A 72089-nucleotide genomic window follows, 5' to 3' on the forward strand; every position below is an offset into this window, starting at 1 on the left:
GCACTTGCGGAACCTGGGCTCGCACCTGCGGGTGCGCTTGTGCGGAAAACGTGCGCATCTGCGCAACTCACTTACCCCTCTGCCTTTGCACCTGCGACGAAAGGGCTGCACCTGCGCACTCGCGCCTGCGGACATCCCTTCCGCTTCTGTGCAACTCACGCATTTGCGAACAGCCCTGCGCATTTGCGGGCATCGCAGATGCGGAACTTCCTCGCACCTGCGATCCCAGGCCAACTCTCGACTTCTCGCATCTGTGCTTCCATCTTCGCATGTGCGGCTCGTGCATCTGTGGTCTATTTTCCGCAGGTGCAAAACACCGGAACCAGCAAAGGCACCAGATTTTCCTAAGTCCAAATTTCTTCCCGTTAAACATCCGAAACACACCTGAGGCCCCCGGGACCTCTACCAAACATACCAACCAATCCTAAAACACCATATGAACTTAATCGGGCTCTCAAATCCCATCAAACAATGCAAAAATCATGAATCACCCTCCAATTTAATTTTAAAGAACTTGAAACTTCAAAATTCTACAACCGATGTCGAAACCTATCAAATCACGTCCGATTGGCCTCCAATTTTGCGCACAAGTCATAATCAACATTACGGACCTACTCCAACTTCCGTAATGGGAAAACGAGCCCGATATCAAAAATTCTACTACCGGCCCAAAACTCTAAAAATTCGACTTGCGCCATTTCAAGCCTAAATGAGCTACGAACCTCCAAAACACAATCCGGACACGCTCCTAAACCCAAAATCACCTAACGGAGCTAATGGAACCGACGGAATTCTATTCTGGAGTCGTATTCACACAGTTCCGACTACGGTCCAAATCCTAAGGCTTAAGCTCTCATTTAGGAACTAAGTGTCCCAAAACACTCTGAAACTCAAAACCAATCATCCCAGCAAGTCACAATAGTAGAAAAAGATTTGGGGAAAGCAGTTAATAGGGGATCAGGGCTATTACTCTCAAAATGACCGGCCGGGTCGTTACATCCTCCTCCTCTTAAAACAATCGTTCATCCTCGAACGAGTATAAAGACATACCTGAAACAGTGAAAAGATGAGGGTACTGGCTGCGCATTTCCTGCTCGGTCTCCCAAGTTGCCTCCTCGACCGACTGACCCCTCCACTGGACCTTTACTGAAGCAATATTCTTTGACCTGAGCTTTCTGACCTGCCTGTCCAAAATGGCTACTGGCTCCTCAACATAAGATAGATCATTGTCCAACTGGACTGAGCTGAAATCCAATACATGAGTCGGATCACCGTGATACTTCCGGAGCATGGACACGTGGAATACCGGGTGAACTCCTGCTAGGCTGGGAGGCAAGGCAAGCTTATAAGCAACCTCCCCAACTCACCGCAATATCTCAAAAGGACCAATGAACCTCGGGCTCAGCTTGCCCTTCTTCCCGAACCTCATGACACCCTTCATAGGCGATACCCGAAGCAAGACCCGCTCACGAACCATAAATGCCAAAACACAAACCTTACGGTCAGCATAACTCTTCTGCCTAGACTGGGCTGTGCGAAGTCTCTCCTGAATCACCTTCACCTTATCCAGGGCATCCTGGACCAAATCTGTGCCCAACAATCAGGCCTCGCCCGGCTCAAACCATCCCACTGGAGACCGGCACCGCCTACCATACAAAGCCTCATACGGTGCCATCTGAATGCTGGACTGATAACTGTTGTTGTAAGCGAACTCTGCAAGTGGCAAGTATTGGTCCCATGACCCTCCAAACTCCATCACACAAGCACGGAGCATATCCTCAAGAATCTGAATCGTGCGCTCGGACTGCCCGTCCGTCTGAGGGTGAAAGGATGTGCTTAGCTCTACCCTAGTACCCCACTCATGTTGTACGGCTCTCCAAAACCGCAATGTGAACTGTGTACCTCTGTCTGAAATGATGGATACTGGAATACCATGAAGGCGGACAATCTCTCTGATATAAATCTCAGCCAACCTCTTGAAGAATAAGTGGTCAACACTGGAATAAAATGAGCTGACTAGGTCAGCCGATCCACGATCACCCAAATAGTATCGAACCTTCTCAAAGTCCATGGAAGTCCAACTACAAAGTCCATGGTGATCCGCTCCCACTTCTACTCTGGGATCTCTAACCTATGAAGTAATCCACCCGGCCTCTGGTGCTCATATTTAACCTGCTGACAGTTGAGACACTTGGCCACAAACCTAACTATATCTTTTTTCATTCTTCTCCACCAATAGTGCTGCCTCAAGTCCTAGTACATCTTCGCGGCACCGGGATGAATGGAGTACCGCGAGCTATGGGCCTCCTCAAGAATCAACTCCCGAAGCCCATCTACATTGGGCACACAGATCCGGCCCTGCATCCTCATCACACCGTCATCGCCAATAGTCACATCTCTGGCATCACCTCGCCGAACCCTGTCCTGAAGAACTAGAAGATGAGGATCATCTTACTGGCGCTCCCTGATACGGTCATAAAGAGAAGATCGAGCAACCATACAAGCTAATACCCGGCTACGCTCTGAAATATCCAATCTCACGAACTGGTTGGCTAAGGCCTGAACATCCAAGGCTAAGGGCCTCTCAGCTGTCAAAAGATATGCCAAGCTCCCCAAACTCTCTGCTCGGCGACTCAAGGCGTCGGCCACTACATTGGCCTTTCACGGGTGGTATAATATAGTGATATCATAGTCTTTAAGTAGCTCCAACCACCTCCGCTGACGCAAACTAAGGTCCTTCTGCCTAGACAAGTACTGCAAACTCCGGTGATCAATGTAAATCTCACAGGGAACACCGTACAAATAATGACAACAGCTGCTAACTCGAGATCATGAACTGGATAATTCTTCTCATGCACCTTCAACTGTCTAAACGCGTAGGCAATTACCCTACTGTCCTTCATCAATATCTCTCCAAGGCCAATCCTTGAGGCATCACAATAGACAGTGTAGGACCCTGAACTTGTAGGCAATACTAATACTGGGGCTGTAGTCAAAGTTGTCTTGAGCTTCTGAAAGCTCTGCTCACACTCCTTGGTCCACCTGAACGGAGCACCCTTCTGGGTCAGCCTGGTCATAGGTGCTGCAATGGATGAAAATCCCTCCACAAAGCGACGGTAATACCCTGCCAAACCAAGGAAATTGCGGATCTCCATAGCTGACGACGGTCTAGGCCAACTCTGCACTGCCTCCACCTTCTTCGGATCTACCTTGATCCCATCACAAGACACTATGTGGCCCAAGAATACCACTGAATCAAGCCAGAATTCACATTTAGAAAATTTTGCATACAACCTCTTCTCCCTCAAAGTCTGAAGCACGGTCCTCAAGTGCTGCTCATGATCTTCTAGAGACCGGGAATATACCAGGATGTCGTCAATAAACACAATGATAAAAGAATCAAGATAAGGCCGGAATACACTATGTATCAAATGCATAAAGGCTGTTGGGGTATTGGTCAAACCGAAAGACATGACAAGAAACTCATAGTGACCATATCTGGTCTTGAAAGCAGTCTTCGGGATGTCCGACTCCCGAATCTTCAACTGATGATAGCTAGAACGCAAGTCAATCTTGGAAAATACCCTGACACCCTGTAACTGGTCAAATAAGTCATCAATACGAGGCAATGGGTACCTGTTTTTCACTGTAACCTTGTTCAACTGTTGATAATCAATACACATACGCATAGAACCATCTTTCTTCTTTACAAATAAGATCGGAGCACCCCAAGGTGACACACTGGGCCGAATGAAGCCCTTATCAAGCAACTCCTGCAACTGCTCCTTCAACTCCTTTAATTCAGGAGGAGCCATACGATATGGAGGAATAGAGATGGGCTGAGTGCCCGGCAACAAATCAATGCCGAAATCGATATCTCTGTCAGGCGACATGCCCGGAAGATCAGCTGGAAACATATCTAGGAAGTCCCTCACTACTGGAATTAACTCCACTGTAGGGGTATCAATACTGACATCTCTCACATAGGCCAAATACGCATCACACCCCTTCTCAACCATTCGCTGAGCCTTAAGAAATGAAATGACCCTGCGGGGAGTATACTCTAAGGTACCTCTCCATTCTAATCTCAGCAAACCTGGCATAGCCAGCATCACGGTCTTAGCGTGACAATCAAGAATAGCATAATGGGGCGACAACCAGTCCATGCCCAAGATAACATCAAACTCTACCATACTGAGTAATAACAAATCGGCTCTGGTCTCAAAACCACTAAGAGCAATCAAACACGACCGATATACGCGGTCCACAACGAGAGAATCTCCCACAGGAGTAGATACATAAATAGGGGAACTCAAAGAATCCCGAGATATCCCCAAATGTGGAGCAAAATAAGAAGACACATATGAATACGTAGAGCCTTGGTCAAATAATACTGATGCATCCCTATGACAGACAGGGACGATACCTGCGATGACTGAATCTAAAGCAACAGCCTTTGAACGGGCTGGAAGGGCATAGTACCTGGCATGGCCTCCCCCTCTAGGGCGACCTCGACCTCCCCAACCTCCCCCTCGAGCTGGCTGAGGAGGTGGGGTGGCAGCTGGTGTTGGAAGAATGGTCGGAGGACCAGGTGGAGCACGTGGAGGCTGATAAGTCTGTGGAGGTGCACCCCTCATGGCTTTGGGGCAATCTCTAACCAGGTGACGAGTGTTACCACACTCAAAACAACCTCTCGGAGGACGCGATGGCTGAGACTGACTCAGACCTGGCCTGCTGGACTGGCCGGTAATAGCACCTCGAGTAGGAGGCATAATAGATACTGGCGGTGCATAATATGGCTCCTGAGGTCTAGGAGGAGTTGGGACACCGCTGGCTGCTGGAAGAGCTGAATGAACAGGGTGACTCACAAAACCCCTACCATAGCGTGCTACTGGTGCACAAGCTCCTGAATAATGACCAGTCTCTCGAGACCTCTTGGCCTCTCTCTCCTCTCGGTCACGGGCAAACATGCCCTCCACTCTCCTGGCAATGCACATTGCCTGCTGATAAGTGATGTCCATCTCCAACTCCCTGGCCATACTAGTCCGAATACTAGGGTGGAGTCTCTCAATGAAGCGAGGAACCCTCTCTCTGACTGTAGCAACCAGAGCTGGTGCATGGCGAGCTAACCCACTGAAATGGAATGCATACTCTGACACAGTCATAGAACCCTGACGCAACTGCTCGAACTCTGCACGCCAAGCATACCCGAGGCTCTGAGGAACATACTCACGCAAGAACATCTCTGAAAACTGAGTCCAAGTGAGTGAGGCTGCCTCGTCCGGACTACTCAGCTCATAGGCACGCCACCACTGATATGCTGATCCCCTCAGCTGGAAAGCGGTGAAAGAAACCCCAATCATCTTCACAATGCCCATAGTGCGGAGAATACGATGACACTCCTCAAGAAAACCCAGAGCATCATCTGAAGCTAGTCCGTTGAAAGTAAGTGGGTGGTACTTCTTGTACCTCTCAAGTCTGAGCTGCTCTGCCTCAGAAGCAGCTACCCTGATCTCATGCTGAACCGGAGCCACTGGGGACATAGGAATATACTCTGGGGCCTGATCAACCTGGACCCTCTGCTCAGGAGTGCGGGCTGCGGGAGTCTATGCCCCCCCTGGCCTGAGATGTAGCGGGAGATATCGGAAATAGTCCGGCCTGAGCCAGAGTGCTGAACATGCTCAAGAATTGAGCTAAAGTCTCTTGGAGGGCTGGAGTAGCAATAGGGATCTCAGGTGTTGGCCATCCAGCTGGAGCTGTTGGGGGCTCCTCTGACGCAGCTCTCGCAGGTGCTCGGGCTGCACCGCGTGGTCGTCTTCTACCTCGACCTCGGCCTCTGGTGGCTCTAGCAGGGGGCTCGAGGTGCCTGATCGTTGGTCCTCCCATTGCGGGTCCTCACCATCTGTGAGAAAGAATAGAATTGAATCTTAGATTATTTTTTTTTGGTGTCAATAACTCGCACGACAAGGAAAGCAAAGAAATGTGATTGTTCTTAACAGTTACATAGCCTCCCGAAGATAAGTACGGAAGTCTCCGCACCGATCCGTGGGACTATAATAAACCGGCTTGTGACTGGCGACTGCCTACGAACCTAGTGCTCTGATACCAACTTGTCACGACCCCAAATTATCCCTCCGTAAGGTGTCGTGGTGGCACCTAAACTTTACGACTAGGTAAGCCTAATATTGCAAAAAAATAAAGAAACCCAACATTTTAAAGATAAACAACATATTATAAATAGCCAAGAGTAGTACCACTCGGCATATACAAAATAATTTCCCAAGACCCGGAATATCACTAAGTCACAAGCTGCTATAATCTATGTAGCTCTATACAAAAGTCTGAGGATAATAAAGAAAGTATCTAGGCGAAGGAGTAGAAGGGGACTCCGAAGATCTGCTGACGCAAGCAGAAGTACCTTGAAGTCTCCTAGAATCAGCAGCACGCACTAACCCCAAGGCCGATAGATCGTACCTGGATCTGCACAAGAAAATATGTGCAGTGAAGGGCATGAGTATACCACAATGGTACCCAGTAAGTGCCAAGCCTAACCTCGGTCGAGTAGTGACGAGGTCAGGTCAAGTCCCTACCAGAATAAATATAATAAATTGAACAGTAAAAGATATAAGTAGAATTTACGATAACAGAGTTAAAGAAAATTTTTGAAAATTTAACAGTTAAGGGAGCCCTCGGCTCAAAACAAGGTAAACACAGTGGGAAATCTCTCGGGATACCGTCCCGTAGTTTCAAATGAATATGCAGTACATGGGGATCTCCCGGAATACGCCCATAGTCCCAAAGTAAATATGCAGTGCTGGGGGATCTCCCGGAATACGTCTGTAGTCCCAAAGTAAATATGCAGTACAGGGGGATCTCCCGAAATACGTCCGTAGTCCCAAAGTAAATATGCAGTGTTGGGGGATCTCCCGGAATACGTCCGTAGTCCCAAAGTAAATATGCAATACAAGGGGATCTCCCGGAATACGTCAGTATTCCCAAAGTAAATATGCAGTACAAGGGGATCTCCCAGAATACGTCTGTAGTCCCAAAGTAAATATGCAGTACAGGGGAATCTCACGGAATACGTCTGTAGTCCCAAAGTAAATATGCAACGCAAGATGAAATGACAGGTATGACATCGAGTTATACAGTTTATACTGGACACAGATAAGGCAAATAAGGACTTAACTGAACATGACGCACAGAAGATCAATTAGGCAGTTAAAACACGTAAGCATGCTTTTCTAGTCTAAACTACACAATTAAACATATTAGTACAATTAATAAGAGAAATAATTTATGATTTTAAAAAGGTTAAACAGGATTTTTGCAATAATAGCCCATGTACGTACACCTCACGTACACGGTGCCCACACACTAAATAATATCAAGATATCCTAAGGGGGAAGTCCCCCAACACAAGTTAGGCAAGCCACTTACCTCGAACAGCTCAAATCAACTCGATATCACATTCTTGCCACGAGTATCCGACTCCAAATGGCCCGAATCTATTCAAAACAGTACAATACCATCAATACACGCTAATGGAAAGAATCCCACAAGAAAAACTACAAAATTAGGCCAAAATGTGAAATTGGCTCAAACCCGGCCCCAAGTCTCGAAACCCGACAAAATTCACGAAACTAGAAACCTCATTCACTCACGAGTCTAACCATATCAAATTTACTAAAATCCGATACCAAATGGTCTTCCAATCCACAATTCAAACTTCCAAATCCCTAGCCTCTAACTTCTAATTTCCACCTTAAATACATATTAACTAGGTGGGAAAACACATGGCAAGGCAAGATTATTGACTAAAAATAAGCACAAGGAACTTACCTCAAGAAATGCTTCGAAAATGCTCTCAAAAATCGCCCTAACCCGAGTTTGCAAAGCCAAAAATGATAAAAATCGCGAAGCCCTTCGGTTTTAATCACTACCCAGGTATTTCCGCACCTGCGGGTGAGCTTGTGCGGAAAACGTGCGCATCTGCGCAACTCACTTACCCCCTCTGCCTTCGCACCTGCGACTAAAGGGCCGCACCTGCGCACTCGCACCTGCGGACATCCCTTCCGCTTCTGTGCAACTCGCGCATTTGCGAACAGCCTTGCGCATTTGCGGGCATCGCAGATGCGGAACTTCCTCGCACCTGCGACCCCAGGCCAACTCTCGACTTCTCGCATCTGTGCTTCTATCTTCGCATGTGCGGCTCGCGCATCTACGGTCTATTTTCCGCAGGTGCGAAACACCCGAACTAGAAAAGGCACCGGATTTTCCTAAGTTCAAATTTCTTCCCGTTAAGCATCCGAAACACACCCAAGGCCCCTAGGACCTCGACCAAACATACCAACCAATCCTAAAACACCATACGAACTTAGTCGAGCTCTCAAATCCCATCAAACAATGCAAAAATCACGAATCACCCTCCAATTCAATTTTAAAGAACTTGAAACTTCATAATTCTACAACCGATGTCGAAACCTATCAAATCACGTCCGATTGACCTACAATTTTGTGCACAAGTCATAATAAATATTACGGACCTACTCCAACTTCCGGAATCAGAAAACGGCCCCGATATCAAAAATTCCACTGCCGGCGTAAAACTCCAAAAATTCGACTTTCGCCATTTCAAGCCTAAATGAGCTACGAACCTCCAAAACACAATCCGGACACGCTCCTAAACCCAAAATCACCTAACGGAGCTAACAGAACCGACATAATTCCATTCCGGAGTCGTCTTCACATAGTTCTGACTACGGCTCAAATCCTTAGGCTTAAGCTCTCTTTTAGGGACTAAGTGTCCCAAAACACTCCGAAACTCAAAACCAATCATCCCAGCAAGTCACAATAGCAGAAAAAGATTTTGGGAAAGCAGTTAATAGGGGATCGAGGATATTACTCTCAAAATGACCAGCCGGGTCGTTACAGTTACAGCCATCCACATTAAATCATGCAAGTCCTTGTTCGGATGTGCCCTCTGGAATTTGGACTTCAAGTGTCTCACACAGTAACGGTGGTAGGCATACGGTTCCTGCCATACACGCAAATTCTATACAGAACTTAAAATACTGCCATGACAATCAGATATTAGACAAATACCTGAACGTTGTCTGACAATGTGCTCCTTCAAGTGGTTCAAAAATAATGTCCACGTCTCTTGACTTTTATTGGCACAAATAGAAAATGCTAGGGGAAATATACTTCCATTAGCATCTACTGCAACAACGATCAACAACTTAATATCATACTTTCCATAAACATGGGTGTTGTCTATGGATATTTGTCACGACCCAAACTCCCTCCGTATAACGTCGTAATGGCACCTAGTCTCTACGACTAGGTAAGCCTAATAAATTGCGGAAATAACAATATGAAAGTAAAACTTGGCAACTAACAGTAGTGGATAACTGAATAACTAGTAACAATGCCGCTCGGCTTGTACAATAACCAATACTTTATTAATATACAGTCTTCCCAAAACCCGAAACATCATAAGTCACAAGATACAGAAGAAAACTAGTATCTCTATACACCAGAGTCTAACAAAAGAAGTATGGGAGGTAAATGACATAGGAGAGAATAGAGGGGGACTCCGAGGTCTGCGGACGCGGCAGATGTACCTTGAAGTCTCCGTACAACAGAAAGCACTCTCAGCTAATAGCGAGGCTGATAAGAAGTACCTGGATCTGCACATAAAACATGTACAGAAGAGTAGCATGAGTACACCACAACAGTACCTAGTAAATGACAAGCCTAACCTCGGTAGAGTAGTGACGAGGTCAGGTCCGGGCCCTACTGGGATATAATAACAAGACAGAAGATATAATAAAATGAAGTAAAATAGAGAATTTAACAGAAGAAGTTGACAGAGGAATAACAACACACAAATAATGTGATACCATCTCGTAGTCCCAAAAGTAAATACTCAACAGGGAATCTCCCGAGATACCGTCTCGTAGTCCCAAAAGTAAATATGCGAGGAGATCTCCCGAGGTACCGCCTCGTAGTCTTAAAAGTAAATGTACAGGGAGAACTCCCGAGGAACTGCCTCGTAGTCTCAAAAGTAAATGTGCAGGGAGAACTCCCGAGGAACCGCCTCGTAGTCTCAAAAGTAAATATGTAGGGAGAACTCCCGAGGAACCACCTTGTAGTCTCAAAAGTAAATATGCAAGGAGAATTCCTGAGGAACCGCCTCGTAGTCTCAAAAGTAAACACACAGCTCAACCAATAAATACCATAGTTAATAGCAAGAATTCTATAGTTAAGACTGATAAAGAACAAGGGAAAAAAATAGGAAATCAACTAGGCATGCTTCACAGTTCAAATAAGTAGTTAAAGCACGTAGACATGCGATATTAGACTAAACAAGATAATTACGCATATTGGAATAGCTCAATAAAGAATGAAAACAGAATAATACTCATTTAAGCGGTATAACTCAAATTAAAGGAAAAATAGGTTGCTACTCAGTAAAATAAATCGGGTTTTTCAACAAATAGCCCATGTACGTACACCTCACCTCACGTACACGGCGCTCACATATCACAACAGTACCAAATCCTAAGGGGATTTCCCCCACACAAGGTTAGGCAAGCCACTTACCTCGAACCTAGCTCAATCAATCGGTAACAATGCCTTTTCCACGAATATCTGACTCCGAATAGCCCAAATCTAGCCAAAAATAATTACATATTATAAATACAACTATAATAGACTAATCTAATTAATGAAATCAAGACTTTAACAAAAATTCTGAAATCTATCCAAAAAAGTCGACCCGGGCCCACGTCTCGGAATCGGATAAAAGTCACAAAATATGAACACCCACTTGACCACGAGTTCACCCATACCAAAATTACCCAAATCTGACACCAAATTGCCACTCAATTCCTCAAATCAACTCACCAAATCCCTAACCTCCAACTCCCAATTTCCACCTTAAATACACCCTAACTAGGTGGGAAATTAAATGGGGAAGCAAGATTATTGATCAAAAATAAGCACAAGGGACTTACCTCAAGAAATCTCTCGAAAATGCTCTCAAAAACCTCCCTAAACCGAGTTTGCAAAGTCCAAAATGACAAAAATCACGAAGCCCTTCGATTTTAAACATTGCCCAGGCAATTTCGCACATGCGGAGTCTGAGCTCGCACCTGCGCGTGAGCTTGTGCGGAAAAATGAGCTCTTCTATGCAAACCACTTATTCCCCTCTGCCTCCGCACCTGCAATGAAGGGGCCGCACCTGAGCGCCTGCGGAATCCTGTCCCCTTCTGCGGTCTCACTACGCACCTGCGGTCAGCCTTGCACATCTGCGGGCATCGCAGATGCGGCCTTTTCCACGCACCTGCGACCCCTGACAAATCCACCCAACTCCGTTTCTTTGCCATATTGCTCGCACATGCGGGCAGCCTTGCGCAAGTGCGATCACCAGAACCAGCCCAGCACCAGAAAATCTTCCAAGTCCAAAAATGATCCGATAACCATCCGAAACTCACTAGAGGTCTCCTGGACCTCAACAAAACATACAAACAAGTCCTAAAGCACCATACGAACTTAGTTGAGACTTTAAATGACATCAAACAACGCTAAAAATACGAATTACACCTTGATTCAAGCCTAATGAACTTCAAAGTTCCGAACTACCACAACTGATGCCGAAACCTATCAAACCACGTCCGATTGACCTCAAATTTTGCACACAAGTCATATTCGACACTACAGACCTGCTCCAACTTCCGAAATCGGACTCCGACCCCGATATCAAAAAGTCCACTGCGGGTCAAACTTCCCAAAAATTCAACTTTACCATTTCAAGCATAATTTAGCTACAGACCTATAATTCACATTCCGGACATGCTCCTAAGTCCAAAATCACCTAACAGAGCTAACGGAACCGACGAAACTCCATTCCGGAGTCGTCTTCACACAGTTCCAACTACGGTCAAAATCCTAAGACTTAAGCTTCCGTTTTAGGGACTAAGTATCCCAATTCACTTTGAAACCACAACAACAACCTCCCGGCAAGTCACATAAGCAGAGAAAGGTACGGGGAAAGTAGTAAATAGAGGATCGGGGCTAATACACTCAAAATGACCGGCCGGGTCGTTATATCCTCCCCCTCTTAAAACAATCATTCGTCCTCGAACGAGCATAAAGACATACATGAAGTGGTGAAAAGATGAGGATAACGGCTGCGCATATCCCGCTCGGTCTCCCAAGTCGCCTCCTTGATCAGCTGACCCCTCCACTGAACCTTCACGGAATCAATGTTCTTTGACCTCAGCTTTCGAACTTGCTTGTCCAAAATAGCCACTGGCTCCTCAACATAAGATAGGTGTTTGTCCAACTGGACTGAGATGAAATCCAACACATGAGCTGGATCTCCGTGATACTTCCGGAGCATAGAAATATGGAATACTGGATGGACCCCTACAAGACTGGGAGGCAAGGCAAGCTCATAAGCAACCTCCCCAACACGTCGCAACACCTCAAATGGGCTGATAAACCTTGAGCTCATCTTGTCCTTCTTCCTGAACCTCATAACGCCTTACATAGGCGAAACTCAGAGCAAGACCCGCTCTCCAACCATGAATGCAACATCGCAAACCTTCCGGTTCGCATAACTCTTCTGTCTGGACTGGGCTGTGCGAAGTCGATCCTGAATCACCTTCACCTTATCCAGGGCATCCTGAACCAAGTCCGTACCCAATAATCTAGACTATCCCGACTCGAACCAACCCACTGGAGACCAACATCGCCTACCATACAGAGCTTCATACGGTGCCATCTGAATGCTCGACTTATAACTGTTGTTGTAGGCAAACTCTGCAAGTGGCAAGAACTGATCCCACGTACCCCTAAAATCTATCACACAAGCGCGGAGCATATCCTCCAGTATCTGAATAGTGCACTCGGACTGTCCGTATGTCTGAGAGTGAAATGTATGCTCAGCTCAACTCGAGTACCCAACTTCTGCTGTACAGCCGTCTAGAACCATGATGTAAACTGCGTACCTTGGTCAGAGATGATAGATACTGGTACACCATGAAGCCTAAAAATCTTGCGGATATAAATTCGAGCCAACTGCTCGAAAGAATAAGTAGTCATCACAGGAATTAAATGAGCTGACTTGGACAGCCTATCCACAATCACCCAAACTGTATCAAACTTCCGCTAAGTCTGTGGGAGTCCAACAACGAAATCCATAGTGATCCGCTCCCATTTCCACTCCAGAATATCTAACTGCTGAAGCAACCTACCTGGTCGTTGATGCTCGTACTTCACCTGTTGGCAATTTAGACAGCGAGCCACATACTCCACTATGTCTTTCTTCATCCTCCTCCACCAGTAATGTTGCATCAAGTCCTGATACATCTTCGCAGCACCCGGATGAATAGAGTACCGCGAACTCTGAGCCTTCTGAAGAATCAACTCTCGCAAATCATCTACATTGGGCACACATAACATGCCCTGCATCCTCAATGTACCATCATCCCCAATAGTGACCTCTTTAGCATCACCGTGTTGGACCGTGTCCTTAAGGACAAGCAGAAGGGGGTTATTATACTGACACTCCATGATACGATCATAAAGAGAAGATCGAGAGACTACACAAGCCAATACTCGACTCGGCTCAGAAATATCCAATCTAACAAACTGGCTGGCTAAGGCCTGAACATCCAACGCCAATGGCCTCTCTGCTGATGGTAGATATGCTAAGCTCCCCAAACTCTTCGCCCGACGACTCAAAGCATCGGCCTCTACATTGGCCTTCCCGGGATGGTACAAAATGGTGATATCATAATCCTTAAGCAGCTCCAACCACCTCAGCTGACACAAGTTAAGATCCTTCATTTTAAACAGATGATGCAAACTCCGGTGATCGGTGTAGATCTCACAAGGGACACCGTAAAAATAGTGTCGCCAAATCTTCAAGGAATGAACAATAGCTGCTAACCCAAGGTCGTGGACATGATAGTTCTTTTCATGCACCTTCAGCTGTCTGGATGCATAGGCAATCACCCTACAATCCTGCATCAACACCGCGCCGAGACCAATCTGTGACGTATCATAATGTATAGTATAAGACCTTGAACCTGTAGGCAATACCAATACTGGGTTGTAGTCAAAGTTGTCTTGAGCTTCTGAAAGCTCTCCTCACATTCCTCTGTCTACCTGAACGGAGCACCCTTCTAGGTCAGCCTGGTCTTAGGTGCTATAATGGATGAGAATCCCTCTACAAAATGGCGGTAATACCCCGCCAAATCAAGAAACTTCTGAATCTCCGTAGTTGAGGACAGTCTGGGCTAACTCTGCACTGCTTCAATCTTTTTCGGATCCACCTGGATCCCATCACTCGATACTACATGACCCAAGAATACCACTAAGTGTAGCCAAAACTTACACTTTGAAAATTTTGCATACAACTTCTTTTCTTTCAAGGTCTGAAGCACAGTCCTCAGGTGATGCTCATGATTCTCCCGAGTCCGGGAGTACACCAGAATGTCGTCAATAAACACAATGATGAATGAGTCAAGATAGGGTCGGAACACACTATGCATCAAGTGCATAAATGTTGCTGGGGCATTGGTCAGCCCAAATGACATCACAAGAAACTCGTAGTGACCATACCCAGTCCTGAAAGCAGTCTTCGGGATATCTGGCTCCCGAATCTTTAACTGATGATAGCCTGAACGTAAGTCAATCTTGGAAAACACTCTGGCACCCTGTAACTGATCAAATAAGTCATCAATACGAGGCAATGGATACATGTTCTTCACTGTGACTTTGTTCAACTAGCGGTAATCAATACACATCCGCATAGAACTATCCTTTTTCTTCACAAATAAGATAGGAGCACCCCAAGGTGACACACTGGGCCGAATGAAGCCCTTATCAAGCAACTCATGTAATTGCTCCTTCAACTCTTTCAATTTAGGAGGATCCATGCGATATGGAAGAATAGAGATGGGTTGAGTGCCCGGTAACAAATCAATGCCAAAATCAATATCTCTGTCGGGCGGCATGCCCGAAAGATCAGCTGGAAACACATCTGGAAAGTCCCTCACCACTGGAACTAACTCAACTATAGGGATATCAATACTAACATCTCACATAATCTAGATATGCGCCACACCCCTTCTCAACCATTCGTTGAGCTTTAAGAAATGCAATAACTCTACTGAGAGTATACTCTAAGGTACCTCTCCAATCTAATCGCGGTAAACCTAGCATAGCCAGCATCACGGTCTTAGTGTGACAATCAAGAATAGTATAATGGGGCGACAACTAGTCCATGCCCAAGATAACATCAAAGTCTACCATGTTGAGTAATAATAAATCAGCTCTGGTCTCAAAACACACTAAGAGCAATCAAACACGACCGATACACGCGGTCCACAACAAGAGAATCTCCCACAGGAGTAGACATATAAATAGGGGAACTCAAAGAATCCCGAGATACGCCCAAATACGGGGCATAATAAGAGGACACATAGGAATATGTATAGCCTGGGTCAAATAATACCGATGCATCTCTATGACAGATCGAAACAATACCTGTAATAACAGAGTCAGAAGAAACTGCCTCTATACGAGCCGGAAGAGCATAATATCTAGCCTGGCCTCCCCCGTCTAGGGCGACCTCGACATCCCCGACCTCCACCTCGAGCTGGCTAAGTAGGTAGGGCGGTAGCTGGTGCTGAAATTATAGCCTGAGGATGCGGTGAAGCACGTGGTGGCTGAGAAGTCTATGGAGGTGCACCCCTCCTAAGTCTGGGGCAATCCCTCACCATATGGCGAGTGTCGCCACACTCAAAACAACCCTTCGAAGTGTGTGGCTACTGTGACTGACTCGATCCAAGTCTGCTGGACTGATCGCTAAAAGTATCCCGTGCATGAGGCACACTAGACACTGGCAGTGCATAATAAGGCTCCTGGGGCCTACAAGGGACTGGAATACCACTGGCGGCTGGAAGAGCTGAATGAATGGGGCGACTCCCATAACCCCTACCATGTCGAACTGCAGCTGGGGCATGAGTACCATTGTAAGTGCCAGACTCTCGAGACATCTTGGCCTCCCTCTCCTCTCTATCCCGGTCTTACAACCTGCTGATAAGAAATATCCATCTCTAACTTCTTGGCCATACTAATCCGGATACTGGAGTGGAGTCCCTCAATAAATCATCGAACCCTCTCTCAAACTATGGAAACCAAGGTTGGTGCATGTCGGGCCAAATCACTGAAGCGGAGTGCATACTCTGACATGGTCATAGCACCCTAGCGCAGCTGCGCAAACTCCACGCGCCATGAGTCCCTGAGGCTCTGAGGGAGATACTCTCAAAAACATGTCCGAGAACTGAGTCCATGTAAGTGAAGCTGCCTCATTCAGACTACTCAACTCATAAGCACGCCACCACTGATAGGTTGCTCCTCTTAGCTGGAACGTGGTAAAAGAAACCCCACTCGTCTCCGCTACGCCCATAGTACGGAGAATACGATGACACTCCTCCAAAAATCCCTGAGCATCATCCGTAGCCAATCCGCTGAAGGTAAGTGGGTGGTACTTCTTGTACATCTCAAGTCTGAGCTGCTCCGCATCAGAAGCGGTTGTCCTAGTCTCATGCTGAATTAGAGCTACCGGTAGCATCGGTATAATCTCTGGAACCTGGTCGGCCTAAACCCACTGCTTTGGAGTATCTGCGATGGGAGTCTGTGCTCCTCCCCCGGCCTGAGATGTGGCAGGAGAAAGTGGAATCAATCCAGCCTGAGCTAAGGTGCTGAACATGCTCAAAAACTGGGCTAGAGTCTCCTGGAAAGCTGGTGCAGCAATAGGTATCTCAGGTGTTTGCCCTCCAGTTGGAGCTACTGGGAGCTCCTTTGTAGCAGCTCGTGCAGGTGCTCTGGGTGCACCGTGTGGACGTCATTGGCCTCTACCCCGGCCCCGGCCTCTCGCGGCTCTAGTAGGGGGCGCGGGTTCCTGGTCATCAGATCCTCCGGTATGGGTCCTCACTATCTGTGAGAAAGAATAGAATATAGAAGTTTAGAATTTTTGATGTCAACAAATTTCGCATGACAAGGAATCAAAGAAGTATAAATTTTTCCTAATAGTTCCATAGCCTCCCGAAGATAAGTACAGACGTCTCCGTACCGATCCGCGAGACTTTAATAAACCGGCTTGTGACTCACGACACCTATGAACCTAGAGTTATGATACCAACTTGTCACGACCCAAACTCCCTCCGTATAACATAATGACGGCACCTAGTCTCTACGACTAGGTAAGCCTAACAAATTATAGAAATAAGAATACGAAAGCAAAACTTGGCAACTAACAGTAGTAGATAACTGAATAACTAGTAACAATGCCGCTCGGTATGTACAATAACCAATACTCTATAAATACACAGTTTTCTCAAAATCCGGAACATCATAAGTCACAAGCTACAGAAGGAAACTAGTATCTCTATACACCAGAATCTAAAAAAAGTAGTACGGGAGGTAAATGACATAGGAGAGAATAGAGGGGGACTCCGAGGTCTGCGGACGCAGCAGATGTACCTTGAAGTCTCCATACAGCAGCAAGCACTCTCAGCTAATAGCGAGGCTGATAAGAAGTACCTGGATCTGCACACAAAACATGTACAGAAGAGTAGCATGAGTACACCACAACAGTACCCAGTAAATGACAAGCCTAACCTCGATAGAGTAGTGACGAGGTCAGGTCCGGGCCCTACTGGGATATAATAACAAGACAGAAGATATAATAAAATGAAGTAAAATAGAGAATTTAACAGAAGAAGTTGACAAAGGAATAACAACACACAAATAATGTGATACCGTCTCGTAGTCCCAAAAGTAAATACTCAACAGGGAATCTCCCGAGATACCGTCTCGTAGTCCCAAAAGTAAATATGCGAGGAGATCTCCCGAGGTACCGCCTCGTAGTCTTAAAAGTAAATGTATAGGGAGAACTCCCGAGGAACCGCCTCGTAGTCTCAAAAGTAAATGTGCAGGGAGAACTCCCGAGGAACTGCCTCGTAGTCTCAAAAGTAAATATGTAGGGAGAACTCCCAAGGAACCGCGCCGTAGTCTCAAAAGTAAATATGCAGGGAGAACTCCCGAGGAACCACCTCGTAATCTCAAAAGTAAATATACAGGGAGAACTCCTGAGGAACTACCTCGTAGTCTCAAAAGTAAACACACAGCTCAACCGGTAAATACCATAGTTAACAGCATGAATTCTACAGTTAAGACTGATAAAGAACAAGGAAAAAAATAGGAAATCAACTAAGCATGCTTCACAGTTCAAATAAGCAGTTAAAGCACGTAGACATGCGATATTATATTAAACAGGATAACTACGCATATTGGAGTAGCTCAATTAAGAATGAAAATAGATTAATACTCATTTAAGCGGTATAACTCAAATTAAAGGAAAAACAGGTTGCTACTCAGTAAAATAAATCGGGTTTTTCAACAAATAGCTCATGTACGTACTCGTCACCTCACTTACACAGCGCTCACATATCACAACAGTACCAAATCCTATGGGGATTTCTCCCACACAAATTTAGGCAAGCCACTTACCTCAAACCTAGCTCAATCAATCGGTAACAATGCCTTTTCCACGAATATCCGACTTCGGATGGCCCAAATATAGCCAAAAATAAATACATATCATAAATACAACTATAATAGACTAATCTAATTAATGAAATCAAGACTTTAACAAAAATTCAAAAATCTATCCTAAAGAGTCTACCTGGGCCCACTTCTTGGAAATCGTATAAAAGTTACAAAATACGAACACCCACTCGACCACGAGTTCACCCATACCAAAATTTCCAAAATCCGACGCCAAATCGCCACTCAATTCCTCAAATCAACTCACCAAATCCCTAACATCCAACTCCCAATTTCCACCTTAAATACACCCTAACTAGGTGGAAAAATAAATGGGGAAGCAAGATTATTGATCAAAAATAAGCACAAGGGACTTACCTCAAGAAATCTCTTGAAAATGATCTAACAAATCTCCCTAAACCGAGTTTGCAAAGTCCAAAATAACAAAAATCACGAAATCCTTCGGTTTTAAACACTGCCCAGGCATTTTCGCACTTGCGGAGCCTGGACTCGCACATGAGCGTGCGCTTGTATGGAAAAATGATCGCTTCTGTGCAAACCACTTATTTCCCTCTGCCTCAGCACCTGCGATGAAGGGGCCGCACCTGTGCGTGCGCGCCTGCGGAATCCTGTCCGCTTCTGCGGTCTCACTTCGCACCTGCAGTCAGCCTTGCGCGTCTGCGGGCATCGCAGATGCGGCCTTTTCCACGCACCTGCGATCCCTGACCAATCTACCCAACTCCACTTCTGCGCCATATTGCTCACACCTGCGGGCATCCTTGTGCAGGTGCGATTACACCAGAACCAGCCCAGCTCCAGAAAATCTTCCAAGCCCAAAAATGATCTGATAACCATCCGAAACTCACCCGAGGCCCCCGGGACCTCAACCAAACATACCAACAAGTTCTACAACACTATACAAACTTAGTTGAGCCTTTAAATCACATCAAACAACGCTAAAAATACGAATTACACCTCGATTCAAGCCTAATGAACTTCAAAGTTTCGAACTTCTACAACCGATGCCGAAACGTATCAAACCAAGTTCGATTGACCTCAAATTTTGCACACAAGTCATATTCGACACTACGGACCTACTCCAACTTCCGGAATCGGAATCCGACCCCGATATCAAAAGGCCCACCACCGGTCAAACTTTCCAAAAATTTAACTTTCGTCATTTCAAGCCTAATTTAGCTACATACCTCCAATTCACATTCCGGACACCCTCCTAAGTCCAAAATCACCCAACGGAGCTAACGGAATTGACAAAACTCCATTTTGGAGTCATCTTCACACAGTTCCAACTACGGTCAAAATCCTAAGACTTAAGCTTCCATTTTGGGGACTAAGTGTCCCAATTTACTACGAAACCACAACAACAACCTCCCGATAAGTGACATAAGCAGAAAAAGGTATGGGGAAAGCAGTAAACAGGGGATCGAGGCTAATACACTCAAAACCACCGGCCGGATCGTTACAATATTACCGACCGATAATGCACAAAACCATCAATGGCTGGTTTAAATGCCCAGAACACATACATGTGTTCTGGTATTCCCGGACTCCGCTCAAGCTTCCATTCAACAACAGTCCCGGGGTAAAGGTAGAGATGCAAAGGACTTATCCTAGTTACCATAAATAATTTCAAAAGCATGTTTGCGCCCGAGAAATGCCTTTCTTTTGGTAATGGTACACCCATATACCTGGTGGATAGATGTTATACACTCTTTGATCTTGTACCTTATGGACGCTTCAATGTGTGGAATCAAGACAAGAGAAATCAAGTCAACATTCAAGTTAAAATGATTCCCATTGAATGTGTCCATTTCACAATTGTGGGTGCCAATGTATTTACCCACAACCCACATATTTGCTTTCAGCTTCCTCGCACACAACATCCAATTACAACCCGTAAACGATCTTCGACAAATAACCTTGTATATATCCGGAGATGACTCATGAACCATGATCTCACGACACTCTTTTATGTTGTACATTTCATCGCCCTGCTTAGGCGTACTTTATCAGCAAAAAGCATGCCCTTTGACAACACCGTTTCTCTAGATTCATCCCACATTGCTGTTCGAAATTCATCAAGATCCCTTGTGAGGGTATCCACATCTGGCATACTTAGAAAATGATCAAGGTAGGGAATCTCTATTGAATGAAACGACATGTGGGACTCGTACACTCTTGGTCTAACGGGAGGTGGAGCATGCTCCCTCGTCAAATCAGGTTCAACATTCTCTTCCTCCTCATCATCACACTCATCAGGGAAGGGTGTATCATCTCCAGACTCATCAACATTGTTGTCATAATCACTATTCTCTTTCTCACTCTGCGCATCTGCCAGATCCCAATTAAATATGTCGTCTTCGGATAATTGAGTAAGGACAGGACCTTCAAGTTGCTCGTTTTCACTGCACAACCATAAAATAATGAGTTTCTCAAATTGATCCAAACTTTACATATAACTTTATCACTTCACTTACAAATCATAACGTGTTGATATCCCATGATGGACATTATCTTGTTGATGATGACTCCCGGATAGACCGCCATGATCCAACATACCAAAACTAGGCATATTCCAACTGGGCGTTGATTCATAACTTGTAAAATTCATATCTGGCCGGTACCCCCGTGGAATATATGAGTGTTAATACAAATTCATTACATAAAAATAAATATCGTAACACAAAGGAAAATTGAAGTTTACCACTCGGCTTGTGGATAATGTAAACTAGGGGAGAAATTATTTCTTCACTCCTCATTCGCCCGTGGAGATAAGTTTAGATCAAGCCAAACTCTTTCACCTGGAACCTGTTCGGCTAAACCTGCTCCAAAATAACCACCCGACGATTGAGGGATATCCCTACTTTGCGCAACCTCATTATTGCGAACGTCTTCAGCCTTGACGTATATTTCCAACATTTTTATTACAAGAAATTCTTGGTATTCATCCGGAGTCCTCAAAAAATCCCTTAAAGTTTCATCGTCTTCGATATTAAACTCAGCATAACAAGCAACCCCTTGCGGAGTGACAGAATACGAATATCTTCCGGTTACTTTAATATTAACCGAACGTTTGCTTATACTCATTTTTTTTTACATAACAACGATACCAATGTATTGTACTCCATTATAAGTGGCAACTTAACATGACACTGTGGAGAATAACTATAGTGTAATGGGTTATTATCCACCACAACCTCACCCCCCTCCCCCCAATATAATGAAACCCTAATTTTTCGCTCTTTAGACATGATGACAAAATGCAAAATAACTTAACGAACAAATATTTCGAAAAACTTGAAAGATTCTAAATGGATGTTTACAAAATCCTCTTGAAACTCTTTAAATAAGGAAAAAATTGATGTATAGCGCCTTAACTTTGCGCGCTATACCCAGTTGAATTATTGGTCTGTCACTTAAGTTCAGAAGATTGGCAGTAGGCCCAACTTTTACGTATAGCGCGGTATTTCACCGCGTTATACCTCGTTGGCGTGTCAGTTAATACCAGAAGAATTATTAGTGGCCTCAGAGTTCAAGTATAGCGCGATATTTCTCCACGCTATACCTTAACGGACAAACGTTCCGTTAAGGTATAGCGCGGTGAAATACCGCGCTATATATATTATGGTCCCCAATTTTCTTTTCCACATATTTTGGTTTTTTGAATCTAAAAGAACCACATTTTGGTTCTGTACTCTCTGAATCACTGCTTAATCGTGTCACAACTCACAAGTCTCTCTACAGTCTGGTCACGATCTAGCTTGCTGCTCACATTTCGTCAACATCCCTTGTTTGCTATATGCGGATGACATTGTGTATTTAGTACGAAAGAAATTATTTTCTGAAAAAATATTTTTTAATTTTTTATATTTGGTTGGCTCAAATTATTTTTGGAAAACTTTTTTCTCGTGAACTTATTTTGCTCTAACTTCATTTTCCTCATAAGATGAGGGTTCAGAGTTCATAGAGGAAAAATATTTTTCAAAACTCTTTTTCAACCTTCCTCACTCTATTCCCCACCCACACCCCACCTTTCATCCAACCAACCCCCACCCCTACTCTACACCCACGCCAACCCCCACCCCTATTCCCCTCCTACCCATTGCATCTCACATATTGTTTGCCTAAATTATATATTTGCTAAAAATTATTTTCTACTAACTAACCAAACGCTAAAAAATATTTTTCGGAAAAAGTTTTTTACTCACTAACCAAGCATTAGAATAGAAGTAATAAAATCACTCATTTTCTAGGTGGACGTTTGGACATAAAAGTTGTGAAATTTTGGAAAAAAGTAAAAAAAAAAAATTCAAGTTGAAAATGGTATTTGAAAATTAGAATTGTGTTTGGACATGAATACAATTTGAAGCTATTTTTGAATTTTTGTGAGTGAGCGGTTTGAAGTGAAAATTTTGAAAAGATAGTTTTTTAGAGTTTTTTAAATTTCGAAATTCAATTTCAAGTGAAATTTGAATTTTTATGGCCAAACACCGATTCCGGAAAAAGGTTTAAAAAATTTCGAAAAAAAAGGAATCTTTTTGATGGCCAAACGGGCCATAGGAAACCATTTTCCAAGGAATAATACCAAACACACCCTTACTTGATTGGGTAATATTGAGTGACGGAAATGGGGAAAATTGTATTCAAGTCTTCCTAATTCTTAGTTCGCCGTTATTATAGAGTTGCTTTAATCGGTGAAATGACACTTTGAATCTCCTTCAGAAAATGGCTTCATTGACCTTTCTCAAATTGATTCCAGAACGCAAGCGCAACCAAACACTCACAGCTAATGCTCACTTAAAGAAAATCAACCCATTAATCCACTTTCCTCATTTCTTCCCCAAAATCTCTCTTCACAACCATAACTCACATTTCCAACTTTGCTTCTCGCAACGTTCACATACAGCTCACGACTTCTTCGACAACACCTATTCTTTTGTGACAAAAGGTTTCTTTCTTTTAACGTTTTCATTTACACTTGTTTCCCTTCGCATCATTTCAACAATTCTTGTTCCTGAGTTTCCTCAAAGATGGACCCGACTCATTGCATTCTCTAAACGAGCTGAGTTGGAGCTGATGTGTAGTTGTCCTCAGCATTTGATTCAAGCTGTGGTTGCCTATGAGGATAGACGCTTCTTTCACCATTTTGGGGTCGATCCGGTTGGCGTTGCTCGTGCTGTTTTGTCGCTCTCGTCTCTTGGTGGTGGCAGCACCATTACCCAACAGGTACTCAAGTACGCAGATGGGTTGTTTGTTGTTATGCCTCAACGAATCTTTATATGAGTTGGTTATTCGTAATTTTGTATACTTTTCGGCATTGTTCCTCTGTCATTACGGCCCACAGGAAACCAGATGAGCAGGCCCAAAGCCCACACATGAACAGGCGAATGGATCACTTTTGGGCGTTGACGCCAAAAATATAACTGAGTGTCCCTTTTTCAAACTACCATTTATATTTAGTCCCATTTTTTAAAACCTTGGCAAATTATGACCTCCCCTTCATATTTCATAACCATAAGTTTTACTGTAAGTTTTAACCCAGGTTCACTGAGAAGTTGTGGAAGAGTTATAAAATGTTTTTAACCAATTCGGAGGGTTTCACTTTCACCTACGTTTACCGAGAATTTTAAACCCGATGATCTAAATCACTCAAGTTCACTGGGAACTTTAGGCCCAATGTCGGAAGTTGTAGAAGAACTTTAAGAAATGTATAACCAAAATTTAGACCAAATGGTAACGTAAATTTCCCATTCTTCTGATTGTGTAGCCTTACAGGTTATATTTGCAAAATATTTTAAAACAGGGACAAAGTATAAACAGTGGCCCCAAAAGAAGCTATTTGTGCACTTCAACCTCTGCTTTCTTCTTTAATTATTTTATATTGGGATTAAGGCCTAAAGCTGGAAAATTAATTTACTTTTATCATGGGGATGACTCTCTCAATTTGGATTAGATATTTTAGTGGGGGTGTTTTTAACCCTTTACATCCTAAATTGTAGAAGTAGGATGGTCTATGTGTATGGTAGAGTATTTTAGACAATAAATGGGCTGTCAGTGGGAAAGGTGTATGATGGGTGTCAATAAATACTTAATTTTGGTAACAGTTGCTGTCAACTCAACTATCTCCAATAAAATAAAGATTGAACCATAACTCCATTGCTACTACAAGTGGTCTTCCGTCGGAAGGATTACATGTTGCACTTTCTCTTCTTTCTTTATAGTTGTAGGAAAACCACTACTCTTTTTAATTAATCAAAAAATGGGTAGTGTCACCTCAACTGAATATAGAATTCAAAGTAAATGATGCTTTTTGTTTGAATAGTGGCTTTAGAAAATATTTTATGAGGTCATGGTTCATGAATGTTCAATATACTTACCATTTATAACCATGAATTCAGGCGATCATGCCAGATAGACGCTGCAAATGTTATATTTTACATCCTCAGTTGTTGCTATCACCTAATGTGACACATATCTCTACTTGGTCACCAATCATTATCAAGCTGGTGTAAACAGAGTTAATTCAGTAGTCAACTTTAAACAATAGAGGGAAGTATGAAAAAGCAAATGCAGAAAGTAATAGTAGACCAATTCCAGCCGCATCTATACAATTTCCAGCCAAGCTGTTTTTGTTCTTTCTTTCATCATTACTCTATATGGAGTCCATCTTATTCTTTCTCATTGTATCTTTGTCCATTAGTCCTGTCTTTGGATTTACCTTGACAGAATTTGTCTATCCCAACTTTACTGCTTCCAATCTCCAATTTATCGATAGCACTGGAAGTTTCTTGTTTTCTCGCAATGGAACGTTCAAAGCTGCTATCTTCAATCCCGGTTCTGAACAAGTTAAGTTTTATTTGTGTGTTATCCATGTGGAATCCAATACCATTATCTGGTCAGCAAATGGTGATTCACCTGTTTCGAATTCAGGAGTTATGATGTTGACTAAGAATGGTATCAACATTACTGAAAAAGATGGCAGCTTTAAATGGTCAACTCCACCATTAAAGTCAGCAGTATACGCGATGCAGCTAACTGAGGCTGGAAATCTCCTTCTTCTTGATCAGTTTAACGGGACACTTTGGGAAAGCTTTAATCATCCGACAGATACAATTGTTATTGGACAGAAGTTGCCTGTTGGCGTGATGCTTTCTAGTGCAATGTCAGGTGATGACTTGTCAAAGGGTCATTACAGGCTTTCTTTGACTGATTCTGATGCTATTTTACAGTGGCAAGGTCTGACATACTGGAAGTTGTCCATGGAGACCAAATCTTATACTAATTCAAATTATGAAGTGGAATACATGGCTGTCAATCAGACAGGTCTGTATCTTTTTGGTCAAAATGGTTCTGTAGTTGTGATAATGGTGAACTTGTTAAAATCCACTTTTCGAATTGCCAAGTTGGATGATTCAGGCCAGTTTATCATTAGTAGTTTTGATGGCGCTGACATTAAACGGGATTTTGTTGCGCCAGTAGATGGGTGTAGAGTACCTTATGTTTGTGGAGGGCTTGGTGTATGCACCTCCGATGTGTTATCAGATAATCCTATATGTTCCTGTCCTGCTAATTTCAATCTTAGATCACATAATTCAACCAGCTGTGTCCCTACTGACAGTTCTTATTCTTTGCCAGTTTCTTGTAATTCCACCAACTATAGCAGTCCATCAAATTCTTTCTCTGCGTCATACATAAGACTTGGCTTCGGTGTGGACTACTTCACTACTGATTTTACCATGCCCTTCAGGTATGGGGTAAATCTATCCATGTGTCAAAATCTCTGCTCAGTAGACTGTTCATGCTTGGGGATATTCTATGCAAACTCATCTGGTTCTTGTTATAAACTTGAAGACGAATTAGGGTCAATTATGGTAAGGACAAGTAATAATAATCTGTTGGGATTTGTTAAGATCTTGGTTGGAGCTTCAACAACCTTTGGGGATAATAATAATTTTGATCAGGAAACTGTAAGCTTTCCTTTAGTTGCAACAGTGCTCTTACCTTTCACTGGAGTCTTCCTTCTGATGGCACTGGGTTTCATATTGTGGAGAAGATCTCGACCAGAACAATTAGGGAAGATAAAATCAAAAATAAGCCAACCTAATTCTCCTTCTTCAGAGGACCTGGATGCCTTTTCCATCCCAGGATTACCTGTAAGGTTCGAGTACAAAGAGCTTGAGGCTGCAACTGATAATTTCAAGATTCAGATTGGGACAGGAGGCTTTGGTGCTGTATATAAGGGTGTGCTCCCTGACAAAACTCTTGTTGCAGTAAAAAAGATAATAAATTTGGGCATCCAAGGACAGAGAGATTTTTGCACTGAGATTGCGGTCATTGGCAGTATTCACCATATAAACTTGGTCAAGTTGAAAGGTTTCTGTGCTCAAGAGAGACAACGCCTATTGGTTTATGAATATATGAACCGTGGATCGCTTGATCGCACTCTGTTTGGTAATGGACCTGTCCTGGAATGGCAAGAACGGGTTGAGATAGCTCTAGGTTCTGCTCGTGGACTTGCATACTTGCACAATGGCTGTGAACAAAAGATCGTCCACTGTGATGTAAAGCCAGAGAACATTCTCTTGCATGATAACTTTCAGGCAAAAATATCTGATTTTGGCCTCTCCAAGCTTCTAAATCATGAACAGTCCAGTCTATTCACAACAATGAGGGGAACTCGTGGCTACCTTGCTCCTGAATGGCTCACAAGTTCTGCAATCTCAGAAAAAACTGACATCTACAGCTTTGGAATGGTACTCCTTGAAATTGTAAGTGGAAGGAAAAACTGCTCTAAAAGAACACAAAGTCACAGCCTTGATGATACAGCCACTGGAGATCACTCATCATCTTCATCTGCACAGGGACTTGTGTATTTCCCTTTATTTGCATTAGAGATGCACGAGCAAGGAAGGTACCTTGAACTTGCTGACCCAAAACTTGAAGGGCGGGTCAGTGGTGGAGATATCGAGAAGTTCGTGCGGGTTGCATTGTGCTGTGTCCATGAGGAACCAGCTCTCAGGCCAACTATGGTTAGTGTGGTTGGCATGTTGGAAGGCGAGATACCACTGACTGAGCCAAGAATGGAATCTCTAAACTTTTTACGTTTCTACGGGCGACGTTTTGCTGAGGCATCAACCGTGGAAGAAGCTGGAGGCCAGATTGATGTCATGTTATATCCTCAAGCAAATACTTCTCATACAACCTCTAGGAGCATCTCTAATGCATGCTTCTCTTATATTTCGTCCCAACAGATCTCGGGTCCAAGATAGAGTCTAGCTGGTGCTACTTGATTTTATAGAAGTGGAGTGCAGATAATCTGTAAATTGTTGTCCAAATGTATATTAGGTTACTCATAAAGAAACATGAATATTGAATTTCTACCCAAAAGGGAATGCATTCCATTCTTAACTCTTGGTTCAAGCTTGTTTAGATACAGCAAACGGATAAGGGTTTGATTTGCCTCTCTACTATCATAAATAGGCCTTATTTACCCTCCGTTTAAATTTTTTATCAAAACTATCCTTACCGTTATACATTAGGTTCATATTTACCCCTTACATGTTAAAACGGGTTATATTTGTCCTTCGTTATACTTTAGGATCATATTTACCCCTCTACTCTTCAAAATCATATTTATCTCTCTACTCTTCAAAAAGGGTTACATTTGCCCTTCGTTATACTATCCTTCCGACTGGTCCTATCTGAATCTCATATGGTGCACTCGTTGGAAATCCAACCAAAGGAATCAAATGTGATTTTTACAGCATCCGTGATTTAACATGATTGCTTATGCTCACGAAGTAATATGTGACAACATCTTGCTGAAATTTCAGCCTAAAGATGTGGCCAATTATAATGCCTTTTTAAGGTTCAGACGGCTGCTAGCTTTTCCTTTTCTACTTCAGCCTTTATTATTAGTCAAGAATTCAGAGTTTAAGTTCAGTTTGTCCAGATCACCTTTGCACCATTACTAAAGTTTTCTTTATGTGGCAAATACCTCATCCTGTCTACCCACGCTATTTAAATACTAGACATTAGCAATTCCCATATCTACTTGTTTTCTTTTCCAAACTATAAATTCCTTTTTGGTCTTGGATACAGGCTAAAAGTAGTATTAAGCACCAGTCTGATGAGTGAGAACATATTGGAAGTTTCATTATAGCATAAAACTGATTCTTTGTTTGCCTCTCACATCAGTATCTCTGATACTTTAAATATATATTAATAATCAATCTTAAGTTTCTGCTTCTCTACTTAGAAAACGATGTTGTCTACCACAATAAATTGTTCTTAATTCCCATTATTTACCTGCCATTTAGTTCTATTTATTGGAAGGGCAAGGGTGTGACTTTCTGTGTGTGCTATTAGACTCTTTTTCAGGTAAGTCGTTTATTTCTGCTTATTCATTGTAAACTTCTTACCTGTGGCAGCTTGTCAAAAACTCATTCTTGAAGAATGAACGCACATTCTTGAGGAAGATTGTTGAGATGATTCTGGCTTTAGCACTAGAGGGAAAAATCTCAAAAATGGAAATCTTGAGTGCTTATTTGTGTAAGGTCAAGCACCTCTTCATTCGTTGCTATCTTAACTTCATTCATAAATTACTTCAGGGACTGGAAAATAAATGCATTTTGCTTTTGTTTCTTTCTTCAGATTAATTTATTTTTTCTTAATTCGTTTACGGTCGGTTGTGGCTTGGGATGAGAAAAAACTGAGGAATGCAAAATGACCTTTCTTGGTAAATACATCGACTAAATGAGATGGATACAAATATCATGTTTGTCCCCCCATGACATGTCCTGTAATCTATTTTGGTTTTCTTATTGTTATGCGTGAAAATTTAACAGAGCCTATGACAAACCAGATATATTGGGGACATGGCATTTATGGTATTCAATCTGCATCAAAATTTTATTTTGGGAAGCATATATCTTTTCTTAGCTTGGGGGAATGTGCTATGCTTGCAGCAATGATACCAGCGCCAGAACTCCGGTCACCGTTCAGGGATTCTAGCAGGTTTTGTAGCTCATATAACTTTGTTACTTACTTTTTCCTTGGCGAACATAGCTTCTTCTGGTCCTGACTGCTTCTGCTGTTCTAATGGGGTACTTCTGCATTTTATTTCTTGTCTGAAAATATAAAACCTTGGTGTGATGTCCTTAGAGGAAAGACCTTCCAAGCTAGAGTGCTGAAAAGGATGGTGGAATTTGGATTTCTTGATGTCGAGATGGCAGGCATTGCTGTAAAACAACCTCTCATATTGAATTCTGGATGCCCAGATCATTCAGATGGGTTGTTGGTTATATCGACTTCCTCTCGAGAGGTAAATACAATTTTTTTTAATCCCAGTCTTATTTCAATTCTGATCTGAAATTTTGAGTCAGTTGGTGTGTTTTTCCTAGTAAGAGTGGGTTGTTCTAGTGGTGAGCACCCTCCACTCCCAACCAAGAGGTTGTGAGTTCGAGTCACCCCAAGAGCAAGGTGGGGAGTTCTTGGAGGGAGGGAGCCGAGGGTCTATCGGAAACAACCTCTCTACCCTAAGGTAGGGGTAAGGTCTGCGTACACACGATCCTCCCCAGACCCCACTAGTGGGATTATACTGGATTGTTGTTGTTGGTGTGTTTTTCCTCCTCACAACTCAATGAGAAGAAGCAGCTTTGCCAAATCCATACAACATCAAAGTTATTCAGTTACATCCATTAATTGAGTTTGTTATCATGATCATTTTTACTCTTTTAGGCACCCTGAGAAAAGCTTTTAAACATTTAAACTTATCAAATTGGCCCAGGAATTAATACCCACATCTAGCGTTGACTACTCCAAAGACAAGTTCTTCAAGCAAGTCTGCTGGTTGATCGAGCTAGCTTCTGATTTTCTTTGTCTTGTTTATGGTGAATTTATCATATAGCATTCAGGTATGAACACAAAGTGCGACAGAGGTTTATTCTCAACCATCAAGAGAATATGGGATTGGGAAACAGAAAGCAAGATATGGGAAGTGAAAGAGGACATGGAGAGATGGGCAACTGGTGTAAAACGATTGGGAAGCATCAATGGTTCCAAGTCCAAATCAAAAGAAACTTCTTTTCATGATCAGACGTAAGAGATCTCTTCCAACGTTCTATATGAATTGTAGAAATGGTTGATGAGTTTCAGATTTGATTATCTCATGCTAGTTGGTTAAAGTACTTGTGTGTGGCAGTGATTTTTCATAGATGCATTAGAGAGAAACAAAACAAAGTTAACTGTTACTTTTGGTCGTCAAGATATAAAAGTTCATTCCTATCTAAAAGAACTTGATTACCAAAACATGTAAAACTGAATGTTTTGGCCATAAAGTTTGTTTGTACTTTGTAGTAAGTGCTTTCGGGTATTTATCAAACACTGTAAAAGTACTTCCAAATGTTAGTACAGGCACCCTAAGTACTCTCTGCAAAGCGATTTGCTTATTTCTTGGTGATTAAGCTTATTGAATGAAATAGGGTCTTTGTAGATTGATAATAGTGAGTCTTACCACAAATGTGATGGCAGGTGTGAGGCCAGGAAAAGGGGACCATTAGCTCATGACATCATATGAATTGATGCAATGACACTATCCATAAAGATAATTCGAAGACTTTGGAAGGAATTCCAAAATGGTCCTAGAAGAATTAAGAGTCAGGCCTTTTGATAGCCAAAGATCCCAATAGAGGGACTTTGAATACAAGTTCCTATATGAAAATGCTCTCTAACTTCTGAAATGTGTTGCATTCATTGCTTTGCTTAGAGCTTCCCCCCACCCGTAGCACTAAACTATTCCAAGCCTTGCCTCACCCCATTGCCATGCCCAGTTAATTGACTATTATGTCTTTCATAAATGGGCATGATCATATTAGATCTCAAACCAATCTATTGAACAAGGATAGCTCTCAGTGGAGTCAGGAGCCAACCAAGCTTTTGAATCTCTGAAGGCTGTTGTAACCGCAGTGCCAGCAGTGTTGACCCTCCCTGTTTTCTCTCAAGAGTTCGTTTAGAGACCGAGGGATGCTTCTGGAAAATAGAAAGGAAATTGTTGCTGCCTTGATCCAGAAAGGAGATGTCATTGCCTAGTTCAGCAGAAGGAAGCCTTATTAGTGTGTTAGAAAGGGCTACTACCTATCGTTGCAGATGCGCAAAGCTGGAGAATAGGAAGACACTCTATCATGAAGACTAAACACAACCGCCTAAAATATCTCCTTGATATATAGTCAATTCAAACATCAACGCGGACAATGCAACAATGGCCATTAAGACTGACTTTCACTTCACAGTTGACTGTAAAATATCATTCTTTCATCATTTGATGCTTCTTTTCAGCTGACATAAATGTAGTTGAGGTTTCTTAGATTTGCCAGTGGGATTTGTAGCACCAAGCATTTGATGAAGGAAAGACATGTTATTTTTAGGTTGATCACTAGGCACAAGCATTTAGCAATCAAGAATTTGTCGTATGCCTGTATCTACCTATTCAAGGTTGAAGGTCTAACATTAGATGTGCAATAACAAGTCGCCCTTATCAATGTCTGGCATGAGTTGTATTACAATGTTTCAAATTGGTCAAACAAATAGCCGAGGATAAGCAACTTAATTTCTCGCATTGAGGGTCATTTAACTTATAGATTAGTTACGTGAAGATTCTAATGTATGAATTATTATATGGTAAGCAATATTATAAGTAAAGGATTAGCGTACCGAGTAATAATGTAGGAATCGCCAATGTACATGAATTGTTATGGTGCAACAATTGTCAACTTTAAATGAATCACCGTATATTATTGATTATTCCGACGTAAGACATATGATGATATATCTTCGGAACTGGTTCTCTGATATCACAAAATGGTTTGATCCTATTACAAAAAGAAAGTACGCTATATGGATGTTACTTAATTTTCAAAACAATCAGGTTTGTGTGACCCAATAAAGAACATCTTGAGTCATCAATTAGAAGAGCATGCGTCAAAGTGATTTTTATCTCTAAATACTCTTATTCAAGTATTTCTCGTATACTTGTATATCCTATATTCTATCTCGTATAAAATAATACATATTCCCATAAAAGTTACTTGATATTGTTAATGCAGCTCACTGAGTTTCATGATGCAAATCAAATATCGAAAAATGGTCAAATATATCGTTGTACTTTTGAAAATAGTTTAAGAATATCTCCCGTTATACTATTTGGTTATTTGAGTCCCTACCGTTATACTATGGTTCAACAATACCCCTCAATTGGATGGACCGTCACATTGGCTTCCCTAAATTAAAATGGCCCAACCATTGTTTTCCCCCGATTCATTTAGCTATTAACCTGTACCCGACCCAACTCCCCCCTCCCCCCCCCAAACCAAAAAAAAAAAAACAACCTAAAAGTAAAAAACTCTATTTCACCTCTCAACCAGAGGTGAAATTCGGGTGTATGTCTGCTGCTTAGATTATCCTGAAAGCATGTGTGTGAGACTTGGAGATCTGCTCCCAAAATTTTCACACCAAGACAGGAGTTGCTTAAATTATTTTACCCGATTCTTTTTTGTTTCTTTTCCTGTTTTGTCATAGCTTAATGGTAAGGAGGAGAGGTGACCCATGAGAAAGTATGGTGATCTTATTTACCCGCAAAACGATACAGTTAAATATGTTACGGGGTTTATATACAAGCGAATTTATTTGATCCAAAAAATGATAGAAAGACAAGATTAATATTAAGATTAGCAATTGAAATTGAAGAAGATAACGAGTCTGGCTCCGAACGCAGTGTCTCCAAGAGCAAAAGTGAAAATAATGATAAAAGGCAAATAAAGTAGTTAAATTAAGAGCAAAAGTAGTAAAATAAAACTTTTATATGCAAAAATTTTTGTGTCCTACAATGGCTGTTGAGCCTGCTATTTATATCTTTACCTAGGGAAATAAGATCCTAGGATCAAGCTCCTCTTCAATAATAATAAAAGAGTCATTGATGAACAAGTAACGGCATGCCATGGATGCAAATATTCTCTGCAGCGGTCGCTCATTTAGTGTTAGTGAATATTCCCTTATTGAATGCTACCCAATGGCAAACCCTTGAGCTTCTCCCGTCGACTACTCTCCCTTCGGAGTCTATCCGGTACCAGCCACACTCATTGTATCATTATTGGTTGTTCCCCGACTCGTCCTTTGCCTATCTTCAGTTTTCACGTGTCATATTACCATTTGACCATCTGCTATCAACTAATTTTACCCCATACAGATAGTCCCCCTACTTTTTGGTGACATAACTTAGTGTTACCGGGAAATAGGTGAAGATTCCTTTCTTGGCGAAAAAGTTTCTGAACAGTCTCTGACGCTTGAAAGGACGCACGTCTTCTCGCATTTAATACTCCGAACACGTGTTGCCCCTCGATTCAGCAAATATTTTTGTCAGTTTTCGAGGTAATCATGACCATGATTTTTGCTGTCTATAACTTCTCTGCTACTCACCATTTTTACTTCTCCACTTTCATAATTTTCATAAGCATTTCTTCCTCTCTGCATCTGCTTAGAAACTTTTCCATCTCCTTTAACTTTCTCAGCAAGAAATTATCCTTTACAAACCTTATACCATCATGTCTTCATACACTGCTTCCCTCGGTAATGTTGCCGGTCTTTTCTACGGCAGAGGCCCGAAGAAAAACAAAAATCAGGAGGTTGACGTTGAGTCTTATCCTTCCACTGTTAGCACAATCATACCTCTTCAATTCAACAAGGCGAACGACCTTCAAGAGAAGACTTCTTCTGCATCTTCTCGAACTTGGCCAGTTAGTAGGTATCCCTCCTCCATTCGCCCTTCTAGTATTCCCACTATGAAGGAGGACTGCAACTACCCAAATATTGAGATCCTTGCCCTAGACATGGTAGAGCGAGTTACCTACTCTAAGGAGGGTTTTGCATATGTTTATACGTATCCCTTCACATTGGGTCCGTACTCTTTGGGATAGAGTGAAGGACTCGACCCAATAATTTTGAAATTCTGCCACCGATATCAGGTCTGCTTAGCACAAGCGGGCCCATCTATATGGCAGGCGGTGGCTTGCCTTCGTCAGTTGTGCACGGAGACCGGAAAAACCCTAACTCTTTCACACATAATGAACCTTTACTCTCTTAAGGTTTTCCGTGGGGGAGTACTAAACCTCAGTAATCATGGCCACCATACTCTCCTCGCCAGCGTAGATGATGACAACGATCGTGGATGGATGGAACGATTCATCGTCATTGCTACCAGGGACATCAACCCGGCCACAACTCCAACTTTTTCTGAGTCGTGGAATCGCTTTTGTAAGTTTTCGCTCATTCACTTCCTTCCTTTTGTGAAAATATTATTTCCCGTTGTTGCTGATTTTCATGTTTCTTTTGTTTCAGTTACCCGATGGGAACCATCAAGGGTTCAAGGCCTAGACCAGTGGATTCAGAAAATTTTGAAAATCACGACTCCAGAATCCCGTCGGTGGAAGAAAATGGCCCCCAAATACGGGTGGAAGGCCAAGCACCTTGGTAAGTCAAAACACCATTCCTTTTACCCTTGCTCGAACATAAGAAATCTTTATGAACAAACTGCTAACTCTATGTTTTGGTCTGATGCAGGACTTTCGAGGGGCTCTGTCATCTGCCCCGAGGTCGACGCCTTAGTTGACACCGATGAGGCCAGGAGGGTGTTGGAAAATTCCCTTGAGAGCTCGCGGATCTGATAGAGCCACCGGTGAAGATGCCTCCTCTTAGAGTCCCCACCCCGAGAACAAGAAATCGAAGAGAAGACACACCTCCTCGGCTGGGGCTCAAGAGAAGAGAGCAAGGAAAATTCCATCCAAGCCGGCCACAGTGGTCCTCGTTGATGAGGGGAAGCCAGTGATGAAGAGGCTTCCCTTTTAAGGAGAAAAGGATCTTCATCAGCTCAACCGGGGGAGCTTCGAAATCGGATATCAGATGAAGTTGAGGCCCTTTGGAGTGAAATGGGCTTGGTCGAGAATGTTGATTCTCGCTTCCCGGCCTCGATTGTTATTTCCGGTCAGAGGAGTTCGGATCCTAAGCCTCTCCTGCCCCCAACCATTGAACAAATAACAAACAACACTTCCTCTGCCATAACTGATTCTTCTCCTTCTACCCCTATAGCTTTACGTCCATCGACACTAGCTGCTCCTTCGCCAATAGCAACTGCCTCTACTCTACCGGTATCAGCTGATTGAGAAAGAGGTTCTTCTCCTCCTCGGTCTCCTGACCACGGGAACTTGGGGTATGATTATTCAGCCCCTTCCCCAGATCCTCAAGGGAGGAGAAGTGCCAGTCTTTCTGTTTTAAAAGAGTGTCATATTTTATCCAAGCCGGTGGAGCTTGTGAATTATTTGAAGCCACTGGTTTCGGAGAAAGATTGGAAGGAAATGAACTCCCTTTCTGAGGAATGCCTGATAAACAACAGCATGCATAGTGCAGCACAGGTATTCTACTAGTTTTCCTCCATCTCTTTATTTTTTTTATATGTATACGCTGCAATGATAGCTTTAATTCTAATTTCTTCTTTCTAGGCCAACCTCCTTGTTTCTGAGGGCTTTCAAAGGTTGATCCTTGATAAACAAGGGCTTGCTTCCGAGCGGGATCAACTTTTGGGTGAGAAGAACCACTTGATACGCGTCTCCCGGTGCTGGAGGCAAAATCTGTAGAGATGGATGAGCTTGAGGCTCGGTTGCAGCAGAGCGTACAAGATAGAATGGCCTATAGCCAAGAAGCTGCTCAATTACATGAAAAGATTCAGGAAACTAAGGCTAAGTAGGACGAACTTCACGATGCTTCCATCGCTGCCGCCGAGCGCGAGTCTGCCTTCGAGGAGAAAATGAATAACTTGAAGGCCAACTTATACTCCAAATCTGAGGAAGCCAATGCTGCCGAGGAGAAGAGGGCCCAGATGTAAGAGAGGCTTAAGAGGGCCATGGACCAAAACCGTCTTCACTCAACTACAAATGTTGAGCTCGACGCCCGCCTTAGCGCCAAGAAGTCTAAAAGAGAAGAGCTCCAGTCCAAAATCAATAAAATTCAGGCCAAACTCCAAGATCAAGAGGATTGCATCGTCTTCGAGAAGTCCTATGCCATATATCATATGAACAGGAATACCTTGGAAGAGGCCAAAGCGGGCATCGCCAACATAGACTATTGCATTGCCTAGGCCCGGGAACTGGAGTATCTGCTTGCCAAAATCTTCCTGTTTGGCCCGCTGCGACTGACTTTTGGAGTACTGGTTTCGATTACTTAGAAACTAAAAGGGAGACTAAAGAAGATGAAGGTCCTGAACCGGTAGTGAACCCGCCTTGCTCTACCGGGGGAAATGTAAATCCATCTCTCCTTTCGGGTTCTGGCGGCAATGAAGTATAACTTTTTTTTTGTTTGTATTTTGTAATAATTCCAAACCCTTCACCGAGTTTGGCACTTGATAAATAAATAAAGATTTTTTTACTTGAATTTTGTGCAAAAATATTCCATTTATGTTTAGTCGATTAAAGCTTCAGATATATTTTTTTATCTGATAGCTTTTGATTGCGGGCATAAACTCTTCCGGAACCTACCTTTTACTATGAGCGTTTCATAAGAGAGGACCATTATATTTACGGTGCTCTTGAAAAGGACATCTCCTGTTCATTCCGATACAAGCATTTGAAGTTTTTGTTAACTTTGAAACGATAAAATTAACTCATCATTTGAGAAATAAGATAAAAATAAAAGGACTTTATTTGATTCCCTCTATTTTAAAAGTACACAGGTCATTCATTTGCTTAAATAAATAAAATTTCCAATACATGTGGCTAACTTTTATAACTTATTTCTACGGGGACTAGTCATGTAGTCCCCGGTCTTGATGAAATATTGATCCCAATTCTCGCAGGTCCTGATTTTCGTGTCACTCCTGGTGCTGTATCAGATATTATCCCCCCCTCCCCAGTGTTCGAATGCGAATTCGAACACTGGAAGTCCTACTTTACCCGTGGAAATAACTTGTGAATGGTTAAGTAATCCTTTTTTAGTTATGGAAGGCAAAGCTTTCCATCAAACTAAATATTATTTAACCATCCACATAGCCGTTCACCATCAATGTGAAAATTTTGTGCCTTGATATTTAAAGGTATTGCCCTTGCCGATGATGCATCCTTCATAGTATGCTTTCCGCCGCTGCCTCGTTAAAAACCTTGCCAGAAAAATCCGATTGGGACAAAAACTGGACGAATGAAAAAAGAATGCAGCATATACTTTCGGTATTGGTAGGATCCATCAGCAATAATACCTTTTGAGGTGAGTCACATTCCAATTGCTGGGTAATTTGACTCCATCTTGATTTTTCAACTCATACGACCCTTTACCGGTGATAGCTGAAACTCGGTAAGGACCTTCCCATGTTGGTCCCAGTTTCCCAGCATTGACTTTTCGGGTGCTCTGAGTCACCATTTTCAAAACCAAGTCTCCTAACTTGAAGTAACAGAAATTGGCCCCGCGATTATAATATCCTTCCATCATTTGCTATTTAGCCATATGCTCACATATACCAAGTCCCTGTGTTCGTCGGGAAAGTCCAGCCTCACCAGCAACGCCTTCCACCGGTATCAAAGCTTCTACACCATACACGAGAGATAAAGATATTTCTCCCGTACTCGACTTCGACATTGTCCGGTATGCCCATAGCACACCTAGTAGCTCATCGGGCGATTTGCCCTTAGCATCTTCTAACTTCTTTTTAAGGTTCTGAATAATTACCTTGTTGGTTAATTCTGCCTGTCCGTTAGCACTTGGATGGTACGGTGAAGATGTAATTCTCTTGATTTTCAATCTTTCCAAAAATTTTGTGGCTTTTGAACCTATGAAGTGCGGTGCATTGTCACAAACAATTTCCTTCAGTATTCCGAATTGGTAGATTATGTGGTCCCATATGAAGTCGACTACTTCACGTTTACCGATCTTTTGGTAAGGAGCTGCTTCAACCCATTTAGTGAAATAGTCAGTTAAAACTAAAAGAAATCTTACCTTTCCGGGACCTGGTAGTAGAGGACCAACTATATAATCCCCTATTTCATGAATGGCCACAGGGACAACACCAAATGCATAAGTTCTGCTGGTTGGTTCACCAACTGTGCATAGCGTTGACATTTATCACACTTCTAAATGAACTCTTTTGTGTCCTGTTCCATCCGAGGCCAATAGTAACCTGCCCTAATCAACTTTAGAACTAATGAGTCTGCACCAGAATGGTAACTGCAAACTCCTTCGTGGACCTCCCTCATCACGTAGTCCTCCTCCGAGGCCCCCAGACACTGGGCCAATGGTCCTTGGTATGACCTTCGGTGTAACTCCCATCTATGAGGCGGTAATGAGATGCTTTGGTCCGTAATGTCCGAGACGCCTTCGGATCTTTGGGTAATTTACCATGCCGAAGATACTCGACGAACTCGTTCCTCCAGTCCCAGACTAAGTTTGTTGAATTGACTTTGTAGTAACCGTCCACATCTAACACCGAATGTATAAGTTCGATGACAATATCAGAGTTAGATCCTTTCATCTCCATGGATTATCCCAAATTAGCCAACGCATCTGCCTCCACATTTTCTTCCCTCGGAATATGGATAATCGACCATTCTTTGAATCGCGCAAGCAACGCCTGAACCTTGTTCAAATACTGCTGCATGCGTTCTTCCTTTGTGTCAAAACTTCCATACACTTTGTTTACTACCAGCTGGGAGTCACATTTTATTTCAATGACCTCGGAGCCTAGTCCCCGAGCTAGTTCGAGTCTTGCAACCAAAGACTCATACTCGGCTTCATTGTTAGTTAACAGAACAGTTTTAACGGCCTGCCTCAAGGTTTCCCCCAAAGGCGTGATTAGAACTACCCGAGACCGGATCCCTTTACATTGAAAGCTCTATCCTTAAATAAGGTCCAAACTCCCGATGCCATTTCCAACACCAGCACTACTTCCTTAGCAGCCAAGGGCATTAACCCGCGACTAAAGTAGGCCACAAAATTGGCCAAAACTTGCGACTTGATTATAGTCCTGGTTTGTACTCGATGTCGAATTCACTAATTTTGCCTGCCCATTTAGCCAAACAGTCTGGCAATTCAGGCTTGTGAAGGAAATTCCTCAAAGGAAAGGTTGTCACAACGGCTATCAGGTGGCACTGAAAATAAGCCTAAGATTTCGAGAGGCGATTACAAGAGCTAAGGCCAGCTTTTCGAGGTGCAGATAGCGAGTCTCCGCTTCAGAAAGTATTTTACTAACATAATAAATAAAAAAATTGTGTACCTTCTTCCTCTCGGACCAAAACGACACTTACCGCTACCTCCGAGACCGCTAGATATATAAACAACTGTTCATCTTTACCCGATTTTGACAGTAACGGGGAGTTGGACAGGTACCGCTGTCTTTAAGTGTGTTGGAATTCCGGAGTCTATGAGAAATCATTCTTCATTTTCAGAAGCAAAAAGAAGTGGTGGCACTTTTCTAAGGATCTTTAGATGAATCTTCTTAGAGCCTTCAACCTCCTGGTTAGCCTCTGTACTTCCTTCACACTTGTTAATTGGTCCGAAATATTCTTTATAGTTTTTATTTTATCAGGATTTACCCCGATCCCTCTTTTCGAGACCAGGAACCCTAAGAACTTACCGGAACCAACCTTGAACACACATTTCTCTGAGATAAGTTTCATGTTATGCTTTCTCAGAATGTTGAAAGTCTCTTGGAGGTGTTTCAAATGATCCCCTGTATTCAAAGACTTGACTAACATGTCATCAATGTATACTTCCATTGTCTTACATATCTGACCCTCAAACATTTTATTAACGAGCCTATGATAAAGGGCTCCGGTGTTCTTGATCCCAAAAGGCATCACATTATAGCAATATGTGCTAAAGTTTGTTATAAAAGAAGTTTTTTCCTGATCCTACGGATTCATCTTAATTTGATTGTACCCAGAGTAAGCATCAAGAAAAATTATTAGCTCGTGTCCGGCCGTCGCATCAATCATTTGATCAATGTTTGGTAGTGGAAACAAGTCTTTAAGGTACGCCTTATTTAGATCTTTATAGTCTACGCACATCCTAAATTTGTTATACTTTTTGGGTACTACAACTACGTTGCCTAACCATTCCAGATACTTTACCTCCCGGATTGAACCGATATTGAGTAGTCGGGTTACCTCTTCTTTAACAAACTTGTTCCTGATATTGGCTATCGAGAGTTTCTTCTGTCTTACTGGTGGGAAATTTGGATCCAGACTTAGCTTGTGGACCGCTACCTCTAATGGGAGACTTGTCATATCCGAGTGTGACCATGCAACGCAGTCAATGTTAGTTTTAAGAAAATTTATAAATTCTAACCTATGCTCGGGATTTAATTCTATCCCTAGATGAAACTTCCTTTCCAAAAACACTTCGAATAAGACAACTTGCTCAAGTTCCACTGCGGTCGACTTGGTCGTATCCGTATCCTCTGGTACTGTCACGACCCAAATCCGCGTGATCGGCACCCGACACACTATCCGACCCGAGCGAACCAACCCATATGATGCAACCAAACCATATGCATGAAAAACCAATTTAACTGCGGAAGCTCTTTGAAAATTTTATATATTTTCAAGTTAAACCATGGAATAATTTTCCAATTCAAAATCATACCTGGAGCCTCTCATAATCATAGCAATGAGAGTAAGTAAAGTAAATATCTTTTCATGTATGTCGCGTACAATCCCATTACTATAATTTTTCACAACTATCTATGGAGCCTTTATACCCAGGAATAGAACTAAACACTTAGGCTAATGCCCGACTAACATAAATTAAGAAATAACATAATAGCTACCACAAAGTGGGAGTGGTGCCTTGCCATATACCTCAGAAAGAGAGTCATCCTAGCCATGTCTGTATGTCACGTACTGTACCTCATCCCGAAACATGTAAAGTAAGTGGGGCCCTGGAGGGGGGGACCCTAAGGGTTGAGTACAACACTGCGGTACTCAATAAGTATCATAGACTCTCTCTAACTCACGTTCCTGGGACAAAATTTTACAAAAACTATGCAACCAATATTGGACATAAAGTGATAAACAATTATATAAAGCACGCTCTTTATCATTTTAGATAAAAGACAAGTGAAATGTAAGCCATACTATAAAGTTTTAGAACATTTCTATCAACCCAAGATTTAATAGAAATCATATAAAACCATTTCAATCTCATTAAATTATTGAAATCATTTTCGGCTCATTAGGACTAAACATAAGAAAGTCCCTTTTTACCTTTCACCGGGAGTACTATACTGACACCGACATAATAAACAACTACTAGGTGATCGACCTAGTAACAAGTATTTGACCCTATTTGTCTGGGCGGCTTCCCATAGTGCCAAACGAGTCGACTTAACCTCATTACTTTATGTAACGATCATTTTCCCTCTCAATTGGGGACTTTATTCCACAAACCTCGGCTTAGCCTTGGAATGTGTCCTTACACCGGCACGTGTAGTTCCATGGTAATGAACTCGACATTCGAACCAATCTCGGTGGTTTCCACTAGTAACTCCCAAAATATTTGATATTTCAAAAATAGATTCATAGCATAATTGCCTCAAAGGATCTATTTTTATCAAATCATGATTTTCATAGTCAATCCAAATCATTTGAATAAAATCAAATGAATAAATCTTTTCATGTTAAAACCTTTAGCAATTAACATAAACCTTAAGATACAACAAGTGCTTCCTTTGGTGAAATTTTAAAAGATAATCTTTTTCATGAAAGCATATATTTAGCAGTCAAGCATTTTATATTCTTATCAACAAATAAGTTTTAATAAAACTTATAAGAATTTCTTTAAGTGTTATTTTGCCAACAAATTTTGAAAACAAGACTTTTATAAAATCTCATGACACTTCATAAGAAACAATTTAGAAACACATGGTGACATCTTTCCCGCTTGTCCCCACACATGTGGATGCACATTTACAAACCAACTTACGTAATAACTCAACTATGATTTTAGAGAAATCCCTCAAGAAAAGTAAGTATTAATCAACTTACCTCAATCTTCAAGCTCCGAAAATACTATAATGTTCCAATTGATTAAAATGTCCAAATATCAACAACAATTCAATACCTACCATTAGATATCCCAACTACATTAAAACAAATATGAAAAGATCCATAAATACCCATTTAGGCTTCACAATTCGGCAACAAGCTTTCAACCATCCCAAATTATCTAATAGGCTCATCCATTAGCCTATTCAATTCAATTCAATTCTTATCATTTAATACTCATTTGGAGTCATTAATAATACTATATTAATTACCCTACATCATCAAGTCACTATTTATTGCCTTCTCCAACAAAAGTCTAGGTTCAAGAATATCCATTTCAAGAACTAGTATTGTATCTTATCCAAATGGTGATTCCCAATTAAATTCGTGCAACAATTAAGTTATCAAGTCTATTGGAATCATTAGAAACTCATGACATATGTATTTATATCAATTCATCACTATTCATCTTCTTCTTTACCCAAAAATGGCATTCTCAAGACCCACCCTTAGGGTTCATACAACATCCTATTATAACTTCAAATAAAACTCATAATCATGCTACACATACTCCAATATGACATATATATATATATATATATATATATATATATATATATATATATATATATATATATATATAAAGCTTAAGTGAAGGGATGACCTCTTGGTGGAAGAATCTAACTTTTTCTCTTTTTGGTGTTCTTGAATATTCAACTCATTTCCTATGGATTTGATCCATAATAATGTTAGTGTTATCACTAAATGATGTTATATAATCATACTTGTACCAAAATAACTTACCTTGAAGTGTATCCATGATGGAAGAACTCCTCCTTCTCTCTAGAAATCAATTCCAAGTTGAAGAACTAATGTTTTCTCTCTCTAAACCCCTTGTTTCAGCCCCTTTAAAATGACCCTTGGAGCTGCGTAGCCTCTTGCGTAGGCTACGCACAAAGGCTACGCAGGATGGACTTCCATTCCCCTTTATTTTGGAAGTTGCTGGATTTGCCTACGCAATGGTATGTAGGCTACGCTGTTATGGTGCGTAGGCTACATTGCTATGTTGCGTAGGCTACGCAGACTCGCGTAGCTGTTCTGTCACCCTTTAGTAAAAAGGTCATAACTTCTTGTAGGAACTCCAAATGGAAAACGGTTTGAAGAATTAGAAACACGACACATATACCTTTCATTTAATAGGTTATACACCATATAACTTATCATATCTTGAGAGGTATGCTCGTTTGAAATTAGGTCTTGTGCGTACTCACTTGAAACTTTATCCCATCATATAATTTTCAACTTGACTTAGCCTTAGGTATCTTATTAGACCATAAACCATTCTTAATGCATCTCATACATATATTATCATGATCAACTGATATCATTCAAATTATTAGTCCTATTCATACCCGAATTAATATAATTAGCATATGCCAATCTTCTTAATGGTCTTAAAACACTTTGAATGTCACGACCCAACTCCATGTCAGGCCGTGATGGAGCCCAGTACCGTTGTTGGACAAGCCAACAGTGAACAACTTAGTGATTTCCCATTTTTCTTTTTTCTTTTTTTTGTTTATTAAGAAATTCCAACATTTAGCTTTACTTACATTTGAAACATTTGATAAATAAAGGATTTGTTTTTTAGGCAAACAAACGAAAATATTTAAAAGCAGTTATAACTATTGAATTACAACACAAAAATCAAAATCTACTAATACGTACCAAGATCTGGTGTCACAAGTGTGTGGGCAACTAGTAGAATATACAAAAGATGACTATCCTACTGTCTGAAACAGAATAGACAGATAAAAACAAAAGAGAAACTCCGGCATGCGGCTGAATGGCTTAGAATGGGGCAGCTCACCGTGAAGTCTCGGTTCAAGATCAGGTATGCGCGCCGGGCGGGTAACTAGATACACCAGCCTCAGTTCCTGTACAATTAAGTACAAAAGTGTAGTTTAAGTACATAAACAATATGTACTCAGTAAGTATCCCGCCTAACCTCGAAGAAGTAGTGACGAGGGATCGACTTGACACTTATTAGGACAGTAATAATATAATTAAAGTACTATGCTAAGCATGGATATCATGAATGATACTGTCAGTTCAAACAACAGGAAGAGATAATTCCTTCTTTCATAATAATAACATAAATTTCAGTAATACTATTTAGCAGCTTTCATTTCAAGGCATTTAAGCAGAATAAATTATGGAAAATTTCCAAATAATTAGCATGCGCAGATATGCCGAGGTCGTACGGTCCGATCCAACAAAATATTTAAACTGTGCACTGCCGAGGATCGAACGGCGTGAACCATAGATGCATCTATTTTTCCCCGCTCGCGAATCATACAAGCGATGCGGTCAAACATAAATTTAAGAAATTACCCCGCTCGCGAATCATACATGCGACGTGGTTACACAAAGATCTCATAAATATTTATAGTACTCTCCCGTTCTTTTCAATTTAAGATCCCATTATTTCTCCTCAAATTCCAAGTTTCCTTTTTGTAACATTTAATAAGCACACTCCATTCCGTCCTTCTTAAGGCAAATAATATACATAAAGCAATAATCATATCAACAAGGCATGGTGTAAGCCTAAGACTACCCGGACATAACAGGAATAGTAGCTACGTACGGACTCTCGTCACTCCGTGCGTACGTGGCCCCCCACAAACAATAACACATATTCATTTAGTTTACCTATGGGGCAATTTCCCTCTTACAAGGTTAGAAAGGAGACTTAACTCGTCTCAAAGCCTACTTCCCAATTTAAGAACGCGCTCAAACCTCCAAACTTGACGCCAAACGACTCGAAGCTAGTCAAACATTACATAAACTAATCTATCCATGCTCAAAAGTTCATAATTCCACCATTTAAGTGATTACCCAACCTGAATTGCAAGATTCTAAAAAATCACCCCCGGGCCCACGTGCCCGGATTCCGAAAACTTGTAAAGAAAGTGGTTACCCATAGCCTTAGGAACATAAATATATGATTTTTACTAAATTCCATAACAAATTTCGTGGTTAAATCCCATTTTTATCAAAAACCTAGGTTTTCATCTAAACCCGTAATTTTCACTAATTTACATGTTATAACCTACCCATAAACCATGTATTTAACTCACATTTGATAGGAATTATGTACCTCAACTAGTTGATGGAAATCCCCCCTCTAACCAGCTCCAAAACCGCCCCCAAGAAGAGTAAGAAGTGAGCAAAAGTGCTCAAAGTCCGATTTAAAACACACTGCCCTTCAGTGAGTTCTGCACCTGCGGTTAAATTGGCGCACATGCGGCTCCGCTTCTGCGGACAACACGCGCAGGTGCGGACCAAAGCCAGGCTACCTCATCTCGCTTTTGCACCCAGGTGATCGCACCTATGGCCACGCATCAGCGACAAATGATGTGCATCTGCGATACAGCCCGCTCCTGCAATGCCTGCCTTCGCACCTGCGCTTTCGCAGGTGCGGTCCTTCTTCCGCTTCTGCGATGGTTGGGCAGCCTATGCTGGGACACATCTGCAATCATGGGCTTGCACCTGCGGCTGACCAAGCGCATGTGCGATTATGACAGCAGCTGGAGCTTCAGCCTTGGCTTCCAAATTCCAACTTGGTCCGAGCCTCGTCCGATTGACACTCGGGGCCCTCGGGGCCCCGTCCAAACATACCAACAAGTTTAAAATCAGAAAAAGGACTCGCTCGAACTCTCAGAACACCCAAAACAATATTAAAACTAAGAATCACACCCTAAAACCAATTGAATCAAACTTAAGAACTTCAAGTTCTTCAATTTACTTCCAATGCGCTGAAACATGCTTACACTACTCGGAATGACACCAAACTTTGAGTGCAAGTCTTAAATGACATTATTGAACTATTCCTGGACTCGGATTCCTGTTTGGACCTCGATAACACCAGAACCCGCTCCAAACCAAATTTAAAGAACTTCAAAAACCTTCAAGAACCAACTTTCACTATTAGGCGCTGAAACGCTCTCGGATCACCCAAAACCCGATCCGAACATACGCCCAAGTCCTAAATCATCATACAAACCTATTGGAACCGTCAAATCCCGATTCCAAGGTCGTTTACTAAAAATATTGACCAAAGTCAAACTTGGCCTTTCAAGCCAACCTTAAGGAACTAAGTATTCCGATTTCAACCCAAACTCTTCTAAATCCTGAACCAACCATCCCCGCAAGTCATAAATCAGTAAAAGCAAGTACGGGAAGTCTTATTTAGGGAAACAGGGTTCTAGAAAGCAAAATAATCGGTCGGGTCGTTACATTCTCCACCTCTTAAACAAACGTTCGTCCTCGAACGAGTTTAGATTCATACCTGATGTGCTGAATAAGTGTGGATATCTATTCCGCATGTCCTCCTCGGACTCCCAGGTCGTCTCCTCAACTGGTTGGCCCCTCCACTGAACCTTTACTGCGAAAATCCTCTTGGATCTCAATTGGCGATCCTGTCTAGCAACAATGGCAACTGGCTCCTCCTCATAACCCAAGCTCTCATCAAGCCGAATAGTGTTGAAGTCTAACACATGTGACAGGTCGGCATGATACCTCCGGAGCATAGACACGTGAAAAACTGGATGAACCCCCTGATAGGCTGGGAGGTAAAGCAAGCTCATAAGCAACCTCCCCAACTCGCCTCAACACCTCAAATAGGCCTATAAACCTTGGGCTCAACTTGCCCTTCTTTCCGAATCTCATAATACCCTTCATCGGCGAGACTTTCAAGAGAACCTTCTCGTTAACCATAAATGATACATCATGCGCCTTCTAATCCGCGTAGCTCTTCTGTCTGGACTGTACTGTGCGAAGTCGCTCCTGGATCAACTTTACCTTTTTCAAGGCATCCTTTACCAAATCAGTACCATATAGCTTAGCCTCGTCGGACTCAAACCACCCGATGGGAGAATGACATCGCCGACCATTTAAAGCCGCAAATGGAGCCATCTCGATGCTGGACTGATAACTGTTGTTGTAAGCAAACTCGGCCAATGGCAAGAACTGGTCCCACTGTCCTCCAAAGTCAATCACACATGCTCTCAGCATGTCCTCTAATATCTGAACTGTCCGCTCTGACTGCATGTCGGTCTGTGGATGAAATGATGTGTTGAGCTCTACACGGGTCCCCAACTCACTCTATACGGCTCTCCAAAAATGTGAAGTGAGTTGAGGGCCTCTATCTGATATGAGGGAAACAGGCACATCGTGCAATCGAACTATCTCCCTAATATAAATCTAGGCCAATTTTTCTGAAGTATAGGTAGTTGCGACCGGAATAAAGTGTACCAACTTGGTCAACCTATTGACAATGACCCAAACTGCATCAAACTTCCGCAAGGTCCGCGGCAATCCAACTACAAAGTCCATAGTAATACGCTCCCATTTCTACTCAGGTATAGTCATCTGCTGAAGTAGGCCACCTGGCCTTTGGTGCTCATACTTGACCTGCTGGCAATTTAGACTAGCTACATACTCCACTATGTCTTTCTTCATCCGCCGCCACCAATAATGTTGTCTCAAGTCATGATACATCTTCGTAGCACCTGGGTGAATAGAATACCGAGAACTGTGTGCCTCCTCTGGAATCTTCTCTCTCAAGCCATCAATATTAGGAACACATAGACGACCCTGGAGACGCAGAACACCATCATCGCCAATAGAAACTTCTTTAGCACCACCCTATAGTACCATCTCTCTAAGAACTGCCAAGAGCGGATCATCAAACTGTCGGGCCTTGATCTCCCCCAATAATGAAGACTGAGCAACAACGCATGCAAGAACTCGGCTGGGCTCTGAAATATCCAACCTCACAAGTCTGTTAGCCAAGGACTGAATGTCCAAAGCTAGTGGCCTCTCCTTCGCTGAAATAAATGCCAAGCTACCCATACTCTCTGCCTTCCTGCTTAAGGCATCTGTGACCACATTTGCCTTGCCCGGATGATAAAAATCGGTGATGTCATAATCCTTCAGTAACTCGAGCCATCTTCGCTGCCTCAAATTGAGATCCCTTTGCTTGAACAAATGCTATAAGGTGCGATGATCAGTATAAACCTCGCATGACACCCCATACAGATAATGCCTTTATATCTTTAGAGCATGAACAATCGCGGCTAACTCCAAATCGTGCACTGGATAATTCTTCTCATGAATCTTCAGCTGACGCGAAGCATATGTAATAACTCGACCCTCCTTCATCAATACACAACCCAAGCCAACGCGTGAAGCGTCGCAATATATCGTATACATCCCCGAGCCGGAAGGCAACACTAGAACCGGTGTTGTAGTCAACGTTGTTTTGAGCTTCTGGAAGCTCGCCTCACAATCCTCGGACCAACAGAACGGAGCACCCTTCTGGGTTAATCTAGTCAAAGGTGCTACAATGGATGAAAAGTCCTCCACAAACCGGCGATAATAGCCTGCTAACCCCAAGAAACCCCTTATCTCAGTCGCCGAAGAGGGACGAGACCAACTATGAACTGCCTCAATCTTCTTGGGATCCACTTTAATAACCCTCTTCTGATACAACATGACCCAAGAATGCCACAGACTCTAGCCAAAACTCATATTTGGAGAACTTAGCATATAGCTCATGTTCTCGTAATGTCTGAAGTACCACTCTCAAGTGCTGCTCGTGCTCCCCAGGCTACGTGAGTAAATCAAGATATCATCAATGAAGACAATAACGAAGGAATCAATATAAGGCCTGAACACCCGGTTCATCAAATCCCTAAATGCCGCTGGGGCATTAGTCAAGCCGAAGGACATCACTAGAAACTCATAATGACCATATCTGGTACGGAAGGCAGTCTTCGGAACATCTGAGTCCCGAATATTCAACTGATGGTACCCTGATCTCAAGTCGATCTTAGAAAATACCCTAGCACCCTGCAACTGGTCAAAAAAATCATCGATATGTGGCAACGGGTACTTGTTCTTGATGGTAACCTTGTTCAACTGGCGGTAATCAATGCACATCCGCATAATCCCATCTTTCTTCTTCACAAATAATACTGGTACACCCCAAAGTGATACACTTGGTCTCACAAACCCCTTTGCTAACAACTCCTCAAGATGCTCCTTCAGCTCCTTCAATTCTTTCGGAGCCATACGGTACGTTGGGATAGATATAGGATGGGTGCCTGGAGCCAAATCAATACGGAAATCAATATCAGGATCTAGCGGCATGCCTGGAAGGTCAGAATGAAACACATCGATGAACTCCCGGACTACTGGCACTGAATCAATCATCGGAGACTGTACGGTGGTGTCCCAAACATAAGATAGATAAGACAAACAACCCTTCTCGACCATATGTCGAGCCTTCAGAAAAGAGATAACCCGACTAGCTGTACTAATGGAGGAACCCTTTCACTCCAATCTCGGCAACTCTAGCATCGCTAAAGTAACAGTCTTGGCAAAATAATCAAGGATGGCGTGATATGAGGATAACCAGTTCATGCCCAGGATGACCTCAAAGTCGATCATATCAAGTAACAAAAGTCCACTCTAGTCTCGTAACCACAGAATGTAACCACACAGGACCGGTAGATCTGATCCACAACCACCGAATCGCCCACTGGAGTGGACACATAAACAAGAGTACCCAAGGACTCACGAGGAATAACCAGGAAATGAGCAAACAAAGATGACACATATGAATAGGTAGACCCCGGATCAAATAATACCGAAGCATCTCTACCGCATACAGAAATAATACCTGTGATCACGGTATCTGAGGCCACTACATCTGGTCTGGCCGAAAAAGCATAGAATCTAGCTGGATCACCGGCCAGCTGGCCTCTGCCTGGCTGGCCTCCACCTCTAGGATGACCTCTACCCACCTTCCCTCCGCCTCTGGGCGGCTGGACGACTGGTGCGGCTGCTGGAGCTGAAATCATGGGCTGCTGACCCTACTATACTGCCTTGCCCCGAATCCTGGGGCAGGATCTCTTCATGTGACCTGGATCTCCGCACTCGTAACAACCTCTCGGTACCATAGACTGTTGCCCCGAAGTCTGACCTGATGGCCTGAATGCCCACTAGAAGAACCCTGAATGGCTGGTGGGCGGTATGAACTCTCTAGCATGGTGCTGAAATAAGCACTGGAAGATCCTGATGTACTAGTGGGCGATAAGAACTCTCTGGCATAGCACTAAAATAGGGTCGCGCTGGAGCACCCCGAGGAGGTGGTGGTGCTGAATATGTGGGCCTACTAGGCTGACCCCTCCCGATCTGACCTCTGCCCCTAGCCGGGGCACCTCTAAACTCTCTAGAGAAGCAGGCCCTCTTGTCTTGCTGCATCTGTTCTCTACCCCTCTGGCAGTATCCCTCAATCCTCTGAGCAATCTCCACTACTAGCTGATAACCAGTATCCATCTCAACCTCGCGGGCCATACTAGCCCGAATATTGGGGGGCAACCCCACAACAAATCTCCGCACTCTCTCTGCGTCCATAGGAAGTGTCATAAGTGCATGGTGAGACAACTCAGAAAACCTCGCCTCATAGTCGGTCACTGACATCTGACCCTGCTCAAGCTGCTCAAACTGATACCGCAACTCTTCCCATTCGGAGGGTGGAATATACCTGTCCAGGAAAAGCTGTGTGAACTGGCTCCAAGTCATGGGAGGAGAACCTGCTGGTCTGCTAAGGATATAAGACTGCCACCATCTACGGGCCCTGCCCTCCAGCTGGAAAGTAGTGAAGTAAACCCCATGAGACTCCAGTATCCTCATGTTGTGCAGTCTATCCCTGCACCTATCAATGAAATCCTGGGCATCATCATGAAGCTCGCCCCCGAAGACAGGAGGGTGTAACCTAGTCCATCTATCCAATAACTTCTACGGATCGCCGTCTGCAGTCAGTCTAGGCTCACGTACAGTTGCCACAACTGGCTGGGCCTCACCCACGGGTAGTGCACTCGGGGTCTGATATACCGCAGCTGCGTGCCCAGGAGCTTGAGCAGTAGGGGTTTGTGCTCCCCCTCCTGCCTAAGATGTGGCTGGGTCCACTGGAAATAAACCAGCCTGAGTCATGATGTCCATGAACCGCATCATACGGCCCATGACCTCCTGAAAGCCCAGTGCTGTCATGAAATCTACCGTGGCTGGCTCTGTGGCAGGCACCTCGCCCTGCTCCTCAATAATGGGATCCTCCACCGGATCCACTGGTGGTGCTACTGGGGCAGCTCTAGGTCGTTCTCGTCCCCTACATCGGGCTGGTGCCCTCCCCCAGCCTCTGCCTCGGCCTCTAGCAACAGGGGGGCAGCTCCTCCCGGATCTGGAACGTCCGTCGTGCGCGTCCTTACCATCTGTAAGAGAATAAAAGAAGGAAATTTAGTATACTATCAATTGCACGATAGAAGATGAATAATGAGTGGTTTCCTAACACCCCATAGCCTCTCAAAGATAAGTGCGGACGTCTCCGTACCGATCCGCAAGACTCTACTAGGCCTGCCCATAACTTGTGAGACCTACGTGAACCTAGTGCTCTAATACCATATTGTCATGACCCAACTCCATGTCAGGCCGTGATAGCGCCCAGCACCTTAGCTAGACAAGCCAACAGTGAATAACTTAGTGATTTCCCATTTTTCTTTTTCTTTTTTTTGTTTATTAAAAAATTCCACCATTTAGCTTTACTTACATTTAAAACATTTGATAAATAAAGGATTTGTTTAAGGAAAACAAACGAAAATATTTAAAAGCAGTTATAACTATTGAATTACAACCCAAAAATTAAAATCTATTAATACGTGCCAAGGACTGGTGTCACAAGTGTGTGGGCAACTAGTAGAATATACAAAAGATGACTATCCTACTGTCTGAAATAGAATAGACAGATAAAAACAAAAAGAGAAATTCCGGCATGCTGCTGAACGGCTCAGAATGGGGCAGCTCACCGTGAAGTCTCGGTCCAAGAACAGGTATGCGCGCCGGGCGGGTAACTAGATACACCAGCCTTAGATCCTGTATAATTAAGTACAGAAGTGTAGTATGAGTACATAAACAATATGTATTCAGTAAGTTTTCCGCATAACCTCGAAGAAGTAGTGATGAGGGATCGACTTGACACTTACTAGGCCAGTAATAATATAATTAAAGTACTATGCTAAGCATGGATATCATGAATGATACTGTCAGTTCAACAACAGGAAGAGATAAGTCCTTCTTTCATAATAATAACATAAATTTCAGTAATACTAGTTAGCAGCTTTCATTTCAAGGTATTTAAGCAGAATAAATCATGGAAAATTTCCAAATAATTAGCATGTGCAGATATGCCGAGGTCGTACGGCCCGATCTAACAAAATATTTAAATTGTGCATTGCCGAGGGTCAAACGATGCGAACCATAGATGCATCTATTTTTTCCCGCTCGCAAATCATACATGCGACGCAGTCAAACATAAATTTAAGAAATTACCCCGCTCGCAAATCATACATGCGACGCGGTTACACCAAGATCTCATAAATATTTATAGTACTCTCCCATTCTTTTTAAAATACGATATTCAAATGAAAACTTTTAAGATCCCATTATTTCTCCTCAAATTCCAAGTTTCCTTTTTGAAACATTTAATAAGCAAACCATTCCGCCCTTCTCAAGGCAAACAATATACATAAAGCAATAATGATATCAATAAGGCATGGTGTAAGCCTAAGACTACCTGGACATAACAGGAATAGTAGTTATGCACGGACTCTCATCACTCTGTGCGTACGTGGCCCCCCACAAACAACAACACATATTCATTTAGTTTACCTATGGGGCAATTTCTCTCTTACAAGGTTAGAAAGGAGACTTACCTCGTCTCAAAGCCTACTTCCCAATTCAAGAACGCGCTCAAACCTCCAAACTTGATACCAAACGACTCGAATCTAGTCAAACATTATATAGACTAATCAATCTATGCTCAAAAGTTCATAATTCCACCATTTAAGTGATTACCCAACCTAAATTGCAAGATTCCAAAAATGCATCCCCGGGCCCACTTACCCGGATTCCGAAAACTTTTAAACAAAGTTGTTACCCATAACCTTAGGAACATAAATATATGATTTTTACTAAACTCCATAACGAATTTCGTGGATAAATCCCATTTTTATTAAAAACCTAGGTTTTCATCTAAACCCGTAATTTTTACTAATTTACATGTTATAACTTACTCATAAACCATGTATTTAACTCACATTTGATAGGAATTACTTACCTCAACTAGTTGATGGAAATACCCCCTCTAACCAGCTCCAAAACCGCCCCCAAGAAGAGTAAGAAGTGAGCAAAAGTGCTCAAAGTCCGATTTAAAACACACTTCCCTTCAGCGACTTCCGCACCTGCGGTTAAATTGGCACACCTGCGGCTCTGCTTCTGCGGACAACTAGCACAGGTGCGGACCAAAGCCAGGCTGCCTCATCTCTCTTCTGCGCCCAAGTGATCGCACCTGCGGCCACACATAAGTGACAAACGACGCGCATCTGCGACACAGCCCGCTCCTGCGATGCCTGCCTTCGCACCTGCGCTTTCGCAGGTGCGGTACTTCTTCCGCTTCTGCGATGGCTGGGCAGCCTATGCTGGGACGCATCTGCGATCATGGGCTCGTACCTACGAGCTCGCACTTGTGGCTGACCAAGTTCATGTGCGATTATGACAGCAGCTGGAGCTTCAACTTTGGCTTCCAAATTCCAACTTGGTCCGAGCCTCGTCCGATTGACACTCGGGGCCCCCGAGCCCCCGTACAAATATACCACAATTTTAAAATCAGAAAACGGACTCGCTCGAACTCTCGGAACGTCCAAAACAATATTAAAACTAAGAATCACACCCTAAAACCAATTGAATCAAACTTAAGAACTTCAAGTTCTTTAATTTACTTCCAATGCACCGAAATGTGCTTACACTACTCGGAATGACACCAAACTTTGCGTGCAAGTCTTAAATGACATTACGGAACTATTCCTAGCCTCAGATTCCCATCTGGACCTTGATAACACCAAAACTTGCTCCAAACAAAATTTAAAGAACTTCAAAAACCTTCAAGAAGCAACTTTCACTATTAGGCGCTGAAATGCTCTCGGGTCACCCAAAACCCGATCCGAACATACGCCCACGTCCGAAATCATCATACGAACCTATTGGAACCGTCAAATTCTGATTCCGAGGTGATTTACTAAAAGTATTGACCAAAGTCAAACTTGGCCTTTCAAGCCAACCTTAAGGAACTAAGTGTTCTGATTTCAACCCAAACTCTTCTAAATTCCGAACCAACCATCCCCGCAAGTCATAAATCAGTAAAAGCAAGTACGGAAAGTCTTATTTAGGGAAATAGGGTTCTAGAAAATAAAATGGCCGATCGGGTCGTTACATCGAAATTTTTTTCGGGGTGTTATGTTCTCCCCCACTTAAGAACATTCGTCCTCAAATATTTTACAAGTCATTATTAGGCACAGTATTATCCTCCTTTTACCTTAACCATCATCTTTAATCATTCCTGACTTCATATGAATCTTAGATATTCTTCCAAAATTTTAACTTCCTTAAGTCCCCAAAATTTGGCTAACTCTCTAAATTCTTAAAATTTCCGACAGAGTATCCCCTGTAACTGAGACTATCCAAAAAAATAAAAAAAATTAACCTGTCCAGAACAAGCCCCACACGGGCACCAATTTCAATGTAATTCAACAACTAAATATCTTTACATAATATGATGTCTAGGCCCCACACGACCGCACATATATGCTCAACGTACAACAATAAACTAAGCCCCATGTGGTTGCGCATATACCAAAAATTGTATCAAATAATTCTTTACAATTTTAAATTATTGCATATCTATACCTCTCTCATTTCAACACCGGTTACCCTATATTGCAATACATATTATTACCATGCATGTATGTATTCTCTCTTTATTAAGTGTACACCAAGTCACACGTGAAAGAGCATTTCTCGTCTATATTAAAATTCTATTTCCTCCATTCAAATACTTTCTCATAAATATAAAATTACTTCTAAGCATAGTTTATCCTCATAGGACCCTTGATTCTCGAGTTGCCAACTCCTTCCATAATACTCTTTTATTCCATCTAAATACCAACAAGATATTTTTTCTTACTTAGATCCATTCACGTGGGTGATCTATGCCTCCGCTTATAGTTGTAACTTTTGATTTTTCTTTAGATCTCTAATTGATTGATAACAAGTCCGCTATATGATAAATGTTTAATCCACTTCCCTCCCTTTCATGGCCCAAGTTTCCATTCATTCTCGAACATCACTGTATATATTTTTATTTTATTAACCTTAACCAACTCTTAGATACCATCATGTCCTTTGTGATATTTCTCTTCCATAAATTCATATTGTATTTGTTGTTATGCCTGCCATAGGATTATTACCATGGATTATAGGCTTCCGACTCCTAAGTGATAATGCTATTAGAATAATACTTGCACCATTTAGTCTATTTTTCTTTTCTGACCCCCTTGCTTCTTACTGGAGCACATTATTTTGGTTTACAAAAGTATTTCGTATTTGGGAATACGTATAATATAACCTTTTCTTGCCTCATTTCATGCCAAGTGTTCATATACTTTATCCTTATTTATAACCTTCATTTGTTCTACTAAGTCCAACATACGACCAAAGTACTTCCTTATTTTTTCCCTTGCTTGAATTTAATTTAAGTGACACATGCTCCAAATTTATAAGAATCTATTCAAGTAGCCCATTAAATATTTGATTATTAGATAGTACCTTTTAATGACCCCAATATTGAACATTGTAACTATTGCTCGTAATAATTATGTGATCCCTATACCAACATCGTATGACAATCTTACTCATTTCATCAGGAATCTTATCGAAGATGTTTCCTTAATCTTTCTTTTATGAATAAAATTTCTCCATTCTATTTTTCCAATCATCACCCTTAAGATGACTTCTACTTGCTCCGATGCTCCCCACTTAGGCGTAAAACCCAAAGTTTTTAATAAATTTGTACCCCGTTCATCTGATTATACACACGTCCATATACTACTAGAAGTTATTTATTCCCCAACTCGAAATCATAATTCACCATTTCAAATTTTCCATGACCCCTTCTCGTATCCAAGTATCATGGTACTTCTAGCTGCAACTCATGTTGCCAAGTATTATCCCTTCCTGTCCTCACAACAACAATAAAGTTAGCATATCCCTTTTCCTGCCCATTTTACTTTAAGATATCCCTTTTTTTTTAGAATCTTGCCTTTCAGTCCATGCTCAAATACATTTCTGGTAAATACAACTGTCTCGGGATATACCCGCATAACTTTCATATAACTTTTCATAACACACACTATTTTCACAATGCTAGATGTAAGAAACGTTCAATCTATCTTCATGTCCTCATCATAACATAAATTTTTGTAACTATAGTTAATAGCACACCTTCATGTCATCATGCCTTGTGCAATTAATATTACCTATTTGTTTTCCCATTATTCAATGAATTCTACTTGTGGGTACTCAATCATTCGTATGATAATCACCTTCATATCTCGGGGTGTCTTTAATCTCGTTGCACTAGATAACATGCTAGGATTCATGTGACATCACTATGTTGCCTTGGATCACTTGTAACTCATCAACTTCACACGTGTACCATTGTCACTTGAAAGTTCTTGAGTTTTAAACTACATATGCAATATTCATAATCCACCTGACGCTCCAATTTGGCCCAATACATAATTTCAAATATTCATTCCTCTTTAATATTAATGTTCCATCAAAATAACAAGTTAATAGCTCCCCTTGACACATGTAGATGTGCTTTAGAGCTTACCTTCGGAAATTCTTAATTCCCACCATTCAAAAGGACAAAATAAGGTCTATCTCGATTAGACAACTCAAGGATATTATTCCACATCACTTCACCTCCTTTGGCAACTTATTCACTTCTTGAAATCTTTTAAGGTTATACCTTTTGTGCATATCATGCATTAACAATGTTTTACTTACCCATTTAAGTTCACATACCTCAGTGTGCATCATTGAAGATTGACTTTCATTTATATTACATTTGACATCTGGGAGGTATTCAAAGTTCACCTACCCTTTAAATATTCTCAATTTGCTCCCACATGTGGTACTTTATTTCTTAAAAATTATATTATTACATGTGACACTACTATGACAAAGACCTTGCCAAGCGAAGATTCTCCCAATCTCTTGTGAGACTAAGGGTCATCTCTTGCATTTTTCCTTGCTCACTCTTCTAAAAATCATAAAGGTTTCCTTACATCCTTTTTTCTAAAAGATACTTTTGATCATTCTTGACATTATCCCAAAATGGTCCTAATTTTTATGAGTCACAAGGTGCTCGGTATGAACTTGGTTGATTCACATTCTCTTACCAAATCTATTCTTGTCATTCCTCGATATCACATCACGGTAAATTGAGGTATTACCTCCCCATTTATCTTGTAACCATTGTGTTTCCCTTTTTATTTATTTATTCCTTTGTTGTACTACTAAACCGTGATTGGCATAGTAAATGGTTGTCCCAATACCTTGATCTACAATTTAAAAACATTCCTATATAGGAATTACCCAATTGTTTTTCAACCTCCAATATAATCTTTCGTGAGTTTTAACACCATTCTAATAGTACCTACTGACATCGTCACCTCATTTTCTTTTCCATGAGTTTCTCAGAATTCGACCTATGATTCTTGTTTACCACAATTGTACATCTTGACTGTATCAATTTTAAATATGTTCTCAACCTTAACCCATCATTTAATTCATTACTAGATAGTCCAATCCTTCCCAGCTATTTTTCAAGCAGCACGTGTAATATCTTGAACCTTGAGCTTTATGCTCGTCACTTATGTACCTACCATGTCGGGTAGTCAATATGACATAGAATCGTGTCTCTCATTTCAGGCACAATGCATGAACTAGAGTAAGAAGAAAGTGAAACTCCCTAAATGTCCTTGTAGCCTCCTCGATATAAGTGTGGCCAGCAACACACCGATAAGAGGGACTATACTTAACATGGCTCCATAGACTTCCTAGGACTCGACTTAGAACCTAGTGCTCTGATATCAAGTTTGTCACGACCCAAATACGCGTGACCGGTATCTGGCATACTATCCGACCCGAGCAAATCAACCTATATGCATGAAAAATCAATTTAACTACGGAAGCTCTTTGAAAATTTTATATATTTTCAAGTTAAACCATGAAATAATTTTTCAATTCAAAATCATACCTGGAGCCTCTCATAATTATAACAATGAGAGTAAGTAAAGTAAATATCTTTTCGTGTATGTCGCGTACAATCCCATTACTATAATTTTTCACAAGTATCTATGGAGCCTCTATAACCAGGAATAGAACTAAACACTTGGGCTAATGCCCGACTAACATAAATTAAGAAATAATATGATAGCTACCACAAAATAGGAGTGGTGCCTTGCCATATACCTCAGGAAGAGAGTCATCCTAGCCATGTCCGTATGCCACGTACCGTACCTCATCCTGAAACATGTAAAGTAAGTGGGGCCCTGGATGGGGGCCCTAAGGGCTGAGTACACCACAGTGGTACTCAATAAGTGTCATAGACTCTCTCTAACTCAAGTTCCTTGGACAAGAATTTACAAAAACTATGCAACCAATATTGGACATAAAGTGATAAACAATTATATAAAGCATGCTCTTTATCATTTTAGATAAAAGACAAATGAAATATAGGTCATACTATAAAGATTTAGAACATCTCTATCACTGCAAGATTTTAATAGAAATCATATAAAACCATTTCAATCTCATTAAATTATTGAAATCATTTTCGGCTCATTAGTCCTAAACATAAGAAAGTCCCCTTTTACCTTTCACCGGGAGTACTATACCGACACCGACATAATAAACAACTACTAGGTGATCGACCTAGTAACAAGTATTTGACCCTACTTGTCTGGGCTGCTTCCCGTAGTGCCGTACGAGTCGACTTAACCTCATTACTTTATGTAATGATCATTTGCCCTCTCAATTGGGGGCTTTATCCCACAAACCTTGACTTTGCCTTGGAATGTGTCTCTACACCGGCATGTGTAGTTCCGTGGTAACGAACTCGACATTTGAACAAATCTCCGTGGTCTCCACTAGTAACTCTCAAAATATTTGATATTTCAAAAATAGATTCATAGAATAATTGCCTCAAAGGATCTATTTTTATCAAATCATGATTTTCATAGTCAATCCAAACCATTTGAATAAAATCAAATGAATAACCTTTTTCATGTTAAAGCCTTTAACAATTAACATAAACCTTAAGATACAACAAGTGCTTCCTTTGGTAATTTCAAAAGATAATCTTTTTCATGAAAGCATATATTTGGCAGTCAAGCATTTTATACTCTTATCAACAAATAAGTTCTAATAAAACTTATAAGAATTTCCTTAAGTGTCATTTTGCCAACAAATTTTGAAAACAAGACTTTTATAAAATCTCATGATACTTCATAAGCAACAATTTAGAAACATATGGTGACATCTTTCCCGCTTGTCCCCACACGTACGGATGCACATTTACAAACCAACTCACGTAATAACTCAAATATGATTTTAGAGAAATCCCTCAAGAAGAGTAAGTATTAATCAACTTACCTCAATCTTCAAGCTCCGAAAAAATACTACAATGCTCCAATTGATTAAAATGTCTAAATATCGCCCACAATTCAATACCTACCATTAGATATCCCAACTACATTAAAACAAATACGAAAAAATTCATAAATACCCATTTAGGCTTCACAATTCGGCAACAAGCCTTCAACCATCACAAATTATCCAATAGGCTCATCCATTATCCTATTCAATTTAATTCTTATCATTTAATAATCATTTGAAGTCATTAATAAAACTATGCTAGTTACCCAACATCATCAAGTCGCTATTTATTGCCTTCTCCAACAAAAGTCTAGGTTCAAGAACATCCATTTCAAGAACTAGTATTGTATCTTATCCAAATGGTGATTCCCAATTAAATTCGTGCATCAATTAAGTTATCAAGTCTATTAGAATCATTAGAAACTCAAGACATATGTATTTATATCAATTCATCACTATTCATCTTCTTCTTTACCCAAAAATGGCATTCTCAAGACCCACCCTTAGGGTTCGTACAATATCCCATTATAACTTCAAATAAAATTCATAAACATGCTATCCATACTCCAATATATATATATATATATATATATATATATATATATATATATATATATATATATATATATATATATATATATATATGAAGTTTAAGTGAAGGGATTACCTCTTGGTGGAAGAATCTAACTTTTTCTCTTTTTGGTGTTCTTGAAGATTCAACCCATTTCCTATGGATTTGATCCATAATAATGTTAGTGTTATCACTAAATGATGTTATATAATCATAATTGTACCAAAATAACTTACCTTGAAGTGTATCCATGGTGGAAGATCTCCTCCTTCTCTCTAGAAATCAATTCTAAGTTGAAGAACTAATGTTTTCTCTCTCTAAACCCCTTGTTTCAGCCCCTTTAAAATGATCCTTGGAGCTGCGTAGGCTACGCACAAAGGCTACGCATGATGGACTTCCATTCCCCTTCATTTTGAAAATTGATGGATTTGCCTACGCAATGGTGCGTAGGCTACTCTGTTATGGTGCGTAGGATACGCTGTTATGGTGCGTAGGCTACGCTGCTATGTTGCGTAGGCTACGCAGACTCGCGTAGCTGTTCTGTCACCCTTTAGTAAAAAGGTCATAACTTCTTGTAGGAATCTCCAAATGGAAAACGGTTTGAAGAATTAGAAACACGACACATATACCTTTGAATTAATAGGTTATACACCATATAACTTATCATATCTTGAGAGGTATGCTCGTTTGAAATTTGGTCTTGTACATACTCACTTGAAACTTTATCCCATCATATAATTTTCAACTTGACTTAGCCTTAGGTATCTTATTAGACCATAAACCATTCTTAATGCATCTCATACATATATTATCATGATCAACTGATATCATTCAAATTATTAGTCCTATTCATACCCGAATTAATATAATTAGCACATGCCAATCTTCTTAATGGTCTTAAAACACTTCATAATTTTTTTGGGGTGTTACAGGTACCTAAAAGTGTCTCGGAACCTGATAGGATTCCGATGACTCCTCACTTCTATCGTCTTCATTTGGAAAGGGAGAAGGCATCAGTTCCTGTAATTGCTATTTGTTGGACTATTTCCCTTTGCTGCTGGAAATAGTTACCGCGTTCATCTCCCTCGCTGCCGGTTGATCTCCTCTTACCTGCTTGATTCCTTTCGGGGTTGGGAATTTCAACAATTGGTGATATGTTGAGGGTACAGCCTTCATCTCGTGTATCCACGGTCTTCTGAGGATTACATGGTAACCCATATTGCTATCTACCACTTCAAATAGAGTGGTTTTGATCAATCCTTCAGCGTTTGTGGGCAGCAAAATCTCTCATCGGGTCGTCACACTTGTCAAGTTGAATCCAACCAAGAGTTTTGTTATCGGAATAATGCTCCTGGTCAACTTTGCTTGCTCCAGCACTCTCCATTGGATGATGTTGGTCAAGCTTCCTTGGTCAATCAGAATACGCTTAATTTTGAAGTCTAAAATATTAAGAGAGGTTACCAAAACATCATTGTGTGGCAGGAGAAGTCCGTCAGTGTCCTCTTCCGTGAAGGTGATGTCATCTTCCACTACTTCACGGAGTCTCTTGTTGTGAGTCACTGATATATTTGTTTCCTTTGCTACTGAGAAGGTTACATCATTTACTTCATTTCCCCCCGAAGATCATGTTGATGGTCATCCGAGGCTACCCTTCTACCGCCTTTGAGGGCTCTACATTATCCCGGATTCTGCTATAGTTGTTCTTGGCTCGGTTGCTTAAGAATTCCCTGAGATGGCCATTCTTCAACAACATCGCCACCTCTTCGCGAAGATGATGGCATTCCCCAGTTCTATGTTCGTGGGTCCCATAGTATTCACACCATAAACTGGGATCCCTCTTGCTAAGATCAGATCATATTGGCTTAGGGAACCGTACTTCTTTTATATTCCTCATTGCCGATACCAACTCTACCAAACTGATGTTAAAGTTATAATCTGACAACCTGGGGTACACGGGGTGTCGAGCCCTTGTCACCTCCTTCTCTATAACAAACTGCTATTCCGGCCACGATCGTCTCTTCTGTCGGAAGTAAGCATATCCGGTGACTGGAACCCTTTGCTGCTACGCCCATTGCTTCTTTCGTATGGAAATAAATGACCCCTAGAGGACCCCCGATCCGCATCAAAATTATTTTTAAATTTGTCCTGATTTTTGTCTCGATCCCGTCCCTTGGTTGATACCGAAGACCCAAGTTTATCATCTTCTATCCTGATTTTTGACTCATAACGGTTATGGACATCTGCCCAAGTGGTTGCCTAAAACTCGAGCAGGCTCTCCTTCAGTTTTCGGAAGGCATCGGAACTCAGTGTATTAAGACCATTTGTGAATGCCTCCGCTGCCCACTCATCTGGAACTGCCAGTAGCAACATCTTTTCTTTTTTGAATTGGATCACAAATTCCCACAGCAGTTCGGATTCACCTTGCGCAATCCTTAATATATCCGGCTTTCTGGCCTGAACCTTCCTTGCCCCAACATGGGCTTTAATGAACGAGTCTGCAAGCATCTCAAAGAAGTCAATTGAATGCTCGGGTAAGAGAGAATACCATGTCAGGGCCCCCCTTCGTGAGGGTTTCACCGAACTTCTTCAACAAGATCAACTCGATCTTATGTTGAGCCAAATCGTTCCCTTTAACAGCCGTGGTGTAGGTTGTGATTTGCTCATATGGATCCAAAGTCCCATCATATTTTGGTATATTTGGCGTCTTGAACCTCTTCAGAATTAACTTTGGTGCTGCGCTCGACTTAAACGACAATTGCATGTATTTTTTTGAATCTGGGCGTTTTAGTACTGGTGGTGCGTCCGGAACTCCTTCGCATTCTGATCCATTCGTTCGTTCATTTCTCTCATAAACCTCGTGAGCTTGGTTTTAAAAGAGATCATTCCCGTTGTTATTCCTAGATCCGTTGCCGGTCCCTCTGACTTCACTCATTGGGGGTGTTGTTATCAACTCTCTGAGTCATTGATTTGCAGGAAAACTGGGAGGAATCGGGCCCCTTCCGTTTGCATTATTGGAGGCGCCTGACAATGCTTGTTTTAACTCTGTCATCACCCGATCCTGCCTTGAGAGTTCACCCATTATTGCTTTCTGCTTCTCCCTCAAGAGTTTGACCTTTTCTACAATGTGTTCCTCCTCTGCATTATCAGGGGTTGGCTCCTGCACATGCCGAGGGTATTGACCATCTCAAACTGGGGTTGTCTCATCACCTTCATTTCGAGTCTCACTGATTGAGTCATCATGTTGGGATAATTCTTCGTGTTCCTCAACGTTGTGTGTGATGTTGACATCATTAGCTTCCATATCATGGTTTTACTAAGGAATCAAAACAAGTTAGTAATAAACAAATGAATCAAAGCAATTACGCAGCTGTCTATGCCCTACGGTGGGCGCCAAACTATTTACCCGCAAAAAGGTACAGTTAAATTTGTTACGTAGTTTATAGATAAGCAAATTGATTTGATCCAAAAAAATAATAAAGAGATAAGATTAATATTAAGATTAGCAATTGAAATTGAAGAAGATAACGAGCCTGGCTCCGAACGCAGTGTCTCCGAGAGCAAAAGTGAAAATAACGATAAAAGGCAAATAAAATTGTTAAATTGAGAGCAAAAATAGTAAAATAAAGCTTTTGTGCAAAACGTTTCATGTCCTTATAATGGCTGCTGAGCCTGCTATTTATTGCTTTACCTAGGAAAACAAGATCCTAGGATCAAGATTCTCTTCAATGATAAAAAAAAAGAGTCATTGATGAACATTTAACGGCAGGCCATGTATGCAGATGTTCTCTGCAACGGTCGCTCATTTAATATTAGTGAATATTCCCTCATTGAATGCTACCCGATGGCAAACCCTTGAGCTTCTCCCATCGACTACACTCCTTTCGCAGTCTATCCGGTACCGGTCACACTTATTGTATCATTATTGGTTATTCCCCGACTCGTCCTTTGCCTATTTTCGGTTCTACGTGTCATATTACCATTTTACCATATGTTATCAACCAATTTTATCCCATACAGATCTCTAGTTTTCAATTCATTGGATATGTATGCTATTCCACCAGTCTATATCACCGAGAATGGTAATGCCTGCTGCTTTTCAGTTTTCACCCATCGAGATGAGGTCTTTACATAGGTTTTCGTTGGTCTCTTTGCTCAGAATTCAAAGGTGTTGTCCATTATGTCTAGCTTATTAAAACTACTACTCTGTAAATATGTGTGTGTATTAGGCCTGATTTATTTTCACTTAATGGAGGTTTGAAACTTAATCATTCAGATCTAGCCCATTAAGTGCATTTATTTTTTAGATCTTAACCCCAGTTATTCAGATCCAGCCCATTAAGTCTATTTGGTTTTTCTCTTTTAAAAACTCTTAATAGGTCTAAATACATCTGACCAAAACATACCCACACCGAAGTCCTAATGGCGATCAGACTCTTAAAAAATGATAAACGTTATTTTCGCAACTATTCCCTCGACAAATAAGGCTATATTTTAGCAAATTCCAAGCGTTCTTCTTCATCTTCTGTGCATAAAGTTTCACGCCTCTCTCTCACTCTCCATCTATCATCGTCTATCCTGTTTTTTTTTCTCTTAAACATGTAAGATTCTAACCTTTAGAAAGTATTTTGCTATTATTTTATGAAATTCGCAATAGTCTTGCCTATTATTTTGTAAAAATATACTTGTATGAGTTTCAAGATCTCAAGTCGTATTTTCGAATAATACATTCTACAATGAAAAAAAAGTTCAACAAAACTTTCGAGGTTTATCTATCGATTGTTAAACAAATTAAAGAGTTATTCTTGCTCTTGTAACACACATCATAATATTAATTACCTCTGCTCTCTTGTAAAAATGAGTTTGCTCTGAGGCTGCAGGTAGTTGACTTTATAAATTAGGCTTATAAATTTTGAATATAATGAGTATGACAATTTCGATGTTATTCTGATTAATACTCTTGCTTGGTCTTCTTTTCTCTTTTAAAGTCAACTACTTTATACGATGAAATGTAGCCTATTTATAGCAATGTATTTGCACCAGTTTTAAGATGCAAGTTGCGACTTTCAGTAACTATTATAGCGCAAGTATACTCGATTGCAATGTCTGCATAAGCACAATGGTAAGTAAAATAATGACATCAAATTGTTTTACATAAGTTGGAATTTGTAGAAAGCTAAGTATGCTTAAAGGTGAATTTGAGTATTTGTACTTCTGTAGTTCTTGGCCTTAGAGAAGTGCATTAGGAGTGTATATCAAATTTTTAATCTTCTAATTTGGGTGATGGAGGTTAAGGTATTTGATTCTTAGAACTACCTTTTTTTAATTTGAAAAGGTTTTTAAGCAACTTATCTATCTAGTTCAAAAAATAGAAAATAAGTTCTTAATCCAAGTTCGACAATGAGAGTTTAGAAATTTTTCTAGTGTAACAACCCGGCCGGTCATTTTGAGAGTGTTAGCCTCGAGCCCCTATTTATTGCTCCCTCTACTTTATTTTGTGGTTACGCGACTTGCCGGGAGGATTTGTTTTTGGTTTCGGAGTCTAATGGGACATATATTCCCTAAAATGGAAGTTTAAGTCGTAAAAATTAACCGTAAGTTGAATTGTGTAAAGACGACTTCAAAATAGAGTTTCGACGGTTCTAATAGCTTCGTAGGGTGATTTTTGTCTTAGGAGCGTGTTCGGATGTTGAATTGGAGGTCCGTAGGTCATTTTAGCATCAATTGGCAAAAGCTGGAAAATTGGATGATTTTTGAGAAGTTCGACCGGTTGTGAAATTTTTTATATTGGGGTTGGATTCCGATTCCGGAAGTTGGAGTAGGTCCGTAATATTAATTATGACTTGTGTACAAAAGTTGAGATCAATCGGACTTGATTTGATAGGTTTCGGCATCGGATATAGAAGTTTAAAGTTTTAAAGTTCATTAAGCTTGAATCGATGCACAATTCATGTTTTTAGCATTGTTTGATGTGATTTAAAGGCTCGACTGAGTTTGTATGATGCTTTAGGACTTGTTGGTATTTTTGGTTGAGATCCCGGGGGCCTCGGTGTGATTCAGATCATTTTCGGATCATTTTTTGGACTTAGAGGAATAGTTGATGCTGGGTTGTTTCTGGTATAATCGCACCTGCAGTGGGATTGGTCGTAGGTACGGACTCGTATAAGCAAGCTTTGAGTCGCAGGTGCGGAGCTGGCCTTGCCCTGCAGTGGTCGCAGAAGCGGAACATTTTCCACAGAAGCGCATTCGCTTCTGCGATGGTAGGAGCGCATAGGCGCTTTGGGTCACAGGTGCGATCCTTGTACCGCATAAGCGGTTCCACAAATGTGGGCCTTTGACCGCAGAAGCGGAAGTCCAGGACTTAAGTGTTTTGTGCACCTGCGATGATTTTCCGCAGGTGCGGCATCGCAGAAGCGATTCTTGGGCCGCAGATGCGGTTTGACTACGCAGAAAAAGGGGGGAAACTAGGGTTTGATCTCATTTTTATTTTGGGACTTAGAGAGCTCGGATTGAGGCGAAAATATGAGGGATTTTCAGAGAAAATATTTGGGTAAGGATTCTACGCTCATTTTTGATTAATATCCATTAATCTATCATTAATTTCTTCATTTAATTAAGGATTTGGGTTGAGAAATTGGAGGGAAAAGGTGGAAGATCCTTAGGCCGATTTTTGAGATTTTAATCAAGGTATCGGATTTGTGTAATTTTGGTATGGGTGAACTCGATATCGAATGGGTGTTCGTATTTTTCGACCTTTACCCGATTCCGAGAGGTGGGCCGGGGCCGACTTTTGGGGAGATTTTTTGATTCTTTGCTAAAGTCATAGTTTCATTATTTAAATTCATTTTTTGTAGTTGTATTTATAGTATGTAATTGCTTTTGGCTAGATTTGGGTCATTCGGAGTGGGAAAAATCGAGGGAAAGGCATTCTTATCGATTGATTGAGTGAGATTTGAGGTAAGTGACTTGTCTAACCTTATGTGGGGGAAATCCCCTTAGGATTTGGTATTGCTGTAATAATTTGTGATATGTGAGCGTCGTGTACGCGAGGTGACGAGTGCATACACGGGCTAATTGTGGAAATTTCAGTTTTTGCTGAGTAGATTTCTTTTGAATTCCTTAACTGAGTTGCCTTAGCATGTGTAGCTGTCATGTTAGTCTAGTATCGCATGTCTACGTGTCTTAACCTTTACTTGAAATTTGTGCAACATGCTTAGTTGAATTTCCTATTTCCTTGCTTATTGTATTCAGTCTTTAACTGTAGGATTCCTTGCTGTAAATTTATTGTTCCATAATTTATGAGTTGCATATTTACTTTTGGGACTATGAGGCGGTACCTCGGGAGATCTCCCTGTTGTGCATATTTACTTTTGGGACTACGAGGCAGTACCTCGGGAGATCCCCATGTTATTCATATTTACTTTTGGGATTACGAGGCGATACCTCAGGAGATCCCCCTATTATATATTTACTTTTGGGACTACGAGGCGGTACCTCGGGAGATCCCCTTGTTGCGTATTTACATTTGGGACTACGATGCGGTACCTCGAGAGCGCCCCTGTTGTTTATCTCTATTTGTTGTACTGTTATTTTCAGAAATTTCTCATTTTTTAAATTCTCGATCATTTCAAAATATTGTTATATCTTCTGCCTTACTTTTCTTTTAAACCAGTAGGGCCCTAACCTGATCTCATCACTACTCTACCGAGGTTAAGCTTGGCACTTACTGGGTACCGTTGTGGTGTACTCATACTATACTTCTGCATATCGTTTTGTGCAGATCCAGGTTCTTCCTATCAGACCAGATACCAGTGAGCTTGACCGTGCGTGGAGACTTCAAGGTATATCTGCCAGCGTCCACAGACCTCGGAGTCCCCCTCTATCCTTACTATGTTGTTTTCCCTTATCCTCTTTAGACTTTGATGTATAGAGACACTTAGTATTTTCTCTTAGAAGCTTGTGACTTATTTCTACCGGGTTTTGGGAGTTGTATCTATTTTGAATCGCAGTTTGATTTATGTTATATGTTGAGACTTGAGTTTCAATTTTATATTCCGTTATTCTTCATAATTGTTAAGCTTACCTAGTCTTAAAGACTATGCACGACATTTTACGGAGGAAAATTGGGGTCGCGACATCGAGTGAGATTTAAGAAGTCCAAGACATGCGGAGGCTGGTGTATAAGGTTTTGTATATAATACATTTGTCATGAGAAAACATGAGACATAAATGGGTGCTTCTACTAATTAATCTGCTGAATGCGGGCACTTGTTTATAAACCCCAAGTTGTACACATGTATATATAATAGTGTTGGGGGTGTGATTTTCTCTTTTGTATGTTGTTCTGGGTGAGGGAGGTCAACTTTGTCTTCTGTACAGCTTTTTATTGTGTTGGGTGATGAATAAAATTTCTGTTTCACCAAAAATTATATAATAATGTCAAAGAGTTCTTTGCAATTGGTTTAATACTAGTAAAGTGCAGGGTTAGTAGTTCTTCCATCTGTTTTTGAAGAAAAGTGATACTGCTTCATCTTCTTCCTTTGTTTTCTGTTACTTTTATTTATTGTCTCAGTTCTGTTACTTTTATCTTCATCACTTCATATTCTATAATCATTATTACTTATTATTTCAGCTATGGAACAATCTACTGAAAATACAAGAGTGAGTTGGAAAAATATGGATGTAGTAGAAGCCTTTTTAGAAAGATGTATTCAAGAAACATTCATAAACGAGAGACTTGGAAGTAGTTTAAAGGCATATTCATGGAACAAAGTTAAACTAGTTTTGGAGACTTCTCATGGCTTTAGCGTCACGCAAAAGCTGATGAAGAATCATTATGATTATCTAAAAGAAAAGTATAAAGCGTGGTTTCCAATATCCAAAAAGACTGACAATATTTATGACCCAGCAACCAATACAATTCTAATGTCGAATAGTGAGTGGGATGAGTACATAAAGGTTAGTTCATTATCTAGTAATTTAACTTTTCTTTTTTTTTCTATAAAGAAAAAGGTTTGACGTGCATATTAAAAATCTCTTTATTATAGGCTCATCCAAAAACAAAGGCAATGAAGACTTCGCCTCTATCCTTCCCAGATCTTTGTACAAAATTTTTTGAGGGTTCTACAGTAACAAAAATTCATGGTTGGAGTCCAAGCTGTACATATCCCCGCCCTGGTGTCTCTTTTGTATCTACTACTATAGATGTAGATACACTTGATAGCATCGAAGATCTAGTTGGTAATAAGAATGATGGAGCTCCTACTGATTATCCATCTCAGTCTTCAGTTCCAATTGAAAAGAAACCTTTAGGAAAAAAAAAATCTGCATCCTCTCAATTGGACATTGAAGAGAAGATGAGTATTGCATTAGAGTTATTGGTTTAAAAAAAAAATAGCGGGTCTGACGTTGAAGAGTGTAGGGAAAAATTAGAAGAACTTGGATGGGAAGAACCATTATACAGTGCAACTGTTAGTATACTTTATGAAGGTGACAGCTACAGGAAAGCATGGATGAACATTACAGAGGTCGACAAATTAGAGAATTGGATTAAGGCCATGGAAAAAAAATAGGACTTCTTTGATTTTGCTAATTAGCTAGATTATTAATTAGACGTTAATAATGTGGAACCTTCTTTGTTTTTTCCAACTATTATCTATTATGCTTATTTAATTTTTTAATATTATATTATGCTCGTGGAACATTTTTAATGTGTGATATACCTTTTTTAAATGTCTTGTTTGAAGTATGTTTGATATGTATGGTATTACTAATTAATTTATTGTGATTATGTAACTTTTTATATTTTTCAAATACATACTATGTTATACTTACTATTGTGTATTATGCATTCTCTTTGTTACAACAGTTTAGACATGGACATTGAGGATCGAGTATTAGCGTTGATGAGCTTGTATTGGTGTAAAAATCATTTGACTCAAGAATATCCAAAGAAATAAAGATTTAGCATCATCTTTATATGGTGAAAAGTACACACAAGAATTGTTGTCCGGCTTTAGTCGACAATGTTTAGAACTGATGTGCATGTCCCGTGATGTATATGTTCGGCTATGTCAGCATTTTAGATATAAAAGATGGCTCATAGATAGCAAACATATTTCTGTCGAAGAAAAGATAGCAATATTTCTGACCATTATAGGTCATAATGAGCGTTTTGTGATTATGAAAAGAAGATTTCAACATTCTTCGCAAACGGTTCACAAATATTTTCTAGAAGTTCTTGAAGCAATGATGTTATTTGCAAAAGAGAAGATATTATCTACAACATCTGATTCAAATCCACATATTCCTGGTGCTCATAAAAAGTTACGAAAAGGTTTTTAGGTGTTATGTGCTATAAAATTATTATATAACTGTAGACAATAAATTTGCATCAAGAAAATAATCGAGACCGAAAATATTGCAACAATCGTAGTATTTGATTTCAAATAGTTTAAGTGTACAATCTCTATGAATTCTCTGATTCTTCTTTCCAATAGTAAATAAATTCAAGGGCCTTTGAGCTTGATCTTGAATCTATATTTATCGCCACGAATGATTCAACTAGCACGAACTTTGATTTGAACTCTTACTCCTTGAACCTTGATCTGTTTTTCGTTCTTGATTTTGAACTTGATTTCTTGAACTTGAACTTAATTGCTTGAGGCTTGAAACTTGTAAAGAAATTTGCTGCGTTTGATCCACGAGCTCTCTCTTGCTTCTTGTTATAACTTCTGGTATCTTTTCTGAGTTATGAAGACCCCTATTGGAAGGGAAGAGTTATGATGAGAACAAACTCTTTCCGACCAATCAGATTGAAGCGTGATAAGGCCACATTTGATTGGTCAGAACATGTCACTTGCACATGTGGCGTGATTTCATTGACCTTTTAATTTGACTTGGCATACCTTGTCATTTTGACATGTGGCATGATCCTATTGGCCTTTCCGTTTAACTTGTCGTGCCACGTCATTTGACATGTGACACCAAACTGGGCTTCTAGGAAGATGATATCTTGGACCTAATGAGGTGGGTTCATCATTTGTAGCCCAATTAAATGGGCTAGCCCAATAATATTTGACTTATATAATTAATTCAATTATATTAGCCCAAAATATTTATTT

The 72089-nt window shown here is 41.2% G+C and overlaps 5 protein-coding genes and 1 long non-coding RNA gene across 8 annotated transcripts in view; 4 read left to right on the forward strand and 2 right to left on the reverse strand.

Moving 5' to 3' along the window:
• LOC138909947 (uncharacterized) overlaps nt 1-5243 on the reverse strand; it is a 7901-nt gene extending 2658 nt beyond the window's left edge. Inside the window, exon 1 of the mRNA XM_070201162.1 lies at nt 4829-5243. Within this exon, the coding sequence (XP_070057263.1) occupies nt 4829-5243 (415 nt within the window). The remainder of the gene's footprint in view (nt 1-4828) is intronic.
• An 18493-nt stretch (nt 5244-23736) lies between these two features.
• Nucleotides 23737-28056, forward strand: LOC104095305 (G-type lectin S-receptor-like serine/threonine-protein kinase At5g35370). Of its 2 annotated transcripts, none has more exons than XM_070199862.1 (2): nt 23737-23874; nt 25375-28056. In XM_070199862.1, the coding sequence occupies exon 2, from the start codon at nt 25584-25586 to the stop codon at nt 27915-27917; it is 2334 nt and encodes a 777-aa protein (XP_070055963.1). In that variant the 5' UTR covers nt 23737-23874; nt 25375-25583; the 3' UTR covers nt 27918-28056. The 2 variants fall into 2 exon arrangements, with proteins under 2 accessions (XP_070055963.1, XP_033511761.2); XM_033655870.2 differs by having other exon boundaries at nt 23738-23874; nt 25047-28056.
• A 1019-nt stretch (nt 28057-29075) lies between these two features.
• LOC104095306 (uncharacterized) lies at nt 29076-32186 on the forward strand. Of its 2 annotated transcripts, none has more exons than XM_070199863.1 (5): nt 29076-29204; nt 29496-29664; nt 29812-29971; nt 30557-30747; nt 31524-32186. In XM_070199863.1, the coding sequence occupies exons 2-5, from the start codon at nt 29501-29503 to the stop codon at nt 31594-31596; spliced, it is 588 nt and encodes a 195-aa protein (XP_070055964.1). In that variant the 5' UTR covers nt 29076-29204; nt 29496-29500; the 3' UTR covers nt 31597-32186. The 2 variants fall into 2 exon arrangements, with proteins under 2 accessions (XP_070055964.1, XP_070055965.1); XM_070199864.1 differs by having other exon boundaries at nt 29079-29199; nt 29513-29664.
• A 17062-nt stretch (nt 32187-49248) lies between these two features.
• Nucleotides 49249-51368, reverse strand: LOC138909948 (uncharacterized). The gene is made up of 4 exons (XM_070201163.1): nt 50984-51368; nt 50767-50858; nt 49758-50000; nt 49249-49389 (listed from the first exon to the last, which is right to left on the reverse strand). The coding sequence occupies exons 1-4, from the start codon at nt 51366-51368 to the stop codon at nt 49249-49251; spliced, it is 861 nt and encodes a 286-aa protein (XP_070057264.1).
• A 17733-nt stretch (nt 51369-69101) lies between these two features.
• LOC104101384 (uncharacterized) lies at nt 69102-70727 on the forward strand. Its single transcript, XR_011415781.1, has 2 exons — nt 69102-69924; nt 70014-70727. It is a non-coding gene; the product is annotated as an uncharacterized lncRNA (long non-coding RNA).
• Nucleotides 70728-71004: 277 nt separating this feature from the next.
• Nucleotides 71005-72089, forward strand: part of LOC117277998 (uncharacterized) — a 7051-nt gene continuing 5966 nt past the window's right edge. Inside the window, exon 1 of the mRNA XM_070201164.1 lies at nt 71005-71302. Coding sequence (XP_070057265.1) covers nt 71005-71302 — 298 coding nt within the window. The remainder of the gene's footprint in view (nt 71303-72089) is intronic.

This window comes from Nicotiana tomentosiformis, chromosome 4 (assembly GCF_000390325.3).
Source record: "Nicotiana tomentosiformis chromosome 4, ASM39032v3, whole genome shotgun sequence".
Taxonomy (NCBI): Eukaryota; Viridiplantae; Streptophyta; class Magnoliopsida; order Solanales; family Solanaceae; genus Nicotiana; species Nicotiana tomentosiformis.

Coding starts and splice junctions, on each gene's coding strand:
- LOC104095305 (XM_033655870.2), top strand. CDS start 25,305: ATGGAGTCCATCTTATTCTTTCTCATTGTATCTTTGTCCATTAGTCCT.
- LOC104095306 (XM_070199863.1), top strand. CDS start 29,501: ATGACAAACCAGATATATTGGGGACATGGCATTTATGGTATTCAATCT. Junction 29,665..29,811: donor CCGTTCAGGGATTCTAGCAG/GTTTTGTAGCTC, acceptor TGATGTCCTTAG/AGGAAAGACCTTCCAAGCTA. Junction 29,972..30,556: donor TATCGACTTCCTCTCGAGAG/GTAAATACAATT, acceptor TTTATCATATAG/CATTCAGGTATGAACACAAA.
- LOC138909948 (XM_070201163.1), bottom strand. CDS start 51,368: ATGACTTGGAGCCAGTTCACACAGCTTTTCCTGGACAGGTATATTCCA. Junction 50,001..50,766: donor GTGGGCATTCAGGCCATCAG/GTCAGACTTCGG, acceptor ACCACCGTACAG/TCTCCGATGATTGATTCAGT. Junction 49,390..49,757: donor TATCACTTTGGGGTGTACCA/GTATTATTTGTG, acceptor TTACTCACGTAG/CCTGGGGAGCACGAGCAGCA.